This window comes from Microtus oregoni, unplaced genomic scaffold (assembly GCF_018167655.1).
Source record: "Microtus oregoni isolate MIOR12 unplaced genomic scaffold, Mior012 000006F_ref0000085, whole genome shotgun sequence".
In the NCBI taxonomy this organism is placed as follows: Eukaryota; Metazoa; Chordata; class Mammalia; order Rodentia; family Cricetidae; genus Microtus; species Microtus oregoni.
Window position 1 is genome coordinate 45,509,944 of NW_024543065.1, and position 71,384 is coordinate 45,581,327.

A 71,384-nucleotide genomic window follows, 5' to 3' on the forward strand; every position below is an offset into this window, starting at 1 on the left:
TGAGGTGACTGTGCTAGCACCCCACAAGCCATGTTCAGGCTCCTTCAGTGTCCACTAAGACACAAACAGCTTGTGGGTGGGAAGAGTTGCTTTCCCTTTGTGTTTCTAAGTCCGATCCTGAAAGTGGAACCGAAAGGGGAGCGACTCCTTAATCATTACCATTGTTGGCTTTTTATACACTTAGGTACTAAAATTTCACACCTATCGATACTTGCTATGTTCAGGTTGCAAGAGGAAGAGATTACAGATGAAACATACAAATGAAGCAATAGGAAAAAACCGTAAAATCTATGCTGTTATCCATAGAAATGGAAAATCTGTGAATGAGTATAGGCATAAGGTTTTTAACATGGCATAGTAACGAATACTATGAAAATAGGCAAAACGCTGTATCTGAACTACATGTCCTGGGAATCCTTCAGAATAAGGAAGTCTCTTAGAACAGGGATCATATGGCAACTGAAAAGTGGGTCTGCTGCGATCGCTGTGAGAACTTTAGAAGCAGGGAAATTGAGAACAGCAACTTAACCCCTCTCTTCAAGAACAAGAAAGTACATATGAGATTAATAAATCCCAGACTGCCTGGCTTTGATGGGTTATGAAGGGCAGGTTGATATATCTGGCAGATATGTCAGTGAACATGAGAACCTGAAAGATCAAATAAAATACTCAAGCACAATTAACAATCCTGGACTCATGCAAGGTAGCTTTATTTACTGAATAGGATAGGACTGTGTTCACTATTAAGGTGGGAATCAAATCATGTGACCTCCATAGTAGTATTTGATTTTATATATGTGTTGATGCACACCATGAAACATGGTTAGGCTAGAAAGGCTTCAGAATATGAGCAATACAAATTGATATGCACACAATAAAATAAATTGTTTTAAAATTATATTTTCTATTATACATGTAACTCTTAATGATATAAAACAAAGTGAATATTTACCAATAAGGATATTGGATTTCTGTAATTTGACCACATTTCTTCTTTGTGTGCCGATTTCTATGGCTCTGAATAAAAGCACCTGTTTTCAAATTGGTCAGAGTGAGTTCACAGATCTGAACACAGGAGCAGTCTCACATTGTGATAGATGTTGGTTATTGCTTCTTTTCATTAGTATTGTTTCTTACCTCACACGATTGAGTGCAGATAGATATGCAAATACTCAATTCTCAAGCACACGGTACACATATTTCTTGGTCATTGTTATTCAAGGAGTCTCAATGGCCACAGCAACTCTTAAAATGAAGCGTCTTGGAAGAAATTGTAAGTAATACTTTCCATCCTCACAGATGTGGTTGAATTGGTCCAATGCCACCATCTTCCTGGAAATAAATCTCACATGTCAGAAAGCACAACTCCAGGTATGTAGAATTCTAAAAAATTCCAGCAATGTTGGGTTTTCACTTGGCAATGCTTGGACAATGTGTATCCTAATCAATACCATATCCTACATCTATTATAATCATATTTAGAACTTGAGACGGTTTCCAAGCATCTTGTTTTGTTGTTGCTTGCCTTTAGTCCAGTACTCAAGAGGCTGCGACACGAGGATCTCTGTGAGTTCATTGTCAGCAAGGTACATAGCAAGTGTCAGGTCTATATTGAGTCTCAATTTCTCAAAAACAAATATAAACAAAAATAAAAAAGAACTAAGAAACAAGCAAAAAAGAAAGAAAGCTGGCAATGACATTACATTTTCCCCTGATCTTTCTTTCAAATTCTGCATCCTAAATGATGTCCTATATCCTACATCTATGGTGGTTTTATGGAGCAGCAAAAATATAAAGAACATGTTTGTGATACTTTTTTCTCAACCTTTCAGTGATCTCACTCATTAGTCAACACCAGTATTCACAAATACTTGATAGTGTTTATGACTATTAACAGACTCAAACTGTAATTCCATGCATTTTGTTTACAGACACCAACTTCGTTTATCAAAATTATTTAAGCCAAACCTTCTCTCTCCCCCTCTCTCTCTTGTCTTTCTCTTTTTGCATCTTTATTTGAAGGTCTATTTATTTACTTTATTTTTATTTATTTACTTATTTATTAAAAATTTCCACCTCCTCCCATCCTCCCATTTCCGTCCCACTACCACCCTCTGCCTCATTCTCCTGTGCTAGGAGAAGTCAGAGTGCCCTGCCCTGTGGGAAGTCCAAGGCTCTCCCTCTGTCCAGGTCAAGAAAGGTGTGCATCCAAACAGACTAGGCTCCCAAAAAGCCAGTACATGCAGTAGAATCAAAATCCGGTGTCATTATCATTGGTTTCTTAGTTCACCCTCATCGTCAGCCACATTCAGTGAGTCTGGTTTGATCACATGCTCGTTCAGTCCCAGTCCAGCTGGCCTTGGTAAGCTCCCATTAGATCAGTCCCACAGTCTCCATGGGTGGAGATACCTCTCGTGGTCCTGACTTCCTTGCTCATGTTCTCCCTATGCTGGAGAGGTTGTAGTGTAAGACGAACACTCATCATTGTTGGTGGGAATGCAAGCTTGTGCAACCATTTTGGAAATCAGTGTGGCGGTTTCTCAGGAAACTGGGAGTCAACCTACCTCAGGATCCCACAATTCCACTCTTGGCAATATACCTGAGAGATGCCCAATCATACTACAAAAGCATTTGTTCAACTATGTTCATAGCAGCACTATTTGTAATAGCCGGAACCTGGAAACAACCTAGGTGCCCCTCAATAGAAGAATGGATAAGGAAGGTGTGGCACATATACACTTTCGAGTTCTACTCAGGGGAAAAAAAACAATGACCTCTTGAATCTTACATGCAAATGGATGGAAATAGAAAACGCTTTACTGAGTGAGATAACCCAGACCCAAAAAGAGGAATGTATATACTCACTTATAAGTGGATTCTAGACATAAACAAAGGGCAGTGAGCCTATAGTTAGTGATCCTAGAGAAGTTAAATAAGAAGGTGAACCCAAAGAAAAACATATATTTATCTGTATATTGGCAGTAGACAAGATAGGCAAGCAAAAGTTGGGAGCAGAGGGGTGGGGGTGGGTTGGGGGAGAGATGAAATAGGGAGAGAGAAAAGAGAAGGGGAGAACTGGGGAAAGCTTGGGGGAATGGGATGGTTGAGTTTGAGGAAGGGTGGATATGGGAGCAGGTAAGAAGGTAACTTAACTAAGGGAGCCATTTTAGGGTTGGCAAAAGACTTGGCTCTAGAGGGGTTTCCAGGTGTCCAAGGGGACTTCCCCAGCGAGGTCCCTGGGCAGCAGAGGAGAGGGTGCCTGATCTGGCCTTATCCCATAGCCATACTGTTGAATATCTTGCATATCACCATAGAACCTTCATCTGGTGATGGATGAAGATAGAGACAGAGACCCACACTGGAGCACTGACTGAGCTCCCAAGGTCCAGATGAAGAGCAGAAGGAGGGAGAACATGAGCAAGTAAGTCTTGTCTTTCTCTTTATCTCACTCTATCTTATCTGTCTTTCTTTTCTTTCTCTGTTCTTTCTTTTTGTCTTCCTTCCTTCCTATCTCTTTTTCCTATTTGTTTATGATGAATTTTTCCTTCTGCTGAAGCAAAAACCATCACCATACATCTTAGAGGAATTTTACAGGTAAAGCAATCATTAAATACAATAGAACAGAAAAATCAATATCATAAGATTCTCATTAGTTAACCTTAACTAATTTGGCAAGATCAGACCTTTGTTGTATTTTTATAGGGAACAGACATTTAAGAGATTGGCCTACATTTTCCTTTTATTTGACTGTACATTTTGAAGTTTTCTTAGTACATATAATCTCAGTAATGTATTCTACATCAGATGGCTACATAGAAGGAAAACAACCAGTGTGGGTTGCAATTTATATTATTTAGTCGTATTTGCTACAGAACGACCATTTTCAAGACATTTTTTTTTTTACTACTTGTTATTGAATCCTTTGAGAGAGGACCTAGTTTTGAGAAGTGACAAGGGACAATATACTGGTTTGTAAAATGGATGGGATTCAGAACCTGAAGGACCAATACTGTTAGTGGTTGTTTGGGGGATGGCTTGTCAATCATAAAATAATGTATTCCTCTCTGCCTTTTGACGTTGAATGTGTTGAATTATCGACTTTGCTTGCACTCAGCATCATGTTTTCTTTTGTTCAAAATGACTTTTTCCACTCCTTGACTTTCTCATAATCTTTTCTTCAGCCATCAATTTCCAAAAGTTTTGTTGTTTGACTGTTTCCTTTTGGTTTTCTTCATTTCTGGGCTCCTTTCCCAATCCCAGTGCATCACATGTGCTGAAATACAGACAACTACTTTCTTCCTCCATTCCTCCATTCTCTCCATAGTAACTGCTGCCTCCGGAGGACTCTGGAATGTGCATCTTTTTTCCCTCTTCCTGTAAGAGTCCCCCCTTTGTGCAAAAGACACACTGTATCTTCATTTATCTAATCCTGAAAGCCTCATCTCAACCCCAATTGCAGGCTTCTACTGATTTCCTTGGCAGTTTCTCCATTTTTTCAAGGTCTTTGTAGTACATCTGTGACTGAGTTTGGGTTTTTAGATCCTCTTCTTCCAGTTGCTTAGTCACCTACAGATGATGCTGTTCCCCATGTTTCCAATGAATGTTTGATTCCAATGAAGCCCAGCCTCTTGTTCCTACATGCTATGAGACATGGTGTGTTCCTCTAGCATAGCAAAATCTCCACACACTTCTCTCACATTGCTGAACCCTCAATGATCACATTGGTCATAGTGACTGTAAGATCTCTATTTCATGTTGACCTCTGTGCTTGCCAATCGTGTTGGGCAGCAGCAGCCGCACATTTCTCCCATAACTGAGATGATATGGGATCTTCCAAAGTCATATTTGGTATGTAGAATTATAGTTTATTTTTATCAGTTAATTGATCATGGCCTGCCACTGGGCATGCCTGGGCAATCTACTGGTAAATATTTCCATGATAGTTACTGAATGATGTAAAAACTAAGCTCAGTTGTGTGGTAATTCTTCAACGAGGGGTAACTGAGGCCTTTTGGAATTTCCCTCTCCATGTGAGCATGTATGTTGCTGCCACTACATTTGTTTAGGTGTCCATGTTGAGACTTCAAGGATATAGTTTTTCCAACATTTTAGAAAATGCATTCTCACAGCAGATGCATATTCCTACAACTCCTAAAATCTTACTGCCACCCCTGCCACAATATTTTCTGAGCCTTGCCTGTAAGTGTTGCATCGTGGACATATAACTAGAACCTGGCACAACATATTCATTCGCTTGATTTCTGCTTTTTGAGTACTCATGGTATTTCTGTTTTTTACCTTTTGATTAGCAGTGGATTTTTTTTGATTATCTACTTCTTTTGTATTGAGAATTTTTTCTCATTAATTAGAGCTACAAGCAATGACAGAATTGCTGTGAGTAGGAAAAATAAAACCTAATTGATTATCCAGCATCAGATGGTGAACAGTAAAATCATGTACATACAGGTAACGTTATACATACAGGGAAGATTATATATATGTATATATATATACATAATATATATACATAATAGCATAGCAATATAGACAACATAGATATATATTATATAAATGTAACAACCATTAAAGAAAAAGAGGCCAGATACAATGAATTTGAGAGGAAGGGTTTGTATGGGTACTTGGAAGGGTTAGAAGAATAAAGTTACAATGATGCAAGTACATTTTTATTTCAAAAATTAAAGAAATGCAACTTCATCTTCTAAAATAACTTATCATCTATAGCATAAATAAAATTGCAATTATCCAAACTACTTCTTCTTGGAATAGTTAAATACTGAATAGAATGTTGAAAAATTAAAGTGTGATTATTGGTGTTCATGGTGATGTTTGGTCTACATAAGCAGTTGTAACCCTTTCTCCAATGTTTGGCTTTCACAGACATTTGCAGGGCGTGAGATTCCAGGTTTTTCTATAGTCATACTAAAACTTGGTATTATTCACATTTTATTACTTTGCTTTATATTGACTTTCATATTGTTTGGATTTTTATGTTTTCCTAGATTACAAATTAGTAAGTTTCCTAAAGGCATTTTCACACTTGTGATTTTGATTGCATCAACTGCTCTGTATCTCCCATTTCTCTTTCCTCATCTCAGCTTATACTGTCCCATGTACACAATTTCTTCCTTCACTTTCAAAACACATGCACTGTTTTACCCTCTTGACCCCACTCTGAGACATTCTTATAGGCCCCTTTCAAGTTTTCTGGATGCCACCCACACTCACTCCAACATAAACATACATTTCTAGAATTAGAAGCTATAAAGTCTCACTGAGGATAGTGGTATCTGTCATTTGGGACTTTTTTGCATTGCTGAATAGAGTAGGTCCTATTTCTGTAGCAGTAATTCACTAGGCTATTCGACATGGCAGTGCACAGAGAATAAGAGACTGTATTTTATAGTTACTAAGGTCTCAGCTAATCTCCCCACTATGTTTAAAATTCTTCAGATCCGAGTCTTTACTACTCATTCTACCCTAGCTCTTGATTAACCTCTGACTGTCGCTGCAAGCCTCATGAGTGTGAGGGGCAACAGTGATCTCCCTGGGGCTACATGGTTCAGGCAGTTGATACTGTCTGCTTCTGCAGTGGTATCTCATCCAATTTAAGAGTGGTTTGTAGACACCATCTCTCATGAGATTAGTGTATGGTGTCCTAAGAGTTTACTCCAAATTCACAACCCTGATGACCTGTCTAAACCACTGCCTACTTTTCTATCATTTCCAGTCTAAATTTCAAAGTGATGCCTAATTATCCAAGATACAATTTCAATAGAGACATTGATAATTTTTCCAATAATTTCCATACATTAGCTATTGTCCTTCTTCTTGCAATTTCTCCTAATATATCTTGCTTAGTTTTGTTCTGTTCTGCATTCTGTGAGATTTCATCACACACAATGTTCCCTTCTCTCTAACAGTTCGAAATTGGGTGTACTCATGTGTATAACATCTATGAGGTGTGAATTTTATAAAAGCTAGAACATAATTCAGTGTGATCTAAGGTTTTATTTGACCCATCCTTCTATCCCATTTTGAGCTTTTAATAAATTTTATTATCTAAGACTATTGTGGAATAAAGATCCAAAGAGCAATAAGTATGACCAAAATCCCTATTTTGGAGTCTGTATTTAGCAGGTTTGGTGACTGTCTACAGAAAAACCCTTCTCAGAGAACCACCTGGAATGCATTTTACATGGAGCTTGTAAAGGCAAAGAATCCAGAAAATCAGCTCCCTGATCATTAATGTCAGGGAAAGGAAAGAAAGGAAGCAATTTTAGAAAATCTAAAAATGTGCGATTAGCTGTGGCACTTCAGCCCACTTCTCTAGAATGGGGTTAGCTAATTTCACAAGGGACATTTCATAAAGGAGAAGGGTCAATTTTAGGTGAAATTAAAGATGGCCCCATCTGAGAAAGAGGGAGGAAACTTTACCTTATTACAAGACTATAATTTTAGTCTTATAGTACCACTAAAATCTTCTGATTGTAGGTGGGATATACATTAATAATTGCTTTATTAGACCAGAAATTGTGACACATACTTTTAATCCCAGCCCTCGGAAGGCAGAGGCAGGCAGACCTCTGTGAGTTTGAGGCCATCTGGTCTACAAGTGCTAGTTCCAGGATAGGCTCAAATCTACAAAGAAACCCTTTCTTGAGAAGAACAAAAAAGAATTGCTTTATTAAATTAAACTTACCATGGTACAGTGAATATAGAGGCAACACAAATTGGACATCATAGTTTTTTTTTCTCTTATTGAGGAATGTCATAAGGAAGTAGGGATAGACATGGGAATATGGGGAAGTGATGTCATCAAGTGCATTATGTGAAACCTCCAAATAATCAATAAAAATATTGTGTGGGTAAAAACAAATTGCTTTATTTAAGTTTTGTGATTGTTATTGAAGTTGATTTCTTTTAACACACGACTAACAAATATCAGTATTTTCTCAGAGTCTCACATTGTATTTGTTTGCATTGACAGTCACATTCCCTTTCTCCAATGGGTTAACATCCCATCCTACTGAGTGTTGCATCTTTTATCAAAGTTGCCAGCTATGCCCCATCAACATTTGCATTCTGAACTATTGATGAATTGCATAGTAACAAACATGGGAAGGAACAACTGCTGTCAAAATTTTATAGCTGTGTGACTAATGGCATCTTTCTTCACACCCAGCTTGATCATTTGTCTTAATCACTTCACCTGAAAAACGCTGTGATCATATTCTTAAGGAAATTGTGCTGAAATGGATGTGTGGAAACTGGCAATCGGAATCATTTTTTTATCACAAACTACCATTGGAATTATGGGAAATCTCTCTCTTCTGTTCTACTATTTAGTCCTTTCCTACAGAGAATATGCATTAAAGCCAAAAGATCTGATTCTCATGCACCTATTGACAGCAAATACTTTGATCATTCTCTCTGCGGGAGTGGCGCATACAATGGCAGTTTGGGGGCTGAAGCCATCCTTGAATGATTCTGAATGTTTGCTACTATTGTTCATTCAAGGGTTTGCCCGAAATGTATCCATGGGTACCACCTGCCTCTTGAGTATCTTCCAGGCCATGACCATCAGTCCCAGGAAATTGTGTTTGAAGGATCATAAAGTCAAAGAAACAAAGTTTGTTGGCTGGTCCATTTCTTTACTTTGGGTCTTCTATGTGTTGATACGTTTTATTTTCTTTATGTACACATTTATCAAAACAAATAGCCAAAACATAACAAGAAATCGAGATTTTGGATATTGCTCTACTATAGCGGCAGATGAAATCAGTGACTCACTCTATGCAGCACTGGTGATGTGCCCTGAATTCCTTTTTGCTGTGCTTATCATCTGGTCCAGCACCTCTATGATTGTTACTCTGTATGGACACAAGCAGAGGGTTCATCATATCCGCAGCTCTCATGATTCCAGGATCAAATGCCCTGAGTCCAAAGCCACCCAGAATATCTTGGCACTGGTGTGTACATTTCTGGCATTTTATACTCTCTCCACTATATTGAGAGGCTGCATTGCTCTTTTGTATAATCGCAGTGGGTGGGTGATGTACATCAGTCATCTCACGTCTCTTTGTTTTCCCTGTTTTGGACCCTATATTCTTATAAGTCATTACTCCATTGTATCCAGGTTAAGTCTGACATGGTTAAGAGTTAAATTTTCTCCTCATTTTATTGTAATTATGTAATGTATTAGTTTTTCACATCATCCAAATTTTACTCAATTATCACCATAAGAAACTAATAAGGAAAGTTAACAAGTTAGCAAATTCTCTTCCTAAGATTAGCCAAAATAAGTATGGGAATTTTATCAGCTAGTTGAACCAGCAGCCTATATGAGCTGACCATACTATGTTTGGGTCATTGCACTCTTCTACTTTCAGACAGTAGAGTTCTACCATTGTTCAGATGATGTACAAAGAAGCTACTAAGCAAGCTGCCAACAGACTGCCTTGCTTGTGGATTTCATCTTGTCGGGGAATCTTGACTGCTTAGATGCTGATCCACAGACATTAGAAATACTGCAAGGCAAACTGAAAACTGGCAGGCCATCAATAGTGTTTCTGATACCCTTGTCCCATAGCAACTGCTAGAATTCTACTCCGGTGATAATTTCCCAGATAAAATGCTTTCAGTTCCCAGAAATAAACTGTGTGGCTGGTCTTCACTTTGTAGAAACAGTCCTCAGCAAAGTCTGTAAAGATGGCATCTCTTCTACTCACATAGGACAAAATTATGACTCCTATACTCTATCTTCTACCCAAATCAATTAAAAATAAAAGATGTTTTGTGGTCATATTGAGTTTTGATAGATATCATTTTTCTTGCCTTTTATGAAACATATAATTTTCATCTCATACTACATAATTTGAATAGAGTTTCTCCTATCTTTACTTCTCCCAGTTCCACCCAGCTGCTCTCCTATTTAAATCTATCTCTCATTAGAAAAGAATGGGCTTCTAAGAGATAACATGACATAATCAAATATAATAAAATAAAACAAAAACCATCATATTGAACCTGGACCAGATAAGCCAGCAGAAAAAGAAAGGGGCCTCAAAAGAAAGCCCAAGAATCAGAGATTCATGTGCTTCCACATTCAGGAGTAACACAAAAGTAATGAACTAAAAGTTATATTTATAGGCAGAGGACTTTGAGTAGACCTTATAGTCCCTGTGACTGCTGCTTCAGTCTCTGTAAATTCACAGTAGCTTTGTGCAGTTGACAGAGTCTTGTCCTCCTATGTCCTCTGTTCCCTAAGTCTCCCCTACTCCTCCTTTCTTTTCTTTACAGTTACCTGAGCTGTAAGAAAAGAGATAGAGATTTGATAAAGACAGCTAATTTAAAGCTGTGTGTTCAAAGAACTCTCTCTCTCTCTCTCTCTCTCTCTCTCTCTCTCTCTCTCTCTGTGTGTGTGTGTGTGTGTGTGTGTGTGTGTGTGTGGTGTATGGTGTGTGGTGTGTGTGTGTGTGATATGTATGGCTGTGGGTCTGTATTTGTTCCTATCTGCTGTAGAAGGAAGCCTCACTGAGGTTGGCTGAATATGCGCTGATCTATGCGTTCAGTAGAATATCATTAGGGCACATTTTATTTTACTTTATATTTGTATATCACCACTTTCCTCCAGGTTCCAGCTTTGCTTGAGTTCCAATTCTGACATATTCTGATGATAGACTATTATCTGGAAGTACAAGTCAAATAGGCTTTTTTCCTCCCCAACTTGCTCTTTTGTCATGGTGCTTGGTTGTACCCGCAGAAACCCTAGCTAAGACCCAATGGGACCATTTTGTACAACAACTAAATTGAATAAAACAAAGTCTCCTGTAGTGATGAGGTGAGCAGGCCTGCTTTCGTCCTGCCCAGCTCCCGTACGGCTAGCTTAGCCCTAGAAATAACAACACAGAAACTGTATTCGTTTAAACACTGCCTGGCCCATTATACCTAGCCTCTTCTAGGCTAACTGTCATATCTTGCTTTAACCCATTTCTAATAATCTGTGTACCACCAAAGAATTGGTGGCTTACTGGGAAGATTCTAACCATCATCCGTCTTGGTATGAAAGTAACACATAGAAAGAAGACCCACCTACATCTGTCTCCATATTGGAACTTTTATTGGTGACATAAGATGGCCATTGGAGTTCCTTGTCCCTCATTATTTGGAGACTTAATTAGGATCACATTAATGTATTATAGGAACTTTGCACTGAACTAGGATTTCATGATGCTCAACAAAATCCATTCAATTCCAAATATTTCTCCCCTCATCCTCTCATTCAAAACGTTTTCCCTTCCTCCTTACTATCTGATCGTCTTACTTTTGTACATCCACTCCCCCTGGCTTGGGTTCACCATAAAATCTATTCTATTTTACCCTCCTAAGGCGATATATGGGTATCTCCTAGTAATGTCTTCTATAGCTAACCTGTCTGGATCTATGGATTATATATTGGTTATCAATAATATAAAATATATCAAGTTGTAAGTGAATACATACCATATTCATCTTTTTTCTGGTTCTGGGTTATCTCACAAAATATGATTTTTTCTAGTTCTATCTATTAGCCTGAAATTTTTATGATCTCATTGTTTTAAAAGTTGAGTATTACTCCATTGTACAAACGTACTTCATTTCATCCATTGTTATTTTGAGGGACATTTAGGTTGTTTCCAATTTCTGAGCATTATAAACAGTGCAGCAATGAACATACTTTAGCAAGTGTACCTGTTGTACCATGAAGAAAATTTCAGGTGTATGTCCAAGAGGGGAATAGCTGGATGTTCAGGTAGATGGAGTCCCAGTTTCCTGTGGAAGCACCATATTGATTTTAATAGTGGTGGTACTAGTTTTCACTCCTACTAGAAAGGGAAGAGTCTTTCCCGTACTCCAGTCCTCCCCAGCCTCAGCTGTCATTTGTTTTTTCGTTCCTAGCCATTCTGACTGGTTCTAACATTCCATTCTGATGGAATTCCTAAATAATTTTTATTTGCAGTTTTCAGAATGCTAAGGATGTTGAACATTTCAAATGTTTCTTAGACATTTGAGTTTCATTATGAAAATTACTCTTTCATTGCTGTTTATAAGTCTGTTAAAATTATCTGTCTCATCTCGATTTAACTTTGGTAAGTGGTATGTATTGAGAAAGTTATTCATTTCTTCAGATTTTTCAGTGTGGTGGCATAGATGTTTTTATACTTATTTTGGATTTTTACTTTTTAAGACAGGGTTTCTTCAGAGCTTTATTGGTTCCTGTCCTGGAACTAGGTCTTGTAGACCAGGCTGGCCTAGAAATCACAGAGATCTGCCTGCCTCTGCCTCCCGAGTGCCACCAATGCCCGGCAGCATAGATGTTTTTAACACATTTTTGGAATTTCCCAGGGATCTGATGCTATGTCCCATTTCCCACCCCCATCCCACCCCACCCCCAAGATCCCAATTTTCTCCCCGGCTATTTTGTCTACTTCCCATAGCCAGGAAGATAACTATATGTTTTTCCTTGGGTTCACCTTCTTTCTTAGCTTCTTTAGGTTTACCAATTGTAGACTCCGTGACCCTTATTTATGGCTAGAAACCAATTATGAGTGAGTACATCCCATGTTCATCTTTTTGGGTCTGGGTTACCTCACTCAGGATAGTGTTTTCTATTTCCATCCATTTGCATGCAAAATTTGAGAAGTCATTGTTTTTTACCGCAGCGTAGTACTCTAATGTGTATATATTCCATACTTTCTTCATCCATTCTTCCATTGAAGGGCATCTAGGTTGTTTCCGGGTTCTGGCTATTACAAATAATACTGCTATGAACATAGCTGAACAAATGCTCTTGTCATATGATGGGGCATCTCTCAGGTATATTCCCAGGAGTGGTATTGCTGGGTCCAGGGGTAGGTTGATCCCAAATTTCCTGAGAAACCGAAACACTGATTTCAAAAGTGGTTGCACAAGATTGCATTCCCACTAGCAATGGATGAGGGTACCCCTTCCTCCACAGCCTCTCCAGCAAAGGCTATCATTGGAGTTTTTTATTTTAACCATTCTGACAGGTGGAAGATGATATCTCAAAGTTGTTTTGATTTGCATTTCCCTGATCGCAAAGGAGGTTGAGCATGACCTTAAGTGTCTTTTGGCCATTTGAACTTCTTCTGTTGAGAATTCTCTGTTCAGTTCAGTGCCCCATTTTTTAATTGGGTTAATTAGCATTTTAAAGTCTAGTTTCCTGAGTTCTCTATATATTTTGGAGAACAGACCTTTGTCTGTAGCAGGGTTGGTGAAGATCTTCTCCCAGTCAATAGGTTGCCTTTTTGTCTTAGTGACAGTGTCCTTTGCTTTACAGAAGCTTCTCAGTTTCAGTAGGTCCCATTTATTCAATGTTGCCCTTAATGTCTGTGCTGCGGGGGTTATACATAGGAAGCGATCTCCATATGTTGTAGAGTACTTCCCACTTTGTCTTTTATCAGGTTCAGTGTGTTCAGATTGATATTGTGGTCTTTGATCAATTTGGACTTGAGTTTTGTGCATGGTGATAGATATGGGTCTATTTTCATTCTTCTACAGGTTGACATCCAGTTGTGCCAGCACCATTTGTTGAAGATGCTTTCTTTCTTCCATTGTATACTTTTAGCTCCTTTATCGAAAATGAGGTGTTCATAGGTTTGTGGTTTCAAATCCAGGTCTTCTATACGATTCCATTGGTCGACTTCTCTGTTTTTATTCCAGTACCATGCTGTTTTCATTACCGTAGCTCTGTAATAGAGTTTGAAGTCAGGGATGGTAATGCCTCCAGAAGTTCCTTTATTGTATAGGATTGTTTTGGCTATCCTGGGTTTTTTTGTTTTTCCATATGAAGTTGATTATTGTCCTCTCAAGATCTGTGAAGAATTTTGATGGGACCTTGATGGGGATTGCATTGAATCTATAAATTGCCTTTGGTAGAATTGGCATTTTTACTATGTTGATCCTCCCAATCCAAGAGCAAGGGAAGTCCTTCCATTTTCTGGTATCCTCTTCAATTTCTTTCTTCAGTGCCTTAAAGTTCTTGTCAAATAGATCTTTCACTTCCTTGGTTAGAGTTACCCCAAGATATTTTATGCTTTTTCTGGTTATCGTGAAAGGTGATGCTTCTCTGATTTCCCTCTCTGCTTCCAAATCCTTTGTGTATAAGAGGGCGATTGAATTTATTGGAGTTGATCTTGTATCCGGCCACATTACTAAAGCTATTTATCAGCTGTAGGAGTTTTTGGGGTAGCTTATGTACACTATCATATTATCCGCAAATAACGAAAGTTTAACTTCTTCATTTCCAATTCGGATCCTCTTGATCCCCTTATGTTGTGATATTGCTATTGCTAAAACTTCAAGCACTATATTGAAGAGGGATGGAGAGAGTGGACAGCCTTGTCGTGTTCCTGATTTAGGTGGGATGGCTTTCAGTTTCTCTCCGTTTAATTTGATGTTAGCTGTCGGTTTGTTGTAAATAGCTTTTATTATATTTAGGTATGACCCTTGTATCCCTAATCTCTCCAAGACTTTTTATCATAAAGGGATGTTGAATTTTGTCAAATGCTTTTTCAGCATCTAATGAAATGATCATATGGGTTTTTTTTCGTTCAGTTTATTTATATGATGGATTACATTGATAGATTTTCGTATGTTGAACCAGCCCTGCATCCCTGGGATGAAGCCACTTGATCATAATGGATAATATTTCTAATGTGTTCTTGGATTCAGCTTGCCAGTATTTTGTTGAGGATTTTTTCGTTGATATTCATGAGTGAGATTGGCCTATAATTCTCTTTCTTGGTTGAGTCTTTGTGCGGTTTTGGTATCAGAGTAACTGTAGCTTCATAAAAGGAATTTGGCAATGCCTCCTCTGTTTCTATATTGTGAAATACACTAAGGAGTATAAGTATTAGGTCTTCTTGGAAGTTCTGGTAGAATTCCGCATTGAAACCATCGGGTCCTGGGCTTTTTTTGGTAGGGAGGTTTTTGATAACCACTTCTAATTCTTCGCGACTAACAGGTCTATTTAGATTGTTCACCTGGTCCTGGTTTAACTTTGGTATATGGTATTTATCTAAAAAAGTGTTCATTTCCTTTACATTTTCCAGTTTTGTGGCATACAGGCTTTTGTAGTAAGATCTAATGATTCTCTGAATTTCCTCTGTGTGGTTATGTCCCCCTATTCATTTCTGATCTTATTAATTTGCAAATTCTCTCTCTGCCGTTTGATTAGTTTGGATCGGGGTTTGTCAATCTTGTTGATTTTCTCCAGGAACCAGCTTTTTGTTTCATTGATTCGTTGGATTGTTTTCTGTGTTTCTATTTTGTTGATTTCAGCCCTCAGTTTGATTATTTCCAGTCTTCTACTCCTTCTAGGTGAGTCTGCTTCTTTTTTTTTTCTAGAACTTTCAGGTGGGCTATTAAGTCTCCAATGTGAGCTTTCTCTGTTTTCTTTAAGTGGGCACTTAGTGCTATGAACTTTCCTCTTAGCACTGCTTTCATAGTGTCCCATAAGTTTGAGTATGTTGTTTCTTTATTTTCATTGAATTCAAGGAAGACTTTAATTTCTTTCTTTATTTCTTTCTTAATCCAGGTATGGTTCAGTAGTTGACTGTTCAGTTTCCATGAGTTTGTAGGCTTTCTGGGGGTAGCATTGTTGTTGAATTCTAACTTTAATCCATGGTGATCTGATAAGACACAGGTGGTTACTAATATTTTTTTGTAACTGTGTAAGTTAGCTTTGTTACCGAGTATGTGGTCAATTTTCGAGAAGGTTCCATGAACTGCAGAGAAGGAGGTGTATTCTTTCCTATTTGGGTGGAATGTTCTATAGATGTCTGTTAAGTCCATTTGCTTCATTACCTCCATTAATTCTCTTATTTCTCTGTTAGGTTTCTGTCTGATTGACCTGTCCATTGGTGAGAGAGGATTGTTGAAGTCTCCTACTATTAGTGTGTGCGGTTTGATGGCTGCCTTGAGTTTTAGCAATGTTTCTTTTATGTACGTGGGTGCTTTAATATTAGGGGCATAGATGTTCAGGATTGAGACTTCCTCCGGATGAACTGTTCCTGATATGAGTATAAAATGCCCCTCTCCATCTCTTCTGATTGATTTAAGTTTGAAGTCAACTTTGTTAGATATTAGTATGGCCACACCTGCTTGTTTCTTAGGTCCATTTGCTTGATAAGCCTTTTCCCAGCCCTTTGCTCTGAATAGGTGCCTATCTTTGTGGTTGAGGTGTGTTTCTTTTAAACAGCAGAATGTTGGACCCTGTTTTCTTATTCAATCTCTTAGCCTGTTCCTTTTTATAGGTGAGTTGAGTCCATTGACATTAAGTGATATTAATGACCAGTGGTTTTTAACTCTGGTCACTTTTTTAGTCGTAGAGTTTGTGTGTTTCCCTTTTTTGAGTTGTGTTGGTGAAGGGTCTCTAGATGTCTGAGTTATTGTGGTCATTGTTGGACTCCTTGGTTAGTGATTTTTCTTCTATTACTTTCTGTAAGGCTGGATTTGTGGCTGCATATTGTAAATTTGTTTTTATCCTGGAAAATTTTATTTTCTCCATTTATAGTGAACGAAAGCTTGGCTGGGAATAGTAGTCTGGGCTTGCATCCATGGTCTCTTAGTTTCTGCAGTACATCTATCCAGGACCTTCTGGCTTTCATGGTTTCCATGGAGAAGTCAGGTGTAAGTCTGATAGGTTTACCTTTATAAGTGACTTGGCCTTTTTCCTTTGCAGCTCTTAAAATTCTTCCTTATTCTGTATGCTTTGTGTTTTGATTATTATTTGGCGAGGGGATTTTTTTTTTGATCCAGCCTATTCAGTGTTCTGTATGCTTCTTGAACCTTCATAGCTATATCTTTCTTTAGGTTGGGAAAGTTTTCTTCTATAATTTTATTAAATATATTTTCTGGACCATTGAGCTGCACTTCTTCTCCTTCTTCTACTCCTATTATTCTTAGGTTTGGTCTTTTTATTGTGTCCCAGATTTCCTGAATGTTTTGTGATGAGAGTTTGTTGGACTTTCTGTTTTCTTTGATCAGTGTGTTTATTTTCTCTATGGTATCTTCAGAAACTGAGATTCTTTCTTCTAACTCTTATATTCTGTTGGTTATGCTTGTTTCTGTAAACTCTGTTTGTTTACTTAAATTTTCCATGTCCAGCCGGCCCCCTGTTTGTGTTTTCTTCTTTGCCTCCATTTCAGTTTTCAAGTCTTGAACTGTTTGCAATATCTGTTTGATTGTTTTTCCTTGGTTTTCTAGGGTATCATTCACTGATTTATTCAATTCTTCAAACTTTCTTTTATATTTCTCATCCATTTCTATAAGGGCATTTTTTACATGCTGTTTAAGGGTGTCAATCACTTTCATGAAGTCAATCTTTTCTACGTCTTCTTGATTAAGGTGTTCATGTCCTCCCGTTGTAAGGTCACTGGTTTCTGGTGGCTTCATGTTGCTTTTCAGCTTGTTGGGTGAATTTTTGCCTTGGCGTCTGTCCATCTCTTCTTCGAAATGCTCTCTTATGGATCTTCTTTTACCGGATCAGGTCTCCTTGCCTACTGATGTACCTTACCAGTGATGGCTCTCCCCAGTGATGGCTCTCCTGGTGCCGAGATCAGATCTCCATGCCCAATCATTGCTCTCCCCTATGCTGGCTCTCCTGGCACTCAGATCAGGTCTCCGTGCTGGTTGGGTAGCTCGTAATCAAAGTGCCTACCTTGCTTGGTGCAGGCAGGCTATAGAAACAATGGAACTCCCTCCTGCTTGGGTGCCCTGAGGATTAGGACCTAGTGCCCAGACAGGCTGGGCTGGGTGAGTTATGTGCGGAAAGAGGGCGGTGGGGCCGAATTATGGAGGGTTCTGGATGCAAGCTGGGTGGGATAGGAAGAAAGAGGCAGCATGCAGGGAATAGAGGCCCTACAGAGAGCCCGAGAGGATAGGGGGCTGAGGAACCCCTGAGTCCCTGTCCCAGGCTGGTGCTGAGAGGTCAGAAACTCACCCCAATGTTGGCTCTCCTGGCGCTGAGAGATCAAGTGTCTGTGCTGGTTGTGCAGCTCGCAAACAAAGCACCTACCCCGCTTGGTGCAGGCAGGCCATAGAAACAAAGGAACTCCCGCCCGCTTGGGTGCCCCGAGGATTTGGACCCATTGCCCAGACAGGTTGGGCTGGATGATGTTATGTGTCGAAAGAGGGCAGTGGGGCCAAAGTGGGGAGGGTTCTGGATGCAAGCTGGATGGGATAGGAAGAAAGAGGCAGTATGCAGGGAGTAGAGGCCCTGCAGAGAGCCCAAGAAGGATAGGGGGTTGAGGAACTTCTGAGTTCCCTGTCCCGGGCTGGCGCCACGGGGTCAGAAACTCACCGCAATGTTGGCTCTCCTGGCGCCAAGAGATCAGCGTGTCTTGAAGTTTTAAGCATGGAGGGTTTTTTTCTTTTGTTTAAGGGTATTCTTAGGTACTCATTTTTTAAGAGATACAAAAAATGATATATTCTTATAATATCTTCCACTGACAGTACACTTTAGGTTTTTATATTGGTTTTAGTTCTGGTAATTTTGCTGTATTTGTTATATCAAAGCAATTCAACGTGAATTATAGATTCTATTACAAGCAGAAACATGTAATCCAAAAATAAGGATGCTTAGACTTTTTTCTTGCCTACTTTAACAATTTTATGTCTTTGTCTTCTCTTCTCTAATTTCTATTGCTTTCTCTTAAAAATGTATCAAACACCCTAATTTAAAAACTAAAATAAAGCTGGGTGTTGTAGCATACATCTTTAATACCAGCACACAGTAGGTAGGATCATTAAATCCCTGTGATGTCCAGGCCAACCTGGTCTCCATAGTGAGTTCCAGGCCAGCTATGGTTACTTATTGAGATACTTTCTGAAAAAAAATTACTTAATTTTAAAAAATAAATAAAACTGAAACGATTAAATGAAAGAATAGGAAATATTGTTTAAGATTTTGGGAGTATACTGTGACTTTCAGAATATACCTTAAATAATACAAAAAAAATTGAACTAGTCCCAGATACCAATAGATGATACTAAATGAAATTAAAAATAAAGTTTCTAGACAGTACAGAAAACTATAAGGAGAGGACACAGACATTTTCGAAAAAGAGAGGAATTCTTTATTACTAGTGGTTCAGTAAAAGAACTAATAGCCAGAATTTACAAAGCACTGCAGACACTAATAATCAGAGTTAAAAAATATCGAACCCGCAAATCCAGCCATACAAAAAGTACTAGAAGAAAACCCAGACAATTTTTTTTTACTTTCTCCAGCTAAATTTTTAGGTGGGAGAGGGGCAGAAGACTGTTCTTTCTTAATGGGTCTGGGGCTTCTCACTGTGCAACTTTGGAGCATGTGTCATTTTGAGAGATCTGAAACGTTATTGTCCTGGAGATATGGCTGTCGGTGGCCAACCTAGGTGAAAATCCTTGCAGTTGTCTCTGCTCTCCTCTGCCCTCCTCTGCCAGACTCATTGTTGGCCTTCAGGCCAAAGTCTGCAGTAACTGCAGGGAAGGGACACTCCCCTTTCTGGCTGCCATTTCTGCTCCCACAGACTGGAGCCCTCTGCATTGCCTTGGGGAGCCTAGTCTCCTGAGGTGGAGAAAGGAAGGAGGACTGCAAAAACTACTGTTGCCTTCCTGAAATCCTGAAAGTAAGAGAATAGGACCCAAAGGCCCTGAGGCTCAGCAGAACTCTTATTGAGCCTTTCTCTTTCTGGACACAAGAGACCAGAGAAAGCATACCACTTGGCCAAAACCAGTAGAATAAAGGTTGTCTGAGACTGGAGTGTACCCCCATGCAGAACCAGAAGTGTGCAAAGTCCTGGACTCCAGCACCAAAAATGTTGGGTCCAGGCTCATGCATTGATGTGGGACAGACCACCAAAATCTATTAAACCAGAAGCCAACTTTATTCCAGAAAAAGAAAATGAAAAGAATCACAATGGGTCACACAAAGCTAAGCAGGTATAGCTGTGACTACAGCCAGAGATGAGGCTTATAAAATTGGAAAAATAGGGATTGGTTTGGGGGCTTTTCTTGTACTAAAACCAAGCACCAGGTATGCATTAAAGAGATTTCACAACCTTGAGGTCAGGCTTAAAGTCACATTACATTTTAACTTTTCCAGCTTTGGGTTATAAAATGGCAGTATGTTGACTTAGGATATTTGTAAAAGTCTGTGGCTGATACAGGCACTTTTCACTGTTCCTGAAGGACTATAGGGCAGAGAGTAGAATCATGTAGGGGGACAGTTAAAAAGTAGGGGAATACAGTGCAGAGGACCCCATTGAGGCAATGTTTAGAAGCTAATCTTTGTCTGCAATACAAGCCTAGCTGGGAAACTGGGCGGCAGAAGACAATTGTTAGAAGTTTACCCATGTGCATTTTCTCTTGAGGCAGAAAGTGTTTGTTAAATGTCAACAGTGGCCATCACTTTTATCATTATTTTTCAAAATGTGTTTGGACATACATTTTCTTATTTCTGTATTTCAGGATTCTTTATGTCTATATTGCATTTTTGGATTCTTCAGTCATACCAAACTGTTCATTTTCTCAGAATCAGCTGGGACTCTATACTTCCTATAGTATGATGGTCTATCTACAAACCAGCCTTGACAAATTTTGTTTATACAGCAGACAGGGAATGATAGTCAGAGTTTTATAAACTGTCACAATAACCACATCAACCTTTACACCACAAATATTAACCTAGTGCTATAATGTTCTAAATTAAAAGGGTAGACAGTAATTCAATTCAACACTGTGTTCCAGAGAATTTAAGTGATTGATGTCAAGAGATCATACTGAATCTCAAATAATGTACACAAGTCTATGTTTTAGAGTATTCTGACTACTGAAGAGATATTGGTTGTTGATATACTCAAGTACTGCAGGGATGAAGATCCCTGGTGTAGTGTCTGATGAGCAGAAAGGGGCAGAGTACAGGAAAACATGCACTCATAGCCACATTGGCATGGACCACCCATGTATCTGTTCCATCCTGGAAAGAAAAATACATCATTAAGGTCACAGATGCTACATAAAGGACCACAAAACTGCTCACTAGGATAAGAATTCTTTGTGTGGCTTTCTTCTCAGGGGATGATTTAGTAGACAGGGATCTGTGGATATGCTTGACGCTCTGTTTATGCTGGAACAAAATCAACACCATAGAGCCACTGGCCCACATCATGAGTCCCAAACAGATAACGTCATTGGAGGCCAATATGATAGCATATGCTATATAAGATTGCTTGGAAAGTTTTACTACTACACAGTAGAGAGATTGTCTAAAGTTAGTAAGATTTCCTTTATCATTCTTATTAGTCACTGTCGTGATAAGGAAGCTATTTATAAGAAGGTATAGGGTCCAGCACAGGCCCAGGGAAGGACCAATGATGCGGGGAACTCTTGCCTTGAGCTGTGCCCACTTGGAATTGATGGGGCTGATGGTGATAGCCTGAAAGACACTCAACAGGGATGTTGCACCAAGAGATACTCCCCTGGCAACTCTATGAAAGTAAAATACAAGTTTACACAAACTGTTGTCTAAAGAATATGTCCTATCAAAAGCAGCCATTGTCTGAGGGATTCCTTTGGAGAGAAGCACCAAGATGTTAGCCCAGCTCAGGTGTTTGATAATCAGATCTATGGGCCTTGCCTTGTTCCCACTTAAGTTAGAGAGACTAAGACAGCAAAGCAAAGCTAAGTTCCCCAGAATGCCCAGTATAGTCTGGGACAGAAAGAATATCCCCACAGCCTTGTCTCTGGATGCCATTCTGTTGTCTTATAGGAATGGCAGTCTGTAGCTGATCCTGAGAACTCAGGGTAGACACGTAGGTCTATTTTCTTCATTGTATATAAAATCTATGCTAACCAATAATCACTGCTTTCCATCCAGATATTAAGATAAAATGCTTAAGAGTTTTAAAAAATTTTTTACTGTGTGGAAGTGCTTGAGTCTCTGTGTGGGAATATTCACTTCAGTGCCAGTTCCTTTGGAGCCAATCAGCACTGAGCTGCCAGGTATGGGTGCTGGGACTGAACTCGAGTCATCAGTAAGAGCAGGGCTTTCTTAACCCACAGAGCCTCCTTGACAGCTCCCAAGATGTGCTTTTGAATAAAAGGATTCAGAGCCTGGAGCGGCTAAGAGTGCTGGCTGCTCTTCAACAGGAACTGTGTTCAAACTCAGCCCCGACAAGGAAGCTCAAAAGTGTCATAGCTCTAGTTCTAAGCGTTCCCACACACTCACACAGACATACATACAGGTAAAACACCAATGCACATTACAAAAGCAAAGACATATTTTCAAAGTATTCACAGTTGTTTCTACCAGACAGCAGTCACAGGAATGCTTTTCAAGAAGAAGTTAGTAATGTGCTTGCTGGCTGTTTCCACTTCCCACACGGCTCCACAGACGATGTATCAGTTCCTTCGCACAGCAACCTTCTACAGTGGTTTTAATGATGACACAACTGTCAGCGGATGAGTTTTATCACACTACAGATTCCCTAGGTTCTACTACTGGCAAGAGGCAGATGTGGGGTTTGCTGTCTCTGCTGCTCTGGAGGATTCACGCGCGATCGGTAAAGTGCCTCTGCCGGAACCATGACCAGATGGGCTAGAGTGAACACCTCAAATCATAGGAGACCCTTGTCTGCGACATCATGGGAGGACATGAGGGGGTGGGGTCTGTCCCTTCAAAATGATTCCCCTCAAGCAAAACATAAAAAGAACAAGAAGAAAAAAAGAGTATTTAAATGAAGATGTGAATGGATTCATGGAATACCTAAAACAGAACACGCAGATGCTTCACAACGGACAGTTGATAGCAGCAGACAGCCGGGAAGTACGGGAAGAGATTGCAGTGGCCTTAAAGAAAGACAATCGACGGGAAGAAAGACGGTTAAAAAGACAAGCAGCAAAGAAAAATGCAATGATATGTTCCCATTGTAGAAGACCTGGCCATGGAGTCGCCGATTGCCCAGCTGCCCTGGAAAGTCAGGACATGGGCATTGTCATCTGTTACCGCTGCGGGTCCACAGAGCACGAGATGAAAAGTGCAGAGCTAGCGTGGACCCCGCTCTTGGTGAATTTCCTTTTGCGAAATGTTTTGTCTGTGGAGAAATGGAACATCTTTCCAGGTCCTGCCCCCGATAATCCCAAGGGCGTCTATGCTGACGGTGACGGCTGTAAACTCTGTGGCTCTGTGGAACACTTTAAGAAAGATTGCCCTGAAAATCAGAACTCAGATCGGATGGTCACAGTTGGTCGATGGGAAGGGAATGAGTGCCGACTATGAAGAAGTTCTGGGTGCACCCAAACCACAGAAACCAAAGACTAAAGCACCCAGAGTTGTTCATTTTTGATAAGAATCGGTACTGCTGGTGACTACCACCTCACTGTTACTTTCCAAAGTAGGCCTTTACAGGTTAGAGCTGGCTTCCTGTGGAGGCGAACCTGTATTATAGACACCACCCTGACCTAGGTGAAGTCAAATTGACTGTATTCTGTCCTTCAAGGAGTACAGGGTGATTAATTGTACTTACTCTCTAGACTGTGTGTGTGTGTGTGTGTGTGTGTGTGTGTGTGTGTGTGTGTGTGAGAGAGAGAGAGAGAGAGAGAGAGAGAGAGAGAGAGAGAGAGAGAGAAAGAGAGAAACAGACTGTATGTAGCCCAGGTTGGCTTCAAACTAGTAATTGTGCCTCAGCCCTTGAGTGCTGAGATCACAGGCATGTGCCTAGGAACATAATTCAGCAGAGCTTAGACCTAACTAAGCGCCTGGACACTTGGCTGACAGCTGTCTCTGCATCAAAGTTGACCAGCCCTAAACAAAACTCACAGCTTCAAGTTTGTGAATAAGTGAAATTTTGTTATTCTTTTTTCAGAGTATCAGTTTATTATAATAGAAATTTTATTTATATATTGTCACAGAATCTGGAATTTTTAGTACCAAATAAACTTTATCATCTGTCAAAAAAAAAAGGCAGATGTGCCACAGCCAATAGCACTTTGAAAAGAAAATAATTTCTGTTAATTTGCTTGGAGCAAAATTATTCACTTTGGGGGTTCTGAATCTGATTTTAAATTAATGTCACACTGTCATTCTGGGCTCTATTCTGCAAACTTCTGCATATTTTTTAACTATGCCATTAATTCCTAATGTATGCTACTGGCATGTATCATGTTCCAAATGTAAATATCAAAATGTCACAATGCTAACCACATATGAAACAGATCAATTTTATATAAATGTACAACTCAATAATTGTGAGGGTTAATATAATGTTGGGATGACAGCCATGAGAACTGTCCTCATTACTAAAAAACACTATGATTTACAACCAGAGTATAGTCTCTTTTCTAAGAGTTATCTAAGCATATGTGAAATGAAATTCAGTACATTCCTGTATGTACAGCATGCAATATTTTTTTTGAGATTGGAAAACATAAGTGATATATGAAAGCATTGGTGAAAAGGAAAATCTGAAGATCAAGGACTGTCCTGTATGATAGAAACCACAGAAGTAGAAATATGAATATTCAGCCCTGACTAAATGATGATAAAATTTGCAAGTCTAAGAAATCTCATTAGAATGGGGTGAAGTTTAGAACATAGGTATCTAATTTTTTCCACATTCAAATGCACATAAATAACATATGCATTTAATTCACAATATAAAGGTAGAATAGTCTTTTGTCACTGTGCCCGTTGGCACCAGTATTTCCAAAAGAAAACTGCCATCTGTTTTTGTGATTCTGAGTCAAAGAGGCAGCTTGCAGGGATATCAATATACCTCATATCTTTGGGTAATATTCTCAAGCACCTGAAATTATAAAAGGCATTATATTTCACTGAATAGGCATAGTATTTGTAGAAAGAAAAGGTTTGTGTGGGAGGAGGGCTGTCTATATCCCTTGAATATTTTGATAAATCATTTTAGAGGCAAAAACCCCACCCGCCTCTTAGGATTATGGATCTTACAGAAAATTTCCTTGCCAAAGACTTTTAGAGAGAGGCGATTAAATACCCAGTGATTCTCTAGCACATTCTCTCTACTCATGGAGTACTAAGGACTCAGATGATCCATAGATCGGTGAGCATTCATACAGTTCAATATTCTTTCCCTGAAAGAGAGAGACAAGCTCAGAGAGCTGTACCTACACAGATGGCATCAGATTGTCTTGCTTCTGCAAGACTGAAAGAAGAAAATAAGACTCACCTATGAAAGTAGATGCCTCTATGATCACAGATGTTTGATAGGACCTCAAAGTTCAGAGGGGCAGACAGCCTCTCTCTATATAGTCACAGATACAGGGTGACATGTTTGCGTGCAGAGACCCTGTCTCCCCTGAGATCAAGAAAATGCCACAGGAGATAGGCATGGCACTGGCTGCTAAAGGTGGTGACTTCACCTTTGAAAAACACTTCTTCCCATCAGAACCTTCAGGAATGTTTTCACTATGAACAGCAGAGGGACCTTTGAAAATCTGGAGGGGATGTTACTCTTCTGGGGAATTGGATCACAGAGGGAGTCCAGATTTCTGGAGCAGTGGGATGGGTTATAAGAAAGAGGGAGTGAAGAGCAAAATAGGAATCAAGCTTGAATTTTATTTTCCCTGGAGTTAGTCATCCACAAACTTACTAAATATCCAAAAGGGAAACAACCAGAACACAGGGAAGTACAGAACTCTGCCCTAAAACTTCTAGACTAGGAAGCCAAACGACCATTCTGAAACCTTGATAAGTAGGGTAAGGATTTTTCCTTAATGATATTTTTCTTGTTTTCTGACTCAATTCATAGTATTATAATTACACAAACATGTAAGTGCATAGGGATAGTTAAAACAAACAAATCAATGAATAAATAAATCCCCATAGGTTACCTTGTTTTTACTTAGCACTCCTTTTGCACTCATATGCCCATCATCATTCAAGCACAATGTAGACACTCTTTTGTCATAGTGAGCGTATATGATTCCTTTGCATTCCACAAGCATATGGCTCAGTTTTAAATCTTGATATAAGTGATTTGCATTAGATAAATTTTGAATCCCCTCATCATGAACTCGTGTGCTTAAGACATTGTCAAGGAATTAAGGTCCAAATCACATACATAACAAACTTCTAACTCTATATAGAGATTTGCACTTGTAACAAACAGCAGGATTGCAACCAATCACTGAAACAGAGTTTCAGTTTTTCACAGGTAGCCACAAATCCCTTAGATGCAGTAACTTACTGCTGGGACAGAACAAGCATCTGTCTTTGAGCAACTTCTTTGCATTGCTTCCCAGTATCTGTAGAAGCTGTTGTCCTATGTTTACAAAGAGAAAACATCCCTGAATCATCTCTAGTTCTGGGAACTGAAAACATTACAAATATTTCTTTGTTCTCTACACCTCTATGGATTTAATGTTTAATAATTTTCTTTTAACATTAGCTCAAAATTTACAGCAAGCTTTACAGTATTCAAAAACTAATACCAAAAGAGACATAGAAAGAAAAGCAGAGAAATGAAGGACTATGTTGTCAAAAATTAGACACTTCATGGAGCTGGAAAGATGGCTCAGCAATTAAAAGCACTTGTTGCTTTTGCAGAAGTCAAAGGTTTGGGTCACAGCACTCATATGGTGTCTCACGATCCTCCATTATGCAAAAAACTCTTCAACACCTGGCTCCTCCCTACAACTTCCAGTCAGCTAGTTGATGATGCAACCTCCTGACTTCAGGTGAATTTTATTTCATAAAACACATCTTTGCATCATTAAACAAAAGTTTCAGAGCATAAACTAAAGTAACACACCTTAAAATAGTATTTTGCAACAGAAGGGAAGTGTAAGTCATAGCCAATGCCCTATAAGCATGAATTCTAATGTCTGAACAAAGGGAAATGGATGAAAGTGAGAAATAAAACTATCACTACTCACACTTCCTAGTCATAAATACTACTGATGAAAGATGGTGCATATTATTTAAGGGATTTTCATAGGGTTGTTGATGATTATTAGTTGTAAAAACTCAAGACAATAAGGTAATTCAAAACAAGGAAGGAAATGCATTCCTGGGAGAACTGGATATGAGAGAGATGATGTTCAATGAACAACTCAATGAGTTAGATAGGACTCAGTTCAGTGCAGAATTAAGAGGGATGTCAATTCAACTGGAACCATAGAGCAGGGTTTCTTGTGATCCCATGGCTTTGTAAATTCACAAAATGGGCCATGATTTTGTGAGATAAAATTGCCTCAGTAGATCCATATGTGGAATGGTTTTGTATAGGGCTAAGAAAATTTGTATCAAACTGCTTCCTGGAGGAAAATGAGAGCAAACCTCTCTTCACTTGTTTTTGTTTTGTTGTTGTTGTTGTTGTTATGAAGAGATATTATGACCATGGAATTTTTTATAAACAAAAACATTTAATTAGGTGGGCTCACTTACAGTTTCAGAGGATCTGTTTACTATCATCATGGTAAGAAGCCTGGCAGCATGCAGGCAGACATGGTGTTGGAGCTGAGAATCCTACATCTTGATTCAGAGTCAACAAGAAGTCAACTAACTGTTACACTGAGCAAAGCCTGGGAAAAGACCTCAAAGCCCACCCCTACACATTTCATCCATCAAGGCCATACCTCCTAATAATATAGCTCCGTTTGGGAGCCATTTTCTTGCAAACTACCATATTTCATTCCCTGGCCTGCAAAAGCTTATAGCCATAACATAATGCAAAAATACATTCAGTCGCACTGCAGAAGACTCGATAGTCTTTAACAGTCCCAAACTTGTTTCAAAGGCCAGTCTGTTCGCTGGCTGATGGCGATCTCTTAACTGTGGTCAATGTAAAAATCAAGCACAAAAAGGTGATCACATACATTCAACATATAAGAGCAAAGAATATTTAAAACCATTCCAAAACACAGGAAAAAGAGCATAAAGAGGAAATTGTGAACCAAAGTGTGGCCAAAAACAAGCTGGGAAAACTCTAAACACTTCCTCTCTACCTCTGATGTTAAAATGCTTCTCAAACTCCAGTTCTATCACATTTGTTTATTATAGCACACTATTTCCTCTTTGGCTGGTTCCACTCCTTGTTAGCAGTTCGCCACAGCAAGTATCTAACAACTCTGGCTTCTCTAACCTCTCAGTTTCTTGCAGCAAGAAATGCCTGAATATCACAGCTTCATGCAAGGTCATTTCTACAAGGCCTCTCGTCAGGGACACCACAGATACATGTCTGGCCTCAGTGAATTTATTCTATAGCTATTTCTTATTATTCTTTATGCAAAAGCCAGAACCACATGGACAAAGCTACCAAGTTCTGCTTGCTGGGGCTGGTCCATGTTTCCCTCATTCAATTACATTTAACCAGCTTTCTGTCTTTCACAGCTCAACTGTCCTAAACTTGCTCTGTAGACTAAGTAGTTCTCAGACTCAGAGATCTGCTAGCCTCTGCCTTCCCAGTGCTGGGATTAAACATGTGCCCCAACCCACCAAGCTCTAAGCTTTTCATTTGTTTGCTTTTACAAGTTGGAAACTTAGCTGTGTAGGATCTTGCCTCAGTCACGACACCCTGTATTCTATTTCTTTATCTATTTATCTCTTTGCACAGAGTATTTAGGTCCATTCCAATTACTTGCTCTTCTAAAATTTATGTATTATAACTTACCTTGCTTAGCCTGCTGATTTTAATTTCTTCATTAGAGTTAACACTAATATTCACATGACAGTGTCTATACTAGCCTGTTTTCAGATTTCTTCTCCTGACAGATTCAATCTATAACTCTTCACTTCAGCTTCAGGAAGACTCATTGGGCAAAACCAGAACACACTCACATTCATCCCAAAAATATCACAAGAATGATTTCTAGGTAACATACTGAAGTTCTTCTCTGAAACTTCTTGAGCCAGCTTCTGATAGTTCCAATCATTATCAGTATCATTGCTTTCCACATTCTTATTATACCTATGAAGCAGTGCCTAAAGTATTGCACAGATTTACTAAACCAAATTACCAAAATCCATATTTCACCAAACAAAGCATGGTTACCACTCCTGGTATCAACATATATCTTACGGTTTTTGTTGCTGTGAAGAAAAACAATGACCATGGCAACTCTTTAAATTGAAGTACTTAATTTAGGGACCTTATTTATGGCTTCAGGTGTTCAGTCTACTATCCTCATGGTAGTGAGCAGAGCAGGCATGCAGGCAGATGTGCTGGAGCTAAAAGACAGACATCTTAATTCAGAGGTGACAAGAAGTTAACTGACTAACACACTGAGAGAAGCTGGGAGAAGACCCTAAGCCGACCCTCACAGTGACACACTTCCTCCAACAAGGCAACGCTCCTAACAATACCACTCCCTTTGGGAGACATTTTCTTTCAAACTACCACAGAGCCTAATCAGTGCTTTTGAATCTTTGAATGACTTAAAACCAGGATCCATCAAAGTGTTAAAACAGTGACGGAGGGAGAAGTCAAAGTGAGAGACACAATGCATGGCCCAAAAGTGAGCAATTTTCCTCTTGGAGTCTGATGTGTACATTTTGCTCCATTAGGAGAATATTGTAGATTTAGAGATTGTTTATCTGGGTCAGTACCTTTTAGTATCATATTCTTGACTTGGAGAAACAGAGAAAGGTCCCTATGCAGGAACCTCTAATGCCTGAGGATACTCCTATTGTGGCAGGACTTACTAGATCAGTATTAAGACTGAGAGCCAGCCTTGCTTTTCCTCTATGGTATACACAGATGCACAGCTGTTCTATGACAATGTTACAAGATGAGGAAGCAAGATGGGCAATGTATTATGATTGTGGATTACAAAGGTTAATAAGGCATTGCCTTCCATCTGTCTCACTGTATGTAACACTGCTCAGCTGTTGAAAAACTGATGCAAGTAATGGGATATATTCAATTTAGTGAGATCCCACTAGCTCACGTCAGGTGTTTCTGTGTATATCCTCATCATGTTCTGTAGGGACCCACAGAAGTGGGTCTTCTCCACCTTGACTGACAGTCAGAGAATTTCAGCCTACTCTTGCTCTTTCAAGGTTAAGGAAAAGAGGTCTGACTTAAGGTGTTGTCATTTATAAGACTGGTGTTCCAAGGCCAGTCCCAAAAGGGGTGGCAGCCGTGGTCCAAGGAGGAACAATGGTAGGCCAGCCGATGTCTTATTGGGTCCTCTTGGTGGGTGAGAGACAGGCAGATATGTCATGCAGGAGAGTGCTTGGGTATAGTTTATTTAGTGGGTATTGGGAACAGTACAAGATTAAGGGGTTATGTGCCAGGGACCAGCCTCAGCAGAGAAGTGGGTCTCAAATCTGGGATGTCTGGAAGGCAAAATGAGTACACTAAGACAGGATTCTGATGTAAGCTGAAAGGTTATCAGCTGTATGACAATTTCTTCCTCCTCCTCCTCCTCCTCCTCCTCCTCCTCCTCCTTCTCCTCCTCCTCCTCCTCCTCCTCCTCCTCCTTCTTCTTCTTCTCCTTCTTCTGCCCTGAGTTTCAAACCACAGTCTTTTATTGTAAATTTTACACATGGAAAGTGATTGTTTTTTCTCATCACAGGTTAATCATTGTAGTTCCCAAGAAGTATAGATTCTTTGAAATCAGAACATCATCAATATATGTATTTCCCAGTTCACTAGTCTCATGCTGAGTTTATCATAAAACAACTTCTGAGTCTTTCACCTCAGAGGCTATCTTCTTGCAGTCACAGAAGTATAGTCCAGTTGGTCTCATTGTTCTTCCTCACAATTCCAATTTTGATTTATAAGGCCATAGGCACGCAGCCCTAAACCCTAGGTTCTTCAGAAAATCTATTCATCATAGCCAAGTTCTTTTCTGTTTCAGTATAATTCTTTTGCCATGTTTTATAATCAGGCAAAGACCAATTTTCCACATTTTTCCAATTTCCTCAATTCTTTCATCAGTCAAGTTTTTCCCCATAATCTGCTTTACAGCTTTAATGCCTGCCCACACTATCAGGTCAAGAAAACTCATATTATCATACACACACCCACTGTTTTAGAAGAACACTTCCACATTTTCAGAAGCCACTCTGTGTGGAAGGAGAAAAAGAACACAAAGAATAAATGTGCTAGTATAATTATTATAATCAAAATCATCTGTAACATTGTCAAATACACATGCAGATGGCATAGAACATGCTCATTTAGCTGCCACTGTGTTGCCTGGAGGGAATTGCTTTCTGCATCTCAGGAAGTGCACATGGAGGGAGCTACGCTTTGCCATCTGGCAGTTATGGAGGAGAGGGGAGAAGGGGAGGGAGAAGGGGGAACAGAGAAAGAGGAAAGAGAGGAGAGAGAGAGGAAAGAAGAGAGAAAGTGAAATGGAGAGAGGCAGTAGTTACCTCTTCAGAAGAGAGATGGATAGAGTACTGGCTGGAGAGAAGGCAGGAGATCTGCTTGCCTCAGCAGAAAAGGAGAGGTTGGGAGTGGGTAAAACTTGTCTCTTAAAGGGACAGGGTACCAAGGTGACAGGCCAAGAAACACAAGATGTGACAACAAACAAGATATCTATCGTGACCTAGGGTATGGTCTCTGAGTGTTTTGGGTACTGAGATGGCCTACAGAAGTGGATCCTTTCCACGTTGACCAAAGACCAGAGAAATCAAGCCTATTCATGCTCCTTTAAGGATATAAAAGGAGGATTGACACAGGGAGTGGCTTCCTTCAAGATACTTGGTCTAAGGTGTTGTCACTGTATGTCCAAACTAAATAACAGAAAACTTAACTCATGATATAGTTGTTTGATGTTTTAGGTATTGAATAAAGACATTGTTGTTCAATGCTGTTCATTAGTTCACAGCCGCTGCTCAGATCCTAAATACTCACACAGACACTACATTATTAAAATATTGCTTGACCAATAGCTTAAGCATATTGGTAGCTAGCTCTTATATCTTAAATGAACCCATTTCCACTATTTTATATTTTACTACGAGTTTCTGAGAAGATTGAAGGTACCTATATGTGGCAGTTTGAATGTAATTGATCACCTATAATCTCATACAGTGTGGCAAATAGGAGGTATGGCTTTGTTGGAGTGGGCATGGCCTTGGAAAAGGACATTTGTTACTTAAGCTATACTGTGAGGTTTCCTGTGCTCATGATACTACCCAGTGCAAGATGTAAGACTGTCAGCTTTTCCCCTAGCACCACTTCTGACTTCAACTACCGTGCTCCCCACCATGATAATAATGGACTGAACCTCTAAAACAGTAAATGAGCCACCACAATTAGAAATTTTATTTATAAAAGTTGCCATGATCATGGCGTCTCTTGAGCGCAATAGAAATTATAACTAAGATACTACACATGATAGAACAGATTTTTTTAGAGGAGTTTCAGGCAGCTGTGAGATGAGCAATATGGGTGCTGGGAACCAGACTCATGTCAACTATAAGACCATTCTGCACCCTTAACAACCAAGCTAAAGCTTACTCATTCCTATAAATATTTACTACGATAGAAGTTTCCTCTATAACACTTGCACTGGAATACAGCTAGCTGCAGCTTTCTCCCCACAGATCTCAGTTTATGTTCCAGAATATGTACCAATAAAAATTCAGTGTTTAATGATTTATAAGAGAAGTAACATATGTAATTGTTTATAGAAGATATACATAAAACTCTTTGCAGGTGTGGATCTTAGTAGGCTCAAACACTTATAGCTATATTTTTCATGAAGAAGTGAATTTAGGGCAAACCAAGTTGGATACCCAAATTGCTAAGATATTTTCTACACTTTCATATTTCAGCATGACACAGAGATAAAATGAAGGATGGTAGAGGAAATGTTTCATTAGTATATATTTGTGATCACAGAGAATTCTAGAAGACTACAAAAATAAATTAATAACAAGTCCTTCATAATTAACCAACAAATATGGCTGCAACACACACTTCCCTGGATATTCTTATATAGGTCAAGATTCATCAATATACAAGAATTCTATCTAGCTCATATTGGTTTATTGTTTTATTATAAATAACACGGGAAACCTACCTTCTGAGGAACAATCTTAATTTTAGTTAGTTTGAATCTATACTTCTTTTTCCCCTTTTGAAAATATTAATTTGTTTTACATCATGTCCATAGTTTCTATTCCCTCATCTCCTTTCAGTCCCTTCCCTCTCGACACCACTTTGTCACTACCACACCATCTACTCCCCCTCCATTTCTGTTCATGAAAGGACAGGTCTCCCATAGATATCAATAACACATGGCATATGGATCTGCAGTAAGAATAAGCACCTCCCCATGTATTGAAGGCTGGGCAAGGCAACTCAGTATGAGGAGTACAGTCCCAAAAGCCAATAAAAGACTTAGAGATACTCCCTGCTCACACTGTTGTGAGTCCCACAAGAGAACCAAATTACACAACTGCATCATACATGCAGAGGGCCTAGGTGAGTCCCATACAGGTTTCTTGGTTATTGATTCAGTCTCCATTAACCCCAATGAGTCCATGTTAGTCAATGCTGTAGGTTTTCTTGTGGTGTTCTTGACCCCTCTGGGTCCTACATTTCTTTCTCTCCCTCTTCTGCAGGATTCTCCAAGGTCCACCTAATGTTTGGCTGTAGGTCAGTTCCAAAATGAATCCTTGCTGATGACAACTGGGTTGGGTACCAGTCTATGAATACAGCAGCATATCATTAGGCATCATTATATTGTCAACCTTTTTCTCCAATTGTGTTTGGTGCGATCCTAGGTCTGTAGGTCATTCCACCTGAAGGTCCTAGTGCTCTAGGCATCATCAGGACTGGGCTTGCTCTCCAGGAATGTGTTTCAGGCTAGAACAGTCATTGGCTGGAAACTCCCTCAATCTATACCTCTTGACAGTCATAATTATCTGAATCTTGTGGATTAGAAGTCAACTATTGAGGGCAGGGCTCCATGGTACAGAATAATACTTGCTCTTGCAGAGGAGCTCATTTTCATTCTAAGAACCCACATGGCAAATCAGAGTAGTTCATCACTCTAATCCCAAGGCTATTTACACCATAATCTGAACTGCACCATACCAGGAATGCTCAAAGTAAACATTCATACCTGAAAGCAAAACACATAAAAATAAATGAGAAATATTTCAAATTAGCTGTATCCAATAAGCTGCTTTTAAATAATTTACCCCATTTCTGATAATTTCATATCTGAATATTTACATAAATATGAAAACTAGCATTTCCACATATCACCTGGCATTTTCACCAAGTTGGTCATTGGGCATCACACACAAGAAAGACAGTCAGTCCCTAGTCACACCCTGAAATCTGTGTGCTGTGTGACACCAGCAAATTCTTAGGGTGCCCTAATCCTACTACTTTCCTGGGCATAATACAGAAGTGTTCATTTATTCTGAATTAGTTTGGGGCTCCATTCTTCCTCAGAACAATGGTCTATCCACAAATCAGTGTTGATTAAATTTGTCTATACAACAGATCATGGAATGATAATCAGACCTTTATGAATCATCACAGTACTCACAACCTTTACACCTCAAATCTTGAATTACTCTAGTACTTCAATGCTCTAACTTGAAACAGTTGACAGCATTAGATTAAAACCTGTATTCCAAAGAATGTTAGGAGACATTATAACTACAAAAGCAATCTGATGACAAGGGGTCATACTGAATGTAAAATGGTATATAAAAGTCTATGTTTTAGAGTGCTCTGATACACAAGAAAAAATAGTTGTTGATATACTCATGTACTGCAGGGGTGAAAATTCCTGGTGTATTGTCCAATGAGGAGAAAGGGGCAGAGTGCTGGGAAGCAAGCATTGATGGCCACATTGACATGGGTCACCCATGTATCTCCTCCATCCTGAACAGAAAAATACATCATTAAGATGACAGAGGCTACATAAAAGATAACAAAGCTGCTCAAAAGGATAAGTATTCTTTGTGTGGCTTTGGTTTCATGAAGTGATTTATTAGACAGGGATCTATGGATATGCTGGACCCTCTGTTTATGTTTGAACAAGATCAAGACCATGGAGCCACTGGCCCACATCATGAGTCCCAAAGACATAACATCATTGAAAGCTAATAGAATAGCATATAATGTGGAAGTTTGTTTGTTAACTTTTACTATTAAACAGTGCAAAAATTGTCTTAATTCAGTACGATTTCCTTTCTCCTTCATATCAGTCAGTCTCACAATAATTAAGCTATTTGCAAATAGACACAGGGCCCAGCACAGGCCCAGGGAAGGACCAATGATTCTGGGGACTCTGATCTTGAGCTGTGCCACCTTGGAATTGCTGGGACTGATGGTGATGGCCTGAAAGACACTTAACAGGGATGTTGAACCAAGGGATATGCCCCTAGCAACTCTATACAAATAAAAGACCAGTTTGCATAAAATGTTACCTAGAGGATATGTCTGACCAAAAACAGCCATTGACTGAGGGATTCCTTTGCAAAGAAGAACCAAGATGTTGGCACAGGTCAAGTGTTTGACAATCAGGTCTGTGGGCCTTCTCTTGATTCCATTGAAGGAAGAGACAATAATACAGCAAAGCAAGGCTAAGTTCCCCAGGAAGCCCAGTGAAGTCTGGGATAGGAAGAAGATCGCCATGGCCAGATCTCTTGATATCATTCTGTCATTGTATAAAAATGTCAATCAGTATCTGGTCCTGAGAACTCAGGATAGACATGTAGGACTATTTTCTTCAGTGTACAACAAAATCCATGCTAATCAATAATCAATAATGTCCATTCAGATACAGAGATAAAATATAACTCTGGTTACACTTGTGCCTTTGTGTGGAAATATTCACTTCAGTTAAGGTGCCTTTGGAGTCAGTCAGTGTTATAGACAGTGCTGAGGTTCCACATAAGGGTACTGGGACTAAATTTGAGTTTTCTATAGAGGCAGTGTGCCTTCTTAGTCCAGGGAGCCTTCTTGAGAGCCCCAAGAAGTGTATTTGGATAAGTTTCCAGGGGCTGAAGCAGTGGAGGGCACTGGTTGCTCTTCCAGAGGCCCTGGGTCAGATTCTCAGCACCCACATGGCATCTCACAACTGTGTATAGTTCTCATTCCCACAGAGAAATACATACAGGTAACACACCAAAGCACATTGCAAAAGAAATGACGTTTTCAAAGTATTCCAAGCCTTAAAGAATTCCCATATTTTTTTCTTCCAGATACTAGACACGGGACGGTTTTGAAAGACAAGTTTAGTACTGTACTTGCTGGTTGTCCCCACGTTTCACACAGCTATACAAATGAAGTGTTTTTTCCAGCTAACAGAATCTTGGGTTGGGGGTTCTAAGGATGAGGCAGTCTCTCATAGGATGAGTTTTGTGACACTGAAGATTCTGTAGGTTCCACCCCTGGAAAATAGCAGTCATGCCAGACTAAATTACACTTCAGAATGAAAATATTTCCTCTAGGTTGTATGGAGCAAAATTGTTTTCTATGTCATTCACACTGCCATTCTTGGCTATAGTTTACAAACTCCTGTATATTTTTGATATGCCATTAATTCCTAAAATGTACTATTGGAAAATATCATGTATCAAATGGAAATATCAGAAGGTAACAATGACAATCACATATGAAACAGATCAATCTTATACAAATGTTCAACTTCATAATTGTAAAAGTTGATTCAATATTGGAATAAGAACTTTCCCCGTTTACTAAATTACAATATTATTAACACCAAGAATATAGTTCCTATTCTATCATAGCTGTCTAAACATATGGAAAGTGAAATTTTATGCATACCTATACAAACAGTGTATAATAATTTCAAGATAGGAAAATGTAAGTAATATATATGTACATTGATTCATAGGAGAATCTACAGTTCAAGGACAGTCCTGCAAAGTAGAAACCACAGCAGTAGATACATAAATATTCAACCCTCACAAAGTGATGCTAAAATGAAAGTCAGAGACGCTTCATGAGAATGGATTGAAATTTGAATCACATGTATTTAATTTTGTCCACTCTTATACACATAAATACAACATGAAATCGCTATTACTGCTCTTGCCCTCTAAGAAGGTAAAATAGCCTTCTGTCAGTGTGCCTCTTGGCACCAGTATTTCCAAAAGAAAACTGCCACCTGCTTCTGTGACCCTGAGTCAATAGGCAGCTTGCAAGGAAAGCAAGTGTTCGTGCATCTGTAAATTCTGTTATCCAGCAAAATTTATAATCTTGAGATAATGCCAGGCATTACATTTCACTGAGCATACCTAATATTTGTTCAAAGAAACCTTTGTTTTTTGGTCCAGGCCTTTCTGTCTGTATCCCTATATACTGTGATAAAGCATTTTAGATGAAAAGACACTCCACCTGCCTCTTGTGACTCGGGTTCCTACAGAAATCCTCCTTGCCAAAGGTTTCTTTTTTTTTTTTCAGAAATGAGACTAGGCACACAGGACTCACTCAAGAAGATTTTCTTTACCCGTGGAGTCCTCGGGGCTCGGAGGATCCACAGCTCTGTCAGTATTCATTCTATGCAGCATTCCGCCCCTGAAAAAGAGAGACACGCTCAAAGAGCTGCACCCACACAGCTGGGAGCAGATTGTCTAGCTTCTGCAAGCCTGAGGAAACAAATCAAGTCTCACCTGTGAAAGTAGATGCCTCTATGATGGCAGATACTGGATAGGACATCAATAGTCAGAGGGACAGATAGCCTCTCTCCATATAGTCACAGACACACAGTGACATGTTCATATGCTGACACCTCATCTCTCTTGAGGTCAAGAGGATGCCACAAGAGGAACCATAACACTCTCTGCTGAGGGAGTTGACTTCATCGCTGAAAAACACTTCTTCACATCAGAACCATCAGTAACATTTTCACTGTGAAATGAATAACAGAGGGACATGCTGAAGATCTGGAGGGGATGCTCCTCTTCTGGGGTGTTGGATTACAAAGGGAGTCCAGATTGCAGGAGCAGTGGGATGGGTTCTAAGGAGGAGGGACTGAGGAACTGAGGATGAGAAGGGAAGATGGAGCTGGAATTTTAATTTCCCTGAAGTAAGTCTTCCCCAAACTTACAGAATGGAAATGACAAGAACACATGTAATACAGAACTGTGACATAAAACTTTTAGAACGGGAAGCCAAGCTACCCTTCTGAAACCTTGATAAACAGGATAAAGATGTTTCCTTAGCTATATATTGGTATTTTTCTTCTTTTCTGACATAATTTGTAGCAATAGAATTACTCAGATTTGGGACTACATAGGGAAAGTTAAAATTCAATAGCAAACTGACAAATAAATAAACAAAGCTTTAATGCCCCATAGGTCACTTTGCTTGTATTTAGCAGGCCTACTTCACTTGTATGTCTGCCACCCTCATTCTGGCACAGTGTAGCCATTCCTTTGACATCGTGAGTATTTCTGGCTTCTCTGCATTCCACAAGCACAGTTTTGAATCTTGATATAAGTAAATGGCATTTTGTGATAAAATTTGATTGAGCTCATAGACTTGAGAGCTGGCCTGTAGAAGTGAGGTCCAACTTTTGTACAACATAAGCTTATGACCCCACTTAGGGATTTGTACTTGTAACAAACAGCTGAGTTGCAACCAATCACTGAAATAGAGTTTTAGTCACTCAAGGGAAGCCAAAAGTGTTGTAAGAGCTGCAGGCTGTGTTCCTGCCGCCCCATCTCCTGGTCGCCTGACTAGCTTATGCCCTGAAATAACAACACACAAACTGTATTCTTTTATACACTGCTTGGCCCATTAGCTCTAGCCCTTACTGGCTATTCTGATATCCCGATCAACCCATCTCTTACAAACGGTGTAGCACTGGTCATACCAGGAAAGATTCAGCATGTCTGACCTTGCGGCTTGCTTCATCACATCTGGCTCTGAGAGGAGCTGCATGATTTCTGAGCTCACTTCCTCTTCCTTCCAGCATTCTGTTCTGTTTACTCCTCCCACCTATGTTTTAACCTATGAGTGCCAAGCAGTTTCTTTATTATAACTAACCAATGACCTTCCTCCATCAGAAAAGTAGTTCACAGATCCTTATATACAGAAACTTCCTGCTGGGACACAACAAGCAGCTATCTCTGAGCCCCTTATTTTCATTGCTTCCCAGTGTCTGTTTGTAAATGCTTTTGTCCTATTGACAAACAGTCGTCTTCCATGAATCACCACTAGTTCTGGGAACTCAACAACTAATAAATATTTCTTTGCTCAGTACAACTCTATGGATTTAATATGTTTAATAATTTTCTTTTAATATTAACTCAAAATTGACAACCAGCTTTATAGCATTCACAAATATCAAAGATACATTAGGAAGTGGAGATTGAAGGGACTGTGCTGTTAAAAATTAGATACATCATGGAGCTGGAGAAATGGCTCAGCAATTAAAAGCACTTGGTGCTCTTGCAGGAGACCAAGGTTTGGTAACAGCACCCACATGGTGGCTCAAAATCATACATTATCCAAATTACAGGGAATCAGTTGGCTTCTTCAGACCTCCATGAGCACCAGGCTTGCACTTGGCACACACATACATATGAAGGCAAAATGTTCCATGGCACCCAGGTTCAATTCCCAGCACCCACATCATATCTCATAATGAATGGTCTGTAACTCCAATGCCAGGGACTCCGATGTCCTCTTCTGATTCTCATAGGCACAACCATGGAACTCGTGTGTGTGTGTGTGTGTGTGTGTGTGTGTGTGTGTGTGTGTGTGAGTTCCATGTGCCTATGAGGCACAAATATATATCGTATTATAAATGTGTAAATATTTATATACATATATGCTTATACATTAGTAAAACATTCATACATATCAAATAAAATAAAGAACACACATCACAAAACTTTATGTGTAATAAGCATGCTGACAGTGGTTAAGTAAAAAAGTACTCAACAGCATCAGCCGTAACAGTGCCTTGTCTGGTAAGACAAGCTTAACGTTGATGTCCTAATTCATTTAATCTAGTTCTGGCATATTTTGTTCTTCAAGCCTCACATTTTGTTGTTGCATTATAATAGTAGCAGGAACTAAAAGGCGCCCCAGTTCTCTGCATACATAATGGCAGAGGGTGATACTGTGAGTGTGACCCTGACTTCTTGTAGTCATTTACCTCAAAATTTAACTGATATTTTTTCCAGGTACCTTGTAGATTGTGGACAGAGGAAATGGCTCAGTTGGTAAAATACTTTTGGAGTAACCATGGGGACCACAGTTGGAATCCCCATCACCTACATTAGAAGATTTTGTGCAATATGAGCCTATAACAGCAGGTAGTCAAAAATTGGTGGACTTTAGGATCTCACTGGCTAGTCAATCCTTGTTAAATGTTGATCTCTAGGTTCACTGGATTCCCTATCTCTAATACCATGATGGAGAATAATAGAGAAAAACTCTGAACTTCAACCTATTTCCGCCACATGCATTTGAACAGGGGAACCTATACACACACACAACATAAACACACAGATATGCACTTATTAGACCGCGGATCTGGATAAGACATGAAGTCATTATTGCATGGTACCCAACAGTATCTATTCTTGACATTAATTGACTGTAGGGTCAATACCATCAGTCTGGGCAATGAACTGAACAAAATTTAATGTTAATCAATCATGAAATAACTGTTCAGTTGGCACCACGAGCTGGAACTATCAGTTAATTTCATTATCTTCCTCTCTTCCTTGGAAGGCACCTGGTAACTATATCACAGATCTCTGTTCAGTAAATAATCCTACCTATTCAGAGGGATAATTCTGCCATCTCTCCCTGTTTTCTTTCAACTTTAATACTTTGTCAACCCAGTTAGTGAAGGAATCATATATGTACATACTAGTTATCACATATATAATATATGTAGTATACATAGTGCACATATTCATACATAAAGTGCCCACACATGCACACAACTATGATAGCACATACACAGGGAGTGAGATTAATATACATATCAGTCTTTCAAGGCAAAGTTTATTTATGCAGTCCAGGCTGTCCTGGAACTCGATCTGTAGACCATATGGGCTTCAAACGCAGAGATCCATACCTCCATCTCCCAAGTACTGGATTAAAGAGTTTTGCCACCATGCCTGGTTTTGATGTAACTTTAAAAGACTGCGGGTGCTCTATAAGTAAATTTTCAATTTTTTTCTCTTAATAAACCTCAATGTCTTCTTGCCCACTGCATGTTCCTTTAACGTGTTTTCAGAATTTTAATTGTTGTTCCCATTTACTTCTGCAATTTTTAGTAGAGTGTTCTAATTCTGAATTCATTGTTGTCAATCATTTGTACAATGTGTATTTGGCAAACATAATCACTTCCTTGTGTTTGTACTCTCAATCCTAGTTTAGCCGGAAGTGTAGGCTCCACAACACTGAGCTGCCTCCTCCACACCCACACACAAACTGCACTGTTACTGAGTATACTGTTTGTAAATTCTGTTATTTGTTATGATTTTATACTTTCATAAATATTCTAGTCTACACAATTATTAGATCATTGAAAACAGTAAAAATAAAGTGTGTGTTGCATGAGTGCTTATACGTGGTGCATGTGTATGCGCATGTGTGTGTGTGTGTTACTTGGAATGATATAAGCATACCCCTATACTTAGTGAGAAGATTGCCCCTGAGCACAACTGTGTTGTAGAGCAATTTCCTCCTCATTAAACCATTCCCTCCAGTGAGAAGGCCACTAGAGACAGTGGAAGTATACACATTTCAGAAATATAGAACAACTCAAACAAAAAAGACACAGGAGGGACTCTCTACAGGTTATAGAAGTTTTTTTTTTAGTCTCCTAGAGGAAATTCTGATCTGTTGAACCGCCTAAAGAGATTCTCAGAAGTGTTGAGTTGCTCCAAAGTCATGTAGAGATGGAAGTATGCAGATAACCTTGAGTCATCACACCTGTGTGAGGATAGACTTCTCTGTGAGGCAGATGCATTTGAATGATGACGATTCCTGTAAGAAACCCTGCAGCCATACTCCTGTAAAGAAGACCAATAAAAGTTTACTAGTTTACCAACTTGGACTTTGATTTTATGGCTACGTTTATCTGTCATGGGTTCCCTTTCTAGGGTGAATAGACCCATATGTGTCATGTCGCCACCAGGAAGTCTCTCACCACAAACTAGTACCCAGCAAAGTTACCTTTCCATTCTTTAGGGCTTCATTATCTCTCTGCTTGGTCTTCACTCTCATAAACTTTACACTTTTCAGTGTCTCTGACTGAAGCAGTTGGATTGTCCAACTTTTACTATGACTATTTTCTGATCAAGACATTTATCTACCAGCACGGCGGCCTGATCTTTCGGCGCCAGGAGACCCAGCATTGGGGTGAGTTTCTGGCCCACGGCGCCAGCCTGGGACGGGGAGCTCGGGGGTTTCTTGGCCCCCTGTCCTGCTTGGGCTCTCTGCAGGGCCTCTACTCCCCGGGTGCTGCCTCTTTCTTCCTGGCCCACCCAGCTTCCGTCCAGAGCCCTCCCCACTTCGCCCCCACTGCCCTCTTTAGGCGCGTGGCATCGCCCAGCCCAGCCTATCTGGGCGCTGGGTCCGAGTATCCGGGGCTCCCGGGCGGGCAGCAGTTCCTTTGTTTCTGTGGCCTGCCTGCACCAAGCGGGGTAGGCGCTTTGTCTGCGAGCTGCCCAACCAGCAAGGAGGCCTGATCTTTCGGCGCCAGGAGACCCAGCATTGGGAGAGCCAACATTGGGGAGAGACAGCGTTTGGTAGGCAAGGAGACCTAATCCGGTAAAAGAAGATCCATAGGGAGCATTTGGAAGAAGAGATGGGCCGACGTCAAGGCAAGAATTCGCCCAACAAGCTGAAAAGCAACATGAAGCTACCAGAAACAAGCGACCTCACAACGGGAGGACAAGAACCCCTTAATCAAGAGGAAGGAGAAAAGATTGACTTCATGAAAGTGATTGACACCCTTAAACAGCATGTAAAAAACGCCCTTATAGAAATGGATGAGAAATATAACAGAAAGTTTGAAGAATTGAATAAATCAGTGAATGATACCCTAGAAAACCAAGGAAAAACAATCAAACAGATAATGGAAACAGCTCAAGACCTGAAAACTGAAATGGAGGCAAAGAAGAAAACACAAACAGAGGGCCGTCTGGACATGGAAAATCTAGGTAAACGAATAGAGACTACAGAAACAAGCATAACCAGCAGAATACAAGAGATAGAAGAAAGACTCTCGGATTCTGAAGATACCATAGAGAAAATAAACACACTGATCAAAGAAAACAGCAAGTCCAACAAACTCTCATCACAAAACATTCAGGAAATATGGGACACAATAAAAAGACCAAACCTAAGAATAATAGGAGTAGAAGAAGGAGAAGAAGGGCAGCTCAATGGTCCAGAAAATCTATTTAATAAAATTATAGAAGAAAACTTTCCCAACCTAAGGAAAGATTTTCCTATGAAGGTGCAAGAAGCATACAGAACACCGAATAGGCTGGATCAAAAAAAAACATCCCCTCGCCATATAATTATCAAAACACAAAGCATACAGAATAAGGAAAGAATATTAAGAGCTGCAAAGGAAAAAGGCCAAATTACTTATAAAGGTAAAGCTATCAGACTTACACCTGACTTCTCCATGGAAACCATGAAAGCCAGAAGGTCCTGGATAGATGTACTGCAGAAACTGAGAGACCATGGGTGCAAGCCCAGATTACTATACCCAGCCAAGCTTTCATTCACTATAAATGGAGAAAATAAAATTTTCCAGGATAAAAACAAATTTAAACAATACGCAGCCACAAATCCAGCCTTACAGAAAGTAATTGAAGGAAAATCACTAACCAAGGAGTCCAACAATGACCACAATAACTCAGACATCTAGAGACCCTTCACCAACACAAAACAAAGAAGGGAAACACACAAACTCTACGACTAAAAAAAAATGACCGGAGTTAACAACCACTGGTCATTAATATCACTTAATGTCAATGGACTCAACTCACCTATAAAAAGGCACAGGCTAAGAGATTGGATAAGAAAACAGGATCCAACATTCTGCTGTTTACAAGAAACACACCTCAACCACAAAGACAGGCACCTATTCAGAGCAAAGGGCTGGGAAAAGGCCTATCAAGCAAATGGACCTAAGAAACAGGCAGGTGTGGCCATACTAATCTCTAACAAAGTTGACTTTAAACTTAAATCAATCAGAAGAGATGGAGAGGGGCATTTTATACTCATAACAGGAACAGTTCATCAGGATGAAGTCTCAATCCTGAACATCTATGCCCCTAATATAAAAGCACCCACGTACATAAAAGAAACATTGCTAAAATTCAAGGCAGCCATCAAACCGCACACACTAATAGTAGGAGACTTCAACACTCCTCTCTCACCAATGGACAGGTCAATCAGACAGGAACCTAACAGAGAAATAAGAGAATTAGTGGAGGTAATGAATCAAATGGACTTAACAGACATCTATAGAACATTCCATCCAAATAGGAAAGAATATACCTTCTTCTCTGCAGCTCATGGAACCTTCTCGAAAATCGACCACATAGTCGGTAACAAAGCAAACATCCACAGTTACAAAAAAATATTAGTAACCACCTGTGTCTTATCAGATCACCATGGATTAAAGTTAGAATTCAACAATAATGCTACCCCCAGAAAGCATACAAAGTCATGGAAACTGAACAGTCAACTATTGAACCATAGCTGGATTAAGGAAGAAATAAAGAAAGAAATTAAAGTCTTCCTGGAATTCAATGAAAATAAAGAAACAACATACCCAAACTTATGGGACACTATGAAAGCAGTCCTAAGAGGAAAGTTCATAGCACTAAGTGCCCACTTAAAGAAAACAGAGAAAGCTCACATTGGAGACTTAACAGCCCACCTGAAAGCTCTAGAAAAAAAAAGAAGCAGACTCACCTAGGAGGAGTAGAAGACTGGAAATAATCAAAATGAGGGCTGAAATCAACAAAATAGAAACACAGAAAACAATACAAAAAATCAATGAAACAAAAAGCTGGTTCCTGGAGAAAATCAACAAGATTGACAAACCACTATCCAAGCTAATCAAACGGCAGAGAGAGAATTTGCAAATTAATAAGATCAGAAATGAAAAGGGGGACATAACCACAGACACAGAGGAAATTCAGAGAATCATTAGATCTTACTACAAAAGCCTATATGCCACAAAATTGGAAAATGTAAAGGAAATGGATACTTTTTTAGATAAATATCATATACCAAAGTTAAATCAGGACCTGGTGAACAATCTAAATAGACCTGTTAGTCGCGAAGAATTATAAGAGGTTATCAAAAACCTCCCTACCAAAAAAAGTCCAGGACCAGATGGTTTCAATGCGGAATTCTACCAGATCTTCCAAGAAGATCTAATACCTATACTCCTTAATGTATTCCACAAGATAGAAACAGAAGGGTCATTACCAAACTCCTTTTATGAAGCCACAATTACTCTGATACCAAAACCACTCAAAGACTCAACCAGGAAAGAGAACTACAGGCCAATCTCACTCATGAATATCGACGCAAAAATCCTCAACAAAATACTGGCAAATCGAATCCAAGAACACATCTGAAAAATTATCCATTATGATCAAGTAGGCTTCATTCCTGAGATGCAGGGCTGGTTCAACATACGAAAATCTATCAATGTAATCCAGCATATAAATAAACTGAAAGAAAAAAACCATATGATCATTTCATTAGATGCTGAAAAAGCATTTGACAAAATTCAACATCCATTTATGTTAAAAGTCTTGGAGAGATTAGGGATACAAGGGTCATACCTAAATATAATAAAAGCTATATACAACAAGCCGACAGCTAACATCAAATTAAACGGAGAGAAACTCAAAGCCATCCCACTTAACTCAGGAACACGACAAGGCTGTCCACTCTCCCCATACCTCTTCAATATAGTGCTTGAAGTTCTAGCAATAGCAATAAGACAACATAATGGAATCAAGGGGATTCGAATTGGAAAGGAAGAAGTTAAACTTTCATTATTTGCAGATGATATGATAGTGTACATAAGCGACCCCAAAAACTCCACCAAAGAACTCCTACAGCTGATAAACAGCTTTAGTAATGTGGCAGGATACAAGATCAACTCCAAAAAATCAGTCGCCCTCTTATACACAAAGGATATGGAAGCAGAGAGGGAAATCAGAGAAGCTTCACCATTCACAATAGCCAAAAACAGCATAAAATATCTTGGGGTACATCTAACCAAGGAAGTGAAAGATCTATTTGACAAGAACTTTAAGGCATTGAAGAAAGAAATTGAAGAGGATACCAAAAAATGGATGGACCTCCCTTGCTCTTGGATTGGGAGGATCAACATAGTAAAAATGGCAATTCTACCAAAGGCTATTTATAGATTCAATGCAATCCCCATCAAGATCCCATCAAAATTCTTCACAGATCTGGAGAGGACAATAATCAACTTTATATGGAAAAACAAAAAACCCAGGATAGCCAAAACAATCCTATACAATAAAGGATCTTCTGGAGGCATTACCATCCCTGACTTCAAACTCTATTACAGAGCTACAGTAATGAAAACAGTGTGGTACTGGCATAAAAACAGAGAAGTCGACCAATGGAATCGTATAGAAGACCCGGATTTTATCCCACAAACCTATGAACACCTGATTTTCGATAAAGGAGCTAAAAGTATAAAATGGAAGAAAGAAAGCATCTTCAACAAATGGTGCTGGCACAACTGGATGTCATCTTGTAGAAGAATGAAAATAGACCCTTATCTATCACCGTGCACAAAACTCAAGTCCAAATGGATTAAAGACCTCAATATCAGCCCGAACACACTGAACCTGATAGAAGAGAAAGTGGGAAGTACCCTACAGGAGCTGGGCACAGGAGATCGCTTCCTATGTATAACCCCAGAAGCACAGACATTAAGGGCAACATTGAATAAATGGGACCTACTTAAACTGAGAAGCTTCTGTAAAGCAAAGGACATAGTCAATAAGACACAAAGGCAACCTACTGATTGGGAGAAGATCTTCACCAACCCCACAACAGACAAAGGTCTGATCTCCAAAATATATAAAGAACTCAAGAAACTAGACTTTAAAATGCTAATTAACCCAATTAAAAAATGGGGCACTGAACTGAACAGAGAATTCTCAGCAGAGGAAGTTCAAATGGCCAAAAGACACTTAAAGTCGTGCTCAACTTCCTTAGCAATCAGGGAAATGCAAATCAAAACAACTTTGAGATATCATCTTACACCTGTCAGAATGGCTAAAGTCAAAAACACCAAGGATAACCTTTGCTGGAGAGGCTGTGGAGGAACGGGTACCCTCATCCATTGCTGGTGGGAATGCCATCTTGTGCAACCACTGTGGAAGTCAGTGTTTCGGTTTCTCAGGAAATTCGGGATCAACTTACCCCTGGACCCAGCAATACCACTCCTGGGAATATACCCAAGAGATGCTCTATCATATGACAAAAGCATTTGTTCAACTATGTTCATAGCAGTATTATTTGTAATAGCCAGAACCTGGAAACAACCTAGATGCCCTTCAATGGAAGAATGGATGAAGAAAGTATGGAATATATACACGCTAGAGTACTACGCTGCGGTAAAAAACAATGACTTCTCGAACTTTGCAGGCAAATGGATGGAAATAGAAAACACTATCCTGAGTGAGGTGTCCCAGACCCAAAAAGATGAACATGGGATGTACTCGCTCATAATTGGTTTCTAGCCATAAATTAGTGCCACGGAGTCTACAATAGGTGAACCTAAAGAAGCTAAGTAAGAAGGTGAACCCAAGGAAAAACATATAGTTATCCTCTTGGCTAAGGGAAGTAGACCCAATTGCCGGGGAGAAAATTAGGATCTTGGGGGTGGGGTGGGATGGGGGTAAGGGGAGATGGGGAGAGAAAAGGTAGAAGGGAAGGAGGGGGGACTTGGGGAATCAGGAGAATTGGGATAAAGGAAAGGTGGATAGGGGAGCACGGAACCACAATTCTTAGTTAAGGGAACCACTTTAGGGTGAGCAAGAGATTTGACCCTAGAGGGGCTCCCAAGTGCCCAACATGAGGTTCCCAGTTAGTTCCTTGGGTAGCTGAGGATTGGGAACCTGAAATGACCCTATCCGAGAACAATACTGACGAATATCTTGCATATCATCATAGAACCTTCATCTGGTGATGGATGGAGACAGAGACAGAGACCCACACTGGAGCACTGGACTGAGCTCCCAAGGTCCCAATGAGGAGCAGAAGGAGGGAGAACATGAGCAAAGAAGTCAGGACCACGAGGCGTGCACCCACCCACTGAGACAGTGGAGCTGATCTACTGGGAGCTCACCAAGGCCAGCTGGACTGTGACCGAAAAAGCATGGGATAAAACCGGACTCTCTGAACATGGCGAACAATGAGGGCTGATGAGAGGCCAAGGACAATGGCACGGGGTTTTGATCCTACTTAATGTGCTGGCTTTGTGGAAGCCTAGCCAGTTTGGATGTTCACCTTCCTAGATATGGACGGAGGGGGGAGGACCTAGGACTTACCACAGGGCAGGGAACCTGGACTGCTCTGTGGACTGGAGAGGGAGGGGGAGAGGAGTGGGGGGAGGGGTAGAAGGGTGGGAGGAGGGGGAGAAGGGTGGGAGGAGGGGGAGGGAAATGGGAGGCTGGGAGGAGGTGGAAACTTGTTTTTTGTTTATGTTTTTTTCTTCTTTTCTTAATAAAAAATTATTAAAAAAAAACAAAAAAAAAGACATTTATCTAGAACTTAGATGTCTAGCTCCCATGTCTGAAGGTCCCTGGGATCTTAGTGTCATTTGTTCACACACATTTGATCCTGTTCTGTCATTCTGTGTCTGCTGTCCTGACAAGCATCAATACCTATGATCTATCAATTCCCTGCCATCAATAGAAGAGTGAGAGCATTCACTTCTGGAAGAATCTAAAAACCAGTATCAGTCTTCATTTTGAACATTGCGTGAGACTCTTCCCAGGTAGATATAATATGTTTTGTTTCACCCCAGAAGGGGAACTCATGACAAACCAAAGCAACAATTCTCCCAAAGCCCATTTGAATAAGCCAATAAATTTTAGTTGGGGTTGCTTAGGGGGTTGTGGGTGAAGGGATACTTAAAAGAGCAGCTGCCTCATTGAAAAGTCTGCCCCAAAACATGGGTGGGAACTGACAGGAGCTTCAACCCTGGTGGTATTGACATTATTTGCAGGCAGCTCAGCTGGTCAGAGAGTCTCCTCTGGGTAGCTAGACTGGGCAGTGTCTCCTATTCTAGTTCTGGGGTCACAAATGTTCTTGTATTCACAGAGAGGGACTTAGAGAACCAGGAATGTTAATCACACACTGGTGTCTCCTCGGTGGAGGAGATCAATCAAAATGCCTTCATTCCATCCAGAAAGCTGAGAGTGGATTTTGTTATACTTGGTGACCTTTGGGCTCTCTGTGGAGGCAAACCTCACCCCGATTCCTCAGAATAATTAATTATTCCAGACTTGTCCCTCCCTGGACCATTGCCCATCTTTCGGGGAGCTATCCAATCTACTTCATCCTGCTAACCCCTGTGCCATCATAAATCTGAGACTACACTAGATTCTAGGTTTTTAGCTATAGAAACCACTCTGATAGCCATATTTTTTTTATGGAAGAATTTCTATGTAGTCATACCTTAAGCTTTATTGTCCACCTACAATAAGATTTATTTGTGGCTTGGAAACCATTTTCCAAATTGTACTGTTTTGAATATGCTAGCAATGAACTATAAGGCATTAGACTCCCTGAAGTCTGATCCTAGACAACAATGAGGACCCTAAGAGAGACATGCACACATCTAATCTACATGGGAAGTAGAAAAAGACAAGATCTCCTGAGTAAATTGGGATCATGGGGACCTTGGGAGAGGGTGAAAGGGGAGGAGAGAGGCAGGGAGAGGAAAAGAGAAAAATGTGGAGCTCAATAAAAATCAATTTAAAAAAAGGAAAAGTCAATTTGCATTATGTTTTCATTCTTATCTCTTCTTATAGTTTTGTTTTCTGCATGATACCTGTCGGGATCCCCTCACTTTCTCAATCCCCTTCCCCAGCCAAGGAGGTAGAATTGCTGCTTTGCATAAGAACTCTTCTCCAATTTGGGTCTCTGAGCAGAAGGAGGGAGAACATGAGCAAGGAAGTCAGGACCATGAGGGGTGCACCCACCCACTGTGACAGTGGAACTGATCTATTGGGAGCTCACCAAGGCCAGCGGGACTGGGACTGAATAAGCATGGGATGAAACCGGACTCTCTGAACATGGAGGACAATGAAGGCTGATGAGAAGCCAAGGACAATGGCACTAGGTTTCGATCCTAATACATGAACTGGCTGTGTGGGAGCCTAGCCTGTTTGGATGCTCACCTTCCTGGACCTGGATAGAAGTGAGAGGACCTTGGACTTCCCGCAGGGCAGGGAATCTGGACTGTTCTTCATTCTTGAGAGGAAGGGAGAATGGAGGGGGGAGGGGGGAGGGGGAGGGGAGGGAGGAGGGGGCGGTGTGTGGGAGGAGGGGGAGGGGAATGGGAAATTGGAAGGAGGCGGAAATTTTTTTTTCAACAACTAAAAAAAAAATAAACAAAAAAATTTTTAAAAAAAGAACTCTTCTCCACCACATTATATTCACTTACTGGTTCTGTTTTAACTGATGCCTGCCTGTTTTATTTCTAGATTTCATCTTATCTCTTCTCTTATGAGATATGTGTATCAGTGTCCACAGATAGGAAAAAAAGATCATGTTCTCCCACTGCCAACATTTTTCTAAATGTACACAGACTCCAACTGCCTTTGAAATACTTATCCTTATACTCTTATCTTTGTCCTGTCCAGTTCACACCTCTCATCCATGGATGCTTATTTTTGAAGTTGATAGAATTTAACATGAGGAACACAAATAATCCAAATGCAGAGAGTGACTCACTGTGGAATTCTGATATATATCACACCCTCTCCCTTCAAGCTGAGGGAAGTTCGTGGAAGATGGGGTACAAAGGTTGTAAAAGCCAGAGATCAGAGAATAATACTCGGAAACAATATCGTCTGGATACACAGGCAGTTACATTCCTGACATCTCAACAGCGGTATTTGCTGACAGGAGATCTCTCTAGTTACTGACTCAGCATGGACAGTGAGGAGGTTGCAAGGCCCACTTCTAGCTGAGAAGCTATAGACAATTTACTGGGGAAGACAAAGTGAACTTTCTTCAGATGTGGGGTTCCGAATAGGTTGCCTCTGGTATTTCTGGTAATTCTACAGCCATGAGCATGTGTATAATGCTAACTGAATTTAATAGGTTATGTGCACTTACATAGAGAAGGGGGAGGGCATAAAGATGGTAGGGAGAATTCAAGGGAGGCAGAGAGTAAAGGATGCATTTGAACAAAATACAATGCATTCATGAATGAAGGAAAAGCATAATATAAATTTTTAAAAATGTTCTCCTCCAGCCACCTCTACTTCTGTTATCTTCACCAAGTACTTAGTCTGCCACAAACAGTGACTCTTCTAGAGGTGCACATATAGCTTCCCCTTGATTTTCAATTATTGCAATTGTACTGTTTATGAAGGATTTAAATTATTTAATTTTCAATTACATGGTAAAGCTGTAATATATGCTTATAAAAGAGAACACAGAATTTATGTATTTAGTATGCTGAATGGTTTCTTGCATTTTGGTCACACGTATCTAGTTAGGTGTGTATGTTTGTTGGGGGGGAGAGTTTGTCTGTGTGTGAGTGTGTGTTCAGACACATGTGGTGGTCAGAAGAAAACTTGCAGAAGTTGGTTCTCTGTTTCCTTCAGGTGGGCTCCAGGATTTAAGCCAGGTTGTAAGATTTGGTAGAAATCATCTTCACGTGCTGAGCCATCTAACTAGTCCTAAATGTTCTTCTGTTTTTCAAAGCCTAAAATCCATATATTATTTATTTATTTATTTTTACTAGAAAGCCATGAATTTAGGGAATACCAGGAGAAGTGCAAGTTTATTATACCTATAGACTCTAGAGAAAGAGAATCGATTCATATCATAAGAATGTCCTTGTATGGAAGTAGCAAAGCAAGGTACACAGTTAAGCAAGAAGGAGAGGAATGAGAATGAATGGAAAGAGGAAGGGATTTTTTTAAATATAATTAACTTAATAATACAAATATGCCCCAATATGTCAAAGCTTAAGACTTGATACATACTTAGGAATACTTGAGGTTAGTAGCAATCTTTTATGTTTATCCAACTATTTTTTAAGCAAAAATCAAAACCATTACATCAAGCATACTGAAGTGATGAGTCTTTCCAAGTAGGATACAAGAATTATCTTCCATACAGAGATGGGAGTGGAAATCCCAGAAAACTTCCGTGTCCTCGGCCTGCATAACTTCACTTTGCCTACTGAACAAAATGTGAGACCCACAGGCCTGGTTCTCAACTAGATGGCTTTAGCCAATTCCTTTGTAGTGTTTCCCAGAGAAGTCCCTCAGAAACTAGGAGCCTTTGGATTGATCTATGTCCAAGATGAGGCTGGAAAAAAAGTTCTCTTCTGTTTTAACTGAGTGACCAGAAGGGCTTCTCACAGCACGACATGTCCTTGGTAGCTTCCACATCACAAACAAATTGCCACAATTCCTCTAAGTAGCATTTCTCTGATGCTTGCCATGAGATATCTGAAGTATGTTGGCTCACACTCCTTCATGCAATCCAGGTCTTTTGATAAACAGGTAAATAAAAATTAAAGGAAAATGAATATTTAAATGCTGCCGAAGACTAGTGCTTTCAAACTTTCTCAGTCTACCCATGATTCCTATTCAGTAGAACAAAGGGATTCCAGGCAATTGACTGTTAGTAGGCAGTCTCCATAACTCCAGAGTGACCTTCAGGATATTTCTCTATCCAGATTCTCATAGGCAGGAGTTTTGAGGATATCCTGAGCAAGAGTCCTTGACTCCAGAAGGGACTGATGACCATTAGGGCTTAAGAGTAGTAATTTTGTCCTCTCCCAGATGGTGACTGTGTCTCAAAGGATAATTCACCACACTGCTCATGGTGATATTTCCATCCTATCTTGAGGAGTGACTTGTGTGCCTTCTACTCCCAAGGTCTTATGCAGGCAAATATTATGCAGGTATTTTTGCAATTGATGTTCCCTCTTCCCAAATGACTCTATTTTGTGTCAAATTGTCAAGAAAGTAGCTAGTACAATACTGTACTTATTTTAAGAAATCAGAATAATTAGGCTCCCCATTTCTTTATATTTATTATCTATCTATCTATCTATCTATCTATCTATCTATCTATCTATCTATCTACTTATGAAACTAGGATTCACTTACCCCAGGCAGGACTCAAACTTGATATGCCACCGAGGAAGACCTTGAATTTTGAGATCCCTTTGCCTCCATGCAGTGATTACAGCTGCTATAGAACTTGGGCTTTTATACCAGTGTCTCACATGGAACCCACTGAGTGATAGCTTGATGGAACCCCAGCCAACAGTTAGGAAAAGCTACATTTCTCTCATTTGTGTGAGGAATTTACCATGTGTGGAAAGCTCTGTGGAAAAATATGTTCATCTGAAGCAGATGAACATGAAACAGATGCACACAGCTCTGTGCAGATAAAGCCAACTCAGGGACAAAATGATGTTTAAGAGTTTTAGCGCTCAACAGCAAAGAGTCTACCTCGGTACAGAAAGTACTGCCAAAATTAAAGAATGGAACCAGTTTCAGTAAGGCTACAGACAAACCTTTAATTCACGTCCATTAAAGCCATGAGTACTTCTATAGTTGTGCAAGCCTGTTCAAAGAAGGAAGTCATGAGAAACAAATGTCTGAGGCAGTTATTAATGTAAACAGCTATCATTTTATGTATATGTAAATACTTGTATACACAAAAGCAGAAGGGGAGTGAAGGAAGGAGACTAGCAGGAAAAAGAAAGTGACTGAAGACAAAAGGATATTATGGCTAAATTACAAAGAATTCTCTATGAAAACTAAATAAATGAGGGCTGAGCATGTGGCTCAGTTGGTAGAGTATTTTCCTACTATGCTCAAAGCCTAGAGTTCAATCCCACTGGGCATAAAGACTCATCACTCTCGATATATTGGCAAGAGGATCAATGTCATCCTCAATTACATAGCAAGTATGAGTCCAGGTTGCAATAAGTGAAACCTAGCCTCTAAAGTAAATGGATAAATAAAATAATAAAGAAATGGAAAGACTAATTTCTCTGATTTCTTTAAATTGGTGTTGTACTGGCTAGTTTCATGTCAGTTTGACAGAATCTAGAATCATTTGGGAAGACATAACCTCATTTAAAAAATATCAGTGTAGACAGAGTTTTTCATTGGGACCTTGATCATCTCTTTTCCACCAGTCGCTTCTGAAATAGGCACTCAGAGACTTATTAACTGGAAATGCTCTGCTGATAGCTCAGGCTTATTACTAAGTAGCTCTTACAACCTAAATTAATTCATTTCTATCAATCTATGTTCTGACCAAGGCTCATGGCTTTAACCTCTTCTGCATATCCTGCATTCTTCCTGTCTGGCTGGTGACTCCTCTGACTCCACTCTTCTTATTCCCAGCATTCTTTGCTCTGAAAACCATGCCTAGCCATCAGCCAATCAACATTTTTATTAAGAATGAGAGCCATACAAACAATGTACGAAGTTTGTTCCAAAGCATAAGACTGGCCTGGAGACAGGCTATGGCACATTTTCTTGACTAACTATTGGTGATGGAGGACCCAGCTACCTGTGGGCAGTGTCATTCCTGTATATGTGGTCCTGGAAGCAGTAAGAAAGCAAGTTGAGCAAGTCATAGGGATCAAGGCAGTAAGCAGCACTCCTCGATGGCACCTGCTCCATTTCCTGCCTCCAGGTTCCTGTCAGACTTGAGTTCCTGCTATCACTTCTTTCAGTGTTGGATTTACATGAAAGTGTAAAATTCAATAAATGTTTTCCTCCCAAGGTTGATTTCTATTATTTTATTTATTTATTTTGGTCATGGTGTTTTATCGCAACAATAGAAATTCTGACTCATACAAATGTCTACGTGTGCTAAAATATCACACTGAACTCCATAAATATATAAAATTTTACATAAGAAATTTAATTTAAATGAGAAAGTAAGGAAGGAAAGAATGGATATAAGGGGGGAGAAATGAGTAGAGGAAGAAAGGAAGAAAGGCAGGGAGGAAAAAAGAGAGGGATGGACAGAGGGAAGAAGGAGGGAGGGAGGAAGAGAGAGGTAGGGAAAGAAAGAGGGAAGGAGGAAGAAAGGAGGAAAGACACTTCCTGTTTCTTACACTTATGAGGTTGGAGAGTTACTTTGGCTAGAGTTCTCTTGGTTATCAATAGCACAAGCCTGGATCCTCTGGAAACTACGTTGCCCAGAATGCAATTCGCCAATGCCATTAAAAGGCTCCTAGGCCAACGTCTCTGCATCCATCCCTTCACCAGGGAACTTGCTGCACTACTCCGAGAACGATAGTTCATAAGGCTGTGTTCATCCTCATGTTCCCACACTGCTCGGGCTAGCTGTGCGGGTTTGGGTTCCAGCGGAGCGTTGTCCCTGCTCCCTTCGGGCTGGACTGAGGTGCTGCGTTGGTTTCGCTGTTCCCGCTGCACCAGCAGAATCCGATGGCGGTGGCCACCCGCAGCGACCCAGCTCATGTGAGTGCTGTGTCGCTTGTGCTTCCCTTCACCCTAAAGCTTAGCGCAGGGCCATCGGCAGAGTAGAAATCTCTGTGTTCAAAACAGTGCCATACCTACAGATGGGCTCCCATTTCCGAATCCAGAATCAGGCTGTGGGAGCGTGCTGAGCTGGGTGAGATCACAGCCAGAAGCTGGTGGCCGGTGTTGAACTCAGCACACAGTCCGATTTCGGCTTATTTGAAGTTTTCTATGCTTTCTATCTGGAGGTAGAACCGTTTGGAAAAGGGTCAGGTGAAGCCCAGGAAAAGGTGAACTGTGTGCAAATTGTCATGTAAGAACGAACATTGGGGATTTGAGGGCCGAGAGACGTCCATCATCGAGTTCTTCCCAGGTCACCTGGCTCAAGGGCTGAGCAGAGAAGGCAGAGAAATGAGGAGGCGTGTGCACTTGGAGCCCCAAGCATGGGTAATGGCTTCTCACCACCTACCTTTTCTCAGAAGTTCGCGTGACCGTTCTAGGGCGTCACTGGGGCTGGTCCCATTCTTTGCCCTAGGGATTGTGTGTTCTGGAATCCGTGACCAAACTTGGTTTGCTGAAGACCTGGGCAGATAGTCGGGGAGGGGGGGGCGGGTATGAGGTATATGGAGTGGTTATTGTGTGCTGGAAACCAGAGCAAATGAGGTGTGGAAGTGTTACCTCTTAGATAATTTCTTATGGGTGTATTATGGTTGTTGGCCATTATGGAACAGAAATTGATCTACAAAATCTCTTAGTCCCTTAACGATGCCAGTGAATGAGCAAAACAGTACAGTGACAGAGCAACACCATGACAGTGGTGATGCTAGGGGACTGTTGACATTCCTGCTATCTGTAGAAGGCAGGGGGAGAGGATCGTCACTTCCTCATCTGGCCTGGGAACCTGCCATGGCTGATTCACTCTCCCCACATCTGTCAGTGGTCTTGAGGAGTGACAGAGAGAGCAGTGCTTCTCAACCTGTGGCTGGCAACCCATGAGGAGGGTGGGATGCCCTTTGCTCAGAGGGCACATAAGAGCATAGGAAAACAGATGTGGTTACGATTTATAACAGAAGCAAAAGTACAGTTATGAATTAGTAATGAAAAACGAAAATCACTTTATGGTTGGGGAGTCACCACAACATGAAGAACTATATTCCAGGGCTGCAGCGTTAGGGATCTAGTGGAATTCTGTAGTCACCCTTAGTGTGTTTGAGGAGGTTCAGGTGGGTCATACTTTTAGGGGCATAGGCATTAATCGGAAAGAGTCACAGGGTCTCATGTAGAAGGACATTGTGACAGGCCACTGAATGGGGTCAGGAAAAGAGAAAGGCAGTGACTATAGAGAGGGTACATCGGGTTCCATATAGTTGAAGATGATGTGTGTTTGAGATCTGCAGGTTTTCCTGGCTGGCTAAAGTTGAAATGTGGAAGTCAAGCAATCTACTGTGATTCCTGTATGGTTGCGTTCCCAACCCCATGACTTCATGTAATGGAATATAATCCTAAGTGTCAGGTATTAATAGGCTAGAAACTTATCTGGCTGAAGTGTTTAGAATCTTTGAGGAGTGATTAGAATAAAATTAACTCATTAAGGTTGTCCTCCTCACCGTGGCTGAATTCAGATGTCTTTATAAAAGAGGTCACACACACATGGCCTCCTTACTTCTTATCTCATCATATGCTACTCTCCTGCCTCAGGACCCTGCCTGCAGCATGAAGGCTATCACCAAAAAGACCTCACACCTTGCACCTCAGTTACAAAGCAAAACATACTTCTTTCCTTTATAAAGGAGCTTGCCTTATACGTGTTGTTATGTTAATGAAAATAGACTAACTCAGAGAACTTGAGAACCGAACTAGGGCTGCCTCTGACAGTGTGGACCATCAGGGATCCTGTATCAAGCTGCCACGGACCCTTTGTGCTGTAACACAGTGCAAGTTAGGAATTACATGTCTGTGGAGATGAAGCTGAAATCAGTCACCCTTCCTCAGAATTCCTGGGGAGAGGACCTTGTGACCGTGTGTGTATAATAGGGCTGTGAGGTGGAAGAAGATGAGGAGGGACAGTAGATCACAATAAGGACAGCTTTAGTTGGGATTTCAAGAGAAAGAGGAGCTTCCTTTTAAGACTTAGGGAAGGACATTATGAAGAGATGGTCCAAGGTAATGGAGTAGAAGTTCCAGCCACCCTGCATAGCAGTATGGGGACAAGCCTGCAGAGAAATCCTCTGGAATAAGGTCATCTCTGAGTTACAAATTCTGAAGAGCTGGCAGGAAATTCCACACCATTTAAGTACCTAGGTGCCAAGTCCTCAGTTGGATAATAAGTTTATCTTGCAGCTTTGAGAGGGAGAGGCCGTGATTCCATGGCACAGTAGAGCTGTTTAACTGTGTCCCAGAGAGACAGAAGGAACCCTTCCATGAGTAAGCTGGCGGCGGAGAGGCGTTTGAAGGGTCTGTTCTGAGTGATGAAGAGCAACAGAAAAAAGCCCCTGGAAATAGATCGAGGTGGAGGTAGAAGTGGGAAGGAGGGCTTCTGAGAAGTATGGTAAAGAGTGAAATGATACATTGGAGGTGGGGGGTATGGATCCATGGCTGTAGCCTTGAAAACTAGAGAACGGTTGATAAGCTCCAAACTTCTTTTGTCAGAAAGGCACAACTTTGAAAGGCCTTGGAAACTGACTGTGGGCTATATAAACTATGACCAGATTTGAAATGTCATCCCATGTTGTCTTTCCCACAGTTGGTGCTTTCAGAGGACACAGTGATGGATGGAACCATCATGCGCATGGGCCGTGTTATCACCAATTATTTCCTCTATGGTTGGGATTACAAAAGGGCCAGAATTACTTGTAGGGAGGGAACGATAACTTGGGATTCTAAGAGAGCTGATAATGGAAACGTCTGTTCTCATTGTGGCAGGACTTTGTGACTTTTGAGGATGTGGCCATCTTCTTCTCCAAGGAAGAGTGGAGGCTCCTTGATGAGGCTCAGAGGCAGCTGTACCTTCGTGTGATGCTAGAGAACTTTGCACTTGTAACTTCATTGGGTAAGGCCCCATATCCAGCCCATGCATGAATTCGCCAGTATCATTTTTTTTTCCAGTACAGATAGCTTTGCCATTTCCAGATCAAGATTTTTAGTTCTGTTAACTTCTCTATTATCTTCTCATATTTGGAGGGACTAGCCATGTGCACTGTTCCAAACATTGCCTTAAGAGTCTGGGCATCAGGTACCCTGTATCAGTAAAATAAGTCTCATGTTTACCTACTTCCTTTTATGGTTATTGTAACCTAAATATGTGGGGCTTTGTTTCTCAATTTCTGTGCCTCTTTTTAAACGATAGCTCATCTTGACTGCCAGAGTCAGAAATGAAAAGCGGTGTCCTGATCAATATTTATTTATACAGGACTATGAGGTGCTGCCAAAATCCTCCTTCAAGAATGTTCCATCCTGGGCATGTAATATGCTGAGTCTCTTGGGCCAGTGTTGGAGGCTCATCTGCTTTGCCTTGTGTTTCTCTTAGAACTTGCTTCATGTGGGTTCCATGCAAGGGACAAGGGACGTGGAGATAGCCCTGGATGCTTTACAGTGTAGTTCGGTCCCAGAGGACAGTTGCCCCTGATGAGTTTCCCAGTGAGAGGAGGAGACTTGTTACCTGTTGCTCTGTACTGCCTCCTCTGTGACATTTTCCAGTACTGATACACATGCCCTGTAAAGTGTCCATAGATGGTTCAATATTCCTTAAACACGTCTGACATCTCCTCAATCTTTAGTACATAATTCCAATGTCCCCAAACAATAAGGTCTTACTGAATGCTGTTGACTAAGGAATACGTTGCCTCTCCTGTTTGTGATAGAATTAAGTCTTGTGTCCTTTGTCTCACAAGGTTTCCATATTTGTGGTACCTAACAGTCCCTGGCAGCCCCTTCCTCACCTCACTCACATCGAACTCTCTCTTCCTCATATCAGTACGCCATGCCCTCATGCCTTGCTTCTATCCACAGTTTTAAAGATATCAAAAAATCAAGCTGTAGATGTATTCCTCAGTTGATGAGAAAAAGCCCCAGTGCAGTGGCCCTCTACATTCCTAATACTGTGACCCTTTAATACAGTTCCTCATGTTGTAGTGACCACCCCAACCATAATATTATTTCATTGCTACTTCAAAATTGTGATTTTGCTGCTGTTATGAATCATAATGTCAATATCTGATATGCCATCCCCAAAGGAGTCGCAACTCACAGGTTAAGATATCGTGCCCTGCGGTGATTCCTGGTACTCTGAAAAATCTAAAAATTAAGAATTAGAAAAATAAAGTCACTTTACCTATTGGGTTATAGGTGTAGTTTAGTTTTAAAAGCTACAAGCTTAGCTTTATAAGCATACTTGCTTAGCATGTATGAAGCTGTGTGTTTCATCAATAATATCATATACAAGGGCAAGGCGGTGCACACCTGTTGGGACTGGAGGATCAAAAATTCAAGGTAGTCCATAACTACATGATGTGTTTGAGGTGAACTTGGGATACATGAGAACATATGAGGAAAATAAAATAAAGAGTAATAAAATATACAGATAATTTTCCAAAAAAATATTTTAAAACATGAATAATACATGTTTTCCACAATAAAATTATTTCATAGTAATTTCTGTTTTCAGATTGCTGGCAAGGTATGGAGAATGGAAAGCTACCTCTTGATCGAGTTTCTGTTAAAGGATTCTCACTGGTCAGGACCCTGAAAGCAAGTCCAGCTAACCAGGAGTCTCACCCACATGACATATATTTGCCAGTCTTGAAAGGCATTTTGAACCTGGTCAATCAACTTAGGCAGAAATCACATTTGATCAGTATGTGTTTAAACCTTCCCCAGGACCAGAATCATCCCAACTCAGAAAATACCTTGAAAAGATACTCACATATTGCCTCACTGGTGAAGAACTACAGAATTCATGTGTCACAAAAGCCCATTCCCTCTGCAGAAGTTGAAAAGTACTTTCCGGATGCACTGGACATTATCCCTCCACAGACTGTTCCCATTTGTGAGCAAGCGAACCTAGTCACTGAATGTAGAGAGGGCTTTCAAACTAGAATAGGGTGTTCCACGAGGCGTGAACACAGAGAAGCCACCAGCCGTGAACACACTCAGGATCACCACCCAAGAGCCAGTGCTGGAAAAAGACTTTCTGAGTCTACTAAATGTGGGAAGGTCCACCGCCGCAAAAACTCTTTCACTCATCCCTCAGGAGCCCATGGTAGAGAAAAGTCTTACAAGTGCAATGAATGTGGAAAATCTTTTCGACAGACCTCCCACTTAAATAACCACCTCAGAATCCACACAGGTGAAAAGCCCTATGAATGTGGTGAGTGTGGAAAATCATTTACCCAAAGAGATACCCTCATAAAACACTACAGAGTCCACACGGGAGAAAAACCCTATGTGTGTGAAGAGTGTGGAAAATCCTTCAGGCAAATTTCCAACCTTACTGAACACCGCAGAATCCACACTGGAGAAAGACCTTATGAGTGTGATGAATGTGGGAAATCCTTCGGGTGCAAGTCAACTCTTGTTCGGCACCGGAGAACTCATGCAACCGAAAAGCGTTGTGCATGTGATGAATGTGGGAAATTTTTCACACACAGCCATAATCTGCTTGAACACCGGAAGATTCACACTGCAGCAAGGCTTTCTGGGTGTGATGAGAATGGGAAATCCTTTAGCCAAAGAGACACGCCCAACAAGCACCATAAAACTCATAGTGCAGAAAAGCGTCATGTGTGTGGCGATTGTGGGAAAGCATTCATTTATAAATCTAGGCTTGTTCGACACCAGAGATCTCACACTGGGGAGAAACCGTTCGAGTGCAAAGAATGTGGGAAATTTTTTCAAGAAAGCAATGGTCTTATGCAACACCAGAAACTTCATACTGGATTAAAGCCTTTTAAGTGTGGCCAGTGTGGTAAGTCTTTTGTCCAAAAATGTCACCTCTTTCAACACCACGTAATTCACACAGGAGAAAGGCCATACGAATGTGGGAAATGTGGGAAATCTTTTCCTCAGCAGTCTAGTTTCTTACTCCACCGAAAAGTCTCACACCATGGAGAGGCTTCATGAAAATAACATGCAGAAGTAGTTTCAGCCCAAAGTGTAATATCCTTTAGTTCTTGGAAGTTTATACTGTGCTCAAGAAGATACAGACCTGCAGCAAATGTTCTCGTTTTTGTTTCTTGTATGTTTTTTTCAGTATTAACTTTATAATATGGAACTACTTGCCTGAAGTTGAAACTTATATTTTCAAATATTCAGGGTGTTTTTATTCCTTGTAGGTTCAGGCATGGGTGGGGTTTACAGGAACTGCTCCGTACATGCTAATGTGATTCGGGCCCTTGTCTGAGCTGTAGTCAAGCCATTTTCTCTGGTAGAAACCATTTTCCTTTATCAGCTTGCTCACTGTGCACTGGTCTCCTCAACATGCAAAGGAGAGATGAACATCTGCTGGTTCCCTGGAGGAAATCGTGAGCAAAGCCTTAAGGGGAGAATCATTTTTGTTTTGCTTTGGTTTTCTCTCACTGGTTGAAACATACATCTGTCATGATTTTTTTTTTTTTTACCAGGGGGAACTAGTCTTCAATCTGTTGGGGTTTTCCAGCATTGTCTTTCCTGCATAGAAATTGTTGTCTCATACTGATACTGTGGTTAATTTGGCCAGCCCTCCATTTACCAACTTGGACTACCATTCTCTAGTCTCTGCATTAATAAACATGTTTACTGTTGGGTCTGCCTGTAGTCTTTGGGATTCTTTTGAAAATTCTCGGTGGGAGGAGACAAACTTGAACTCTGCATGGATCAACTGCTTTTGTGGGGATCTCATTTTGTCTTGTAGGTACAGCAGATTCAAAAGTATTTCTCATTTCTTTCTTCATCTAGTTCTCTGTCTAAGATCTGGGCATGTAGGTTTTTGTGGTCTAAATTTGTGGCCTCCGTGCTTTCATTTTGGTGAAACCTGGATCACTGAAAAGGGTTTGTTGTTTCTGCCCTTCTAGTGATAGCATGAATTTGTTCATCTGTGACACTGTAAAGAGGGGTTTTCGCCTGCTGTATAAGGAGTCACATGACCTGTCTAGAAATTCACATATGATGGTTTTATTCAGGCTTGGTAAGACCCAGATGTGATCCCTAATTGGAAATATAATACTGGGTGTGATAAACAGGAAATGGAAAAGCTTTACAGCAAAACAAGTGAACTCTGACGATTGCAAACATTCCTCTCAAGTCTAGTGACCAAGCCTTCATTTATTTCTACAACCTCCTTGTACTGTTTAGGGATACATATATAGCTTTGCTGGGTGACTGTTAACTGTCAGATTAAAACATTCCATCCATATGCTGGGAGGAAGCTGAGACAAGTCAAAACAGCTTCAGGAAATCCTTGACACTGAGCAGATTCCCTAGGTGCCTTCTTCCTAAGTGTAAACAAGCCAGGCTGCAAAGAAGATTGAGCCCAAACTGGCTGCCAAGAAGAAGCAGAATCCATCCCAGCTGCCTGGGAGAAGTTTAGACCAACTGAGTCACTCGGAAAGGACACTTGAAAAGAAAGATCAACACAGGACCTTCAAGGCCAAGTTCTCAGCACAAAGAAAATGTATTCACCCCAGAAGGACAGAAGGCAGGGAATAAGAAAGAAATGTGAGACAGAAGGAAGAGGGAGAAGGAAAGGGGACTGGGATATTTGTGACTTATGTACTTTGATACCTGGACCTTGGTAGTCAACCTCAAAAGGAGGAAGTGACCAAATACAAGAATAGACCCTGCAGGCAAGCTTTAAGAATGCAATCTAATGGCTTTTAGCAAGGTAGAGGGAATGGGAGAGAGGAGCAAGGCCTGCTAGAGCCATGTTCTTCATGCTCACCATGCTCAAGCTGGCCATAGTTCCTTCCACACTCAACCTGTTGAGTTGCCTTTTCCTGTTGGTATTTGTTGTTACTTTTGTTGCTTTGTTTGACTTAGGGTTTTGCTATGTAGCCAGGCTGGCCCAAAACTAATGATTCTCTTGCCTACCGGTTACTGGAATCACATGTTGTACATCATCATCTTGAGGAGACAACTTTAGCTATTTGTTTCGTCCAGAGATGGACCGATGCTGAATACACAAATGCAGAAAAACAACTTTTTCCCAGACTAAAAGTTTCAGAATTGCTTAAACTCTGTTCAGCTTTGTCTTTCGGCAGTTGTGGACTGTGGCTACATCTCACCTTAGTTTATGACTAAGATGGTGCTACAGCTGACCACTTCTGCAGATGCCAGGCGGGATCTGTTTGCAAAGGTCTTTGCTCTCAGAAGAGAGGGAGTTGTGCTGAACTTGGGGGCCTCACATTCATCCTGCTTTTCTAGAGATGCATCTATGCGCCTCATGAGATCCATGACATTCAGCTAACTCCCTAGCTTCTGGATGTATATTTGAAGTTTAAGAAGCCATGTGTGATCTGTAATGCATCCGCTGAGGGGACAGAAAGTGAGGGCAACTTAAGCATCATGAAAAATGGAGGGGGGCGGCAGTTAGAATACCAAGGGAGGGCTCTAGTGTAACACACCTCAAGATATAGATGAGACTCCCCCAAGATATTCTCCAGCAGTGGATTGGGAGGCTGAGGGCCCACAGCGGGTTCTGGAGGCTAGGCATTGGCTTCCATCAGGATGTCTGTCCAGCATCTGGACACAAAGTGAAGAAGTTTCTGCTCCCTCAGGCCCTGCTATTCCAGCCAAACACAGCCCTTTGCCCTCCAGTGTCGCTTACTTACAGCCCTTTGGGGTATTCTCTTGGCACCCTCGTTGGAAAATACTGGGGTGCCCCAAGACTACGAAGTAGGAAAACAGAACAGAAAACAAATAGCTGGAAAAGTCTTGTTTGCTTCCGTCCATGCCGACATTTCCCAGCATCCCGCTTAGCCTTTGTTCCAGGTGATGGGGGGTCCACAGCTTTCACACGCACAACTGAAGAAACTACGTTACCCAGAATGCGCTAGTCACAGGGAGAGGAAACCTGAACCAATGAGCATTTGGAACGGTACCATTTTCGCGTTCTTACTGGTAGGTTGGGGCGGGACTTCCGGCTGCTCTCTGTGGCGCTCATTTTAGCGGTTTTTGGGTCCGTTATAGCTGACCGTGTGCAGGACCCCTTTGTCCAGAGATAGGGGACGAAGAGTCTGAAGGAGCGGTTCTAGAGGTAGTATTCATCGCACATCGGGCGCTGGCGGCGACAGATTTGCCCAGGTCCCCGTCCCCATCTCCCTGCGGTCTGTGTTCGCCCAGTTGGATGGCTGCGCACAGGCACCAGGCTTAGGTAAGTGCTGCGACATCTGAGGCTCCCTTGCTCTCACCTCTTATCTTGTAAAGTCTGAGTGTAGGAGTCCACTTAAGTCGCTTCGCCCTAAATCCTTGTTCGTGATTCGGGGTTCTTATGTGCCAAGCCACTGTGATGAGATGTGGCAGAGTGTGTGACAGCCAGGGCCCCAGGGTGTGGAATTTCTTGGACCGATGTTGAAGCCTGGAATATTTAAGCTGTAATAGTAAGATGAAGAGGTTTATCCTTATCCCTACGACATAAGAATTCGTGTACAGAGAAAAGACAAAATCACACAGACTTGAGTGTGGGTTTTCGGTTTTCCAAAAAGCTGCTCACTGTGTGGGTTGGGTTATTAGGGCCCCACAGGTAACAGATGTATCGAAGACATCCCCCTGGTCATTTTGTTCCTTGTTGGGAGAGTGTATGGGAAGACCCAAGGGTTTGGATCCTTACCATTGTTCATGATATCTCTCTTCTCACAGGTAACCATTACTGCAGAATTGGATATGGCCCTTATGCAGGTGAGGAGAGTATGTTTCAGACTGTCATTTCTCATGACCATTTCTTGGGTCAAAGGACCCTTAACAAACCCAAGCACAGGGTCCTGATTCAGTGTTGGGGGTTCTTTGGAGTAGTTCCCAGTGGTAACAAACAATAGAATGAGATTGAGCCAGACATTGGAATGTGTAAATGCTTGGAGATCATTCATAGATTCCCCCACCCCAAGTGTTTTCTTCTATGGGAACTGAATGAAAGCAACAGGGTAGGATTCAGACGTAGAATGAATTTCAGTATCTGCTTTAGCGTGATGAGAGCAAGGGGACATTTAGAAACAGGGATGGGGCGGGAAGGGAGGTGATCTGATGTTAGTCACATCAGCCTCCATGTTTCGGTAGCATGGAGAACCCAGTTGTTGTGAGGGAGACAATAAGATGCCCATGGAGGATGCTGCTTTAGTAGTCCAGGTGAGTGTTAATAATAACTAGACCAGAATGAAGGTAGAGGAAGTGGTAGGAGTCTAGATTAGTTTTGAAATTAGTGCTGCGTAGGGTCTCAGATTTTAAAGAAGGGAAGGTAATAGTCAAATATTGGTTCAGGCTCTAGAACAGTGGTTCTCAACCTTCCTAATGCTGTGGTCCTTTGATACAGTCCCTCATGTTGTGGTGACACCCAACCATAAAATTACTTTCAATGCTACTTTGTAAGTGTAATTTTGCTACTGCTATGAGTCGTAATTTGAAGTTGTATGTTTTCCGATGGTCTTAGGGGACCCCCGTGAAAGGACTGTTCAGTCCCCAAAGGGGTCGCAATCCACAAGTTGAGAACTGCTGATCTAGGACTTTAGATCTGGAAGGATGAAAACTTGGTCAGATGGTATATAAAGCTGGGATTCAGGTTCATTTTCATTGAGGATATTTTAATTAATTGCTTTTCGCTCTTCTAAGTTATTTCAAAGATCAGTAATGGAAGATATCATGTGGATGGATGACATTATAGATCTGGAATTTGGGAAGTAGCTTAAGATGGATACATCCAAAAAAGCACTGGTCAGTATTTAGCTGCAAAGGTGGTTGTTTATTGTAATTAGGAGTGGTTCTGTTTCTCATAGTTGGTAATGATAGCTCAGGAAAGGTAGGGCTGTGAATGAGTCTCAGATACCTAGGTAGAAGTGATAGACATTAGAAACACAATCGTGAGAGAAGTGGAGATAAATGGACACAATAAAGAGTATGGTCAGTCTCTAAGGCATAAAGCAGTAAGGTAGTCACAGTGTCAGCAACACTAAGTAGAAGGTGGCCTGAAGCCAGGACTGGAGGGTTTTATCTCCTCAAAATTTAGTTGTTGAATTCTAATCTGTGTGTGTGACCTTCGAGAGGTAATTAAATCATGAGGATAGATGCCTTTTATGTAGGATTAGTGAGTGTCTTTATAAAAACATGCCAGGAAACTAGCTAATGTTCTTTCCCACCATGTGAAAATCCCAGTGGAAATCAGTGGTCTGTAACCGTGGAACAGAGGCTTCACCAGAAACTGCCAAGAACTGCTCCTTGATATCAAACGTCAAGCCTTCAGATCAGTGAGAAATACATTTGTGTTGTTTTAGTAAGTCACACAGTGGATAGTGTTGATAGAGCACCCAAACCCAGGCACCACGAGTAGTGCCTGTTGATCATCCAATAAGCTTAATGCGATTTTGTTGTGGTCCTCTATGTCTATGGAATTTCATTCAGGAAGACAGGTAATTTTAGGGACACAAATCTGCATCTGTGACTTAGTGAATATGGAATAGAGAGTCATTGACGTTTTGAACCACTTACTAGAACTGATTAAGAACAAAAGTAAGGCTGTGATTGTCTAGGGGATGTGAAGATCAGCAGAAGACAGTGGTATGCGAGACTACAAGTGGTCCCGGGTATCGATAATTGAAGCAAAGAAAAGATGGGCCTTTGGAGCAGGATCCTGGATTGCTTATGGCAGTCCGGACAATTGTCAGGGTATCAGGGCGAAGGGTGAATTTACATCTGATTGTATCTAAGAGGGACCATCAGGAGGACCCCTGAGAAACTGTTTGACGAGAACAAATATATCCCTACATGCTAGTTTAGATGGTATCATTGTGTGTCTTTTGCTGGAACTATTGGGCTGTAACGGCTACCAATGGCATTGGGATCTGCTGATGCTTTGAGGTAGGAATGTGGGGAGGAGGAGGACAGAGAATGGGTAAATTACTGGGTATTCTTGGCACATGGGGTAAAACTGACTGTGGAATAACCTGTCCCTGTTCTAGCAGGGCTGTGTGAGCTTTGAGGATGTGGCCATTTGCTTCTCACATGAAGAGTGGAGACTCCTTGACAAGACTCAGAGGCTCCTGTATCTCAGTGTTACGTTGCAGAACTTTGCACTTATAAACTCCTTGGGTAAGGCTTTTACATTCCCCTAGTATCCTGAGACCCTCTGCCCTGTTGCCCTAGAGACAGATTCATCCTTCCCACAGCCAGACCTGGACAGCTGCTAATTACTGCATATTCTGGGTATATAAACTGTGCATGGTAGCATTGAGCTATGCCTAATATCCGCAGTAGATCACTCCCTATGTAACCCTAGCACCTGCTTCTTACTGAGTTATGGGAGTGGCATTCTGTGGCCATCCTAATTAATGGGTGTCATCTTGCTTGTCTTGCCTCTGGCTGTGCCTAAGGACTTGGCATCACAAGTCCTTCCCCTTGACTAACTAGCTTTTCTCAGGCTGCCTTTGGCAGGCTGCTGTTCTAGGACCATGTACCGTTTTTACTGGATCCTTCATTTTCAGTATTCAAAAGCTAGTGTTTCCTTTCCTGAGATCTGTGGTGATCTCTTGTGAGATACTGTATCACTGCTAGCCACTTGTTAAGTCTGTTCTTTCCTCTGGACCATGTTTCATATGATCACATGGAGGAATGTTCTTTTGAAAAGTCAATATGGAGTTTTCCTTCATAGGAGGCCTGAATGTGGTAAGTGACAGCTAGAGGAAGGTACACTTCCAGGCTGTCTTCAAAAATACCCTGTATCCACCGTGGTTCAGGTGCAAGTGCTACCACCAAGCCTCATTTTCATAGTCTCTTCCCCAGGCATGGTGGGTTTGGGTTTTGGTTGTTTTGTTTTTTCTAACTTCTTGTTTTCTCTATGATCGCTGGCCCCTGGGTACACCGCGTGGCCTCCATTCATGCCCTGTTCCTGTGTACTTGGCTATCCCTCTGCTGATTCCACCATGACCTCCACATAAAGCTGAGCGCATGCTCTTCATTTCTGATTGGCATGAGTTCTCCAGTCTTGCAAGCAGCCTGCCTTCTGCAGCACTTAGACTTAACACAAGCAGATGAATATCCTGCTGCAATCTGAGCAGGAAGTCCTAGGGCTTCGGAGGCTACTCTGTGATGAGTCTGGCTACTGTTATAGTAGCTTAAGGCCAGGGGTAGAAGATTTAGACATCTTTCCCTTGTAGTTCATGCCATCTTGGTGGCCTTCATTTAGTCAGGCCTTCCCAATTCTGTTGTCTTTAGTGACCTGATGTGGTAATGCAACTCCTCCCTTAAGCCACCCCGATAGTTAGTTCCCTTGTCCTCAGGAGAAGCTTTGTGTAGCGTCTATGGATGATGGGGCTTCCTCCTTCGAGCATAGTCAACGTGCATTTCAGCAGTATTCTCTTTCAGGTTGTGGTCATAGAACAGAAGCTGAAGAGCAAAGAGTTTCTACACGAGCATCCCAGGCTTGGAGATCAGAGACAGCTCCATCTGCACTGAAAGCTCACCTCTGTGAAAAGTGTGTCCCGATTCTTCAAGACATTTTGCACCTGCCAGATCTCCCTGGGCAGAAACATAGTGTAGAGGTATCTTCAAAATGTGATCAGCACCAAAAACATACTAGTACAGAAAATCCCTTGAAGAAGAACGCTGACAAGGCCTCGTACTTGAAACGATGCCTGTTTCATATGTCAGCCAAGTCCTTTCCCAGTTGGGATGTTGAGAAGGACCTGCCAGACATACTGAGCCTTCTGAAGTCCCAGGTCCTTCCCAACAGTAAGAAGCCCAGCGAAAGCACTGAGGGTGGGAAAGAAACTCACAGTCATGAAAGTCACAGGTCAGGAGACTGTGGGAAGCCTTCCAGTCAAAAGCAAGCAGTCGTTCAGCAGCCAAAAGCCTCTTATGGGAAAAAGCTTTATGAGTGTAGCAAATGTGGGAAAACATTCCGTGGCAAGTACTCACTTGACCAGCATCAGAGAGTGCACACTGGAGAAAGGCCTTGGGAGTGCAGTGATTGTGGAAAGCTCTTTAGCCAAACCTCCCACCTGAATGATCACCGTAGGATACACACTGGAGAAAGGCCTTATGAGTGCAGTGAATGCGGAAAATTATTTAGACAGAACTCCAGTCTTGTTGACCACCAGAAAACGCATACTGGAGCAAGACCTTATGAGTGTAGCCAGTGTGGAAAATCCTTTAGTCAAAAGGCCACACTTGTTAAACACCAGAGAGTTCACACTGGAGAAAGGCCTTACAAGTGTAGTGAGTGTGGGAATTCCTTTAGTCAAAGTGCCATTCTTAACCAACACCGGAGAATTCACACTGGAGCAAAGCCGTATGAATGTAACGAGTGCGGGAAATCCTTTAGCCAAAAAGCTACCCTTATTAAACACCAGAGAGTTCACACTGGAGAAAGGCCTTACAAGTGTACTGAATGTGGGAAATCCTTCAGTCAAAGCTCCATTCTTATTCAACACCGGAGAATTCACACAGGGGCAAGGCCCTATGAGTGCGGCCAGTGTGGAAAGTCTTTTAGCCAGAAGTCTGGGCTCATGCAGCACCAGGTAGTTCACACTGGAGAAAGGCCTTACGAATGTGACACGTGCGGCAATTCCTTTAGCCAGTGCTCTAGCCTCATTCATCACCAAAAATGTCACGGTGCGTCAGACACCTCATGAAAGTAGCAGATGTGGATAAGCCTTCATCCCAAGGCCTAGCATCATTTAGCTCCTCCAAGTTCATACTTGAGAAAAGCCTTAGACTTACAGGGAATGCCCTCTTTTAGTATTATGACACTAGAGAATCTTCTGAGGGTTGATCTTAATTCTGCCCACACCCAGGGGTTTGAGATTACTCAGGAGTTCAGGCATGGGTAGGCTCGGGACCTGCTTTGCCCTGAACCGGTTTGATTTTGAGCTGTTTAAAGCATGGCTACAACTCAGCTTTTACCAGGAAATCTACCCTGTTGTCTGCTGAAGGTGGCTACATTTTGCTTATCTGCTTCTTTTCAAAAGAGTAGTTTTTAATCAGTGTCACATGACAGTTGGTGAATGTTTCCAACCTTCCGATTACCAGTTGGCCACTGCCTTCTTCCTGTTGCTCTGGTTTGTGCATAGATAGATAGATGCCTTATTCTGAAAGCTACCTTTATTCCTAGAGTCCAGTTTACTAGTGGGAAGACTGGAAAACACAGACTGAGTTTTCTAGGAAAGGATGGACAGTTTGTGTGGATGTCTCAACTTGGTATACCTCTGCAGGGACAGCAAAGGAGTAAAGCAAATTTTTATTACTGCCCGGGAGCTGGAGGGACTTCGTTACTGTAGTTTATGACTTGGAAACTTTCTGTGGTCATTCCGAGGCAAGGTCTGCTGTTGCCACAAGCTCCTGAACTTGTGGGAATGGAATGAATTTGCTTTATTTTTCTCAGAAGATGTCCTTTTAATGCCCATAACACAGAGGAGAGGCAGCTTGTAAAGGTCTACAGAGAATGTGCCCAATACCA

General features: G+C 40.9%; 5 protein-coding genes and 1 pseudogene across 8 annotated transcripts in view; 4 read left to right on the forward strand and 2 right to left on the reverse strand.

Annotated features, from left to right (window-relative positions):
• The first annotated feature begins 2,606 nt into the window (after positions 1–2,606).
• Positions 2,607–9,215, forward strand: LOC121450064 (vomeronasal type-1 receptor 4-like). 3 transcript variants are annotated; one of them, XM_041654755.1, is made up of 2 exons: positions 2,607–2,619; positions 8,272–9,215. In XM_041654755.1, the coding sequence occupies exons 1-2, from the start codon at positions 2,607–2,609 to the stop codon at positions 9,213–9,215; spliced, it is 957 nt and encodes a 318-aa protein (XP_041510689.1). The 3 variants fall into 3 exon arrangements, with proteins under 3 accessions (XP_041510689.1, XP_041510691.1, XP_041510690.1); XM_041654757.1 differs by lacking the exon at positions 2,607–2,619 and adding an exon at positions 3,606–3,626 and having other exon boundaries at positions 8,268–9,215; XM_041654756.1 differs by lacking the exon at positions 2,607–2,619 and adding an exon at positions 5,574–5,604 and having other exon boundaries at positions 8,269–9,215.
• Positions 9,216–20,923: 11,708 nt separating this feature from the next.
• On the reverse strand, positions 20,924–21,820 carry LOC121449872 (vomeronasal type-1 receptor 4-like). Its single transcript, XM_041654536.1, has one exon. The coding sequence runs from the start codon at positions 21,818–21,820 to the stop codon at positions 20,924–20,926; it is 897 nt and encodes a 298-aa protein (XP_041510470.1).
• Positions 21,821–22,650: 830 nt separating this feature from the next.
• Positions 22,651–23,626, forward strand: LOC121450184 (annotated as a pseudogene).
• An 11,155-nt stretch (positions 23,627–34,781) lies between these two features.
• LOC121449873 (vomeronasal type-1 receptor 4-like) lies at positions 34,782–35,678 on the reverse strand. Its single transcript, XM_041654537.1, has one exon. It carries the CDS (start codon positions 35,676–35,678, stop codon positions 34,782–34,784), a length of 897 nt encoding a protein of 298 aa, XP_041510471.1.
• Positions 35,679–55,553: 19,875 nt separating this feature from the next.
• LOC121449735 (zinc finger protein 416-like) lies at positions 55,554–62,475 on the forward strand. Of its 2 annotated transcripts, none has more exons than XM_041654395.1 (3): positions 55,554–55,756; positions 58,679–58,805; positions 60,420–62,475. In XM_041654395.1, exons 1-3 carry the CDS (start codon positions 55,724–55,726, stop codon positions 61,871–61,873), a joined length of 1,614 nt encoding a protein of 537 aa, XP_041510329.1. In that variant the 5' UTR covers positions 55,554–55,723; the 3' UTR covers positions 61,874–62,475. The 2 variants fall into 2 exon arrangements, with proteins under 2 accessions (XP_041510329.1, XP_041510328.1); XM_041654394.1 differs by lacking the exon at positions 55,554–55,756 and adding an exon at positions 56,101–56,203.
• Positions 62,476–64,919: 2,444 nt separating this feature from the next.
• The window catches only part of LOC121449736 (zinc finger protein interacting with ribonucleoprotein K-like), a 7,973-nt gene continuing 1,508 nt past the window's right edge, over positions 64,920–71,384 (forward strand). The window contains exons 1-4 of the mRNA XM_041654397.1: positions 64,920–65,099; positions 65,585–65,623; positions 67,891–68,020; positions 69,293–71,384. The exon at positions 69,293–71,384 is cut by the window's right edge and continues 1,508 nt beyond it. Coding sequence (XP_041510331.1) covers positions 65,609–65,623; positions 67,891–68,020; positions 69,293–70,560 — 1,413 coding nt within the window. The 5' untranslated portion in view covers positions 64,920–65,099; positions 65,585–65,608 and the 3' untranslated portion in view covers positions 70,561–71,384. The remainder of the gene's footprint in view (positions 65,100–65,584; positions 65,624–67,890; positions 68,021–69,292) is intronic.

Excerpts from the sequence above, each read along its gene's own strand:
- LOC121449872 (XM_041654536.1), bottom strand. The coding sequence starts at position 21,820 with ATGGCATCCAGAGACAAGGCTGTGGGGATATTCTTTCTGTCCCAGACT.
- LOC121449873 (XM_041654537.1), bottom strand. The coding sequence starts at position 35,678 with ATGATATCAAGAGATCTGGCCATGGCGATCTTCTTCCTATCCCAGACT.
- LOC121449735 (XM_041654394.1), top strand. The coding sequence starts at position 56,168 with ATGAGGAGGCGTGTGCACTTGGAGCCCCAAGCATGG. Across the intron at positions 56,204-58,678 it reads ACTTGGAGCCCCAAGCATGG|GACTTTGTGACTTTTGAGGA; the intron begins GTAATGGCTTCT and ends TCATTGTGGCAG. Across the intron at positions 58,806-60,419 it reads TGCACTTGTAACTTCATTGG|ATTGCTGGCAAGGTATGGAG; the intron begins GTAAGGCCCCAT and ends TTCTGTTTTCAG.